At 40.3% G+C, this 72089-nt stretch overlaps 2 protein-coding genes and 1 long non-coding RNA gene across 3 annotated transcripts; 1 reads left to right on the top strand and 2 right to left on the bottom strand.

Moving 5' to 3' along the window:
• Positions 1 to 16575: 16575 nt before the first annotated feature.
• Positions 16576 to 46050, bottom strand: LOC119650917 (protein fork head). Its single transcript, XM_038054142.1, has 2 exons — positions 42694 to 46050; positions 16576 to 17676 (listed from the first exon to the last, which is right to left on the bottom strand). The coding sequence occupies exon 1, from the start codon at positions 44195 to 44197 to the stop codon at positions 42887 to 42889; it is 1311 nt and encodes a 436-aa protein (XP_037910070.1). The 5' UTR covers positions 44198 to 46050; the 3' UTR covers positions 16576 to 17676; positions 42694 to 42886.
• Positions 46051 to 46126: 76 nt separating this feature from the next.
• Positions 46127 to 47244, top strand: LOC119650918. Its single transcript, XM_038054143.1, has 2 exons — positions 46127 to 46581; positions 46653 to 47244. Exons 1-2 carry the CDS (start codon positions 46450 to 46452, stop codon positions 46905 to 46907), a joined length of 387 nt encoding a protein of 128 aa, XP_037910071.1. The 5' UTR covers positions 46127 to 46449; the 3' UTR covers positions 46908 to 47244.
• Positions 47245 to 51417: 4173 nt separating this feature from the next.
• LOC119650919 lies at positions 51418 to 52273 on the bottom strand. Its single transcript, XR_005249394.1, has 4 exons — positions 52078 to 52273; positions 51801 to 51993; positions 51580 to 51732; positions 51418 to 51514 (listed from the first exon to the last, which is right to left on the bottom strand). It is a non-coding gene; the product is annotated as an uncharacterized LOC119650919 (long non-coding RNA).
• Positions 52274 to 72089: the final 19816 nt, after the last annotated feature.

Below are 72089 nucleotides of genomic sequence, written 5' to 3'. Positions count from 1 at the left end.
TCCAGGAAGGTCTGTACTGAATCCAATCTGGAGATCATGAGATCATGTCGGGTTTTCTAAGAGAGTCCAACTTGGCCGACTCATCCCTTTTAAAGACTCTGTACAGGCTTGAAGTCTTACTTTCGGCTTCAAGTTCCTCACAGTACGCTCTAAAGGAGTCTCGTTTCGAACTCTTAATGAGCCTCTTATAATTACGCTGTGAGTTCCTGAAATTTAACCAGTCTTCGGTTTTATTACTTTTGCAAGCCCGGTTCGGAAGTCGCCTGGTTGATTTCCTGAGTTATTTGCAGCTTTCGGTTTCACCAAGGAACCGTTTTACCGCTTTGGCGTCGGGAAATAGGACAAGCCTCTTCATAGCACTCTAAAAGTGTGCAGTTCAGAGTTTTCAATTCATCTTCCAGCGCCAAAGGAGTCCTTAGTCGCATAGAGAACTGTACTTTATTGCCAGGAAGTTGATTGAACTTTGTCCAATCCGTTTTGCTAGGGTTCCGTCTTTACACTGCGGACTGTTCGCCCGCAATAGTCAGATTGAATTCTAGGTATCGGTGATCGGACAGTGAGACCTCATCTAGCACTCGCGATTACACGACTCAAACAACTTTGAAGTGCAGATTGTTACGTCAATTACTTCACTTCTTCTTGGCCCCCAATGTAGGGGCGCACCCTACGTTCGCGGTCATCAGACCAGCTGAAGTGTAAAATCAAACAGCTTCTCTCCTCTAGATTTGCATTTGCTACTGCTCCAAAAAAAATTGCTGAGCGTTCGCACACAACCTATTAAAAGTTCAAGGCCATTTGATTCTGCATACACTACCAGATCCCTTAGTTCTTGTGTCGGCGGAGGGCACAAAGAACCATAGGGTAAGTACGCAGAGGCAACTATAACGTTTCTCCTCTTACCATTAACCTGGTATTGTAAGTTGACCGCAATAAAGTCCTGGGAACAGAATTACCTCAGCATGGTTGCTTCTAACAATTTTTACATCAGAACGCAGGCCCCCGGTCTCGAGGATCTTTCAACCAAGGGAATCTTGATAGCTTAGTAATCGATCCTAGTTTGTTTTGCAGTAGCGTTAGCTAGCGAAGAAATATATGCTTTAAACGTTTCATTATAGCCGCCACAACTCGTTCATTTTGTTTCTTTGGTTGGCCAGGTGTTGAAGGTTCTTTCTGTTTGGCAGTTGACATTTTAATTCAAGTCGTTTTAAAATGATTTTGTATAGGAGTTATTGCTAGGAAAAAAGAACACTGGCATGCGCTGTGAATTGAACTCGGTACTACCTGCCCACCAGATGACAATGTTTCTCCTAAGCTAAAAAGGAGTCTTTTTTAATTATAAATTTTATTTTAAATTTAATTATAAATTGACAATAGGAAAAAATGTAAAATATATTTGGATTGGGACCAGGAGAATTATTTGGATGACCAATAAAGGAACTTAGAAGAATGAATAAAGCAACCCTGGATAGCACTATTCTTCAGCCTGTGCCACCAATTTACCAATATGCTGATATGTTGGTCACGGAAACAACAGCTTCCGCAGATAATAATGATATCGGTACTGTACATACATACATAGATTACGAGAACCTTTTTAGGTTTATGCGCACTTGCGATTAGCCGCATACGCGGCCAGACGATTTTATTAAAATCGGTTCAATATCTGTCAGTCTGTCTATCTGTCTGTCACACGCACTTTTCTCAGTAACAGCTATACCGGTTGACACGAAATTTGGTGAAAAGGTTGGAACTATGAACGCTCAGACATGCAGTGAGTGATATTCTTCTACGTTGAGATTTAGGGGGGCCCCCATACATGTAAAAGAGGGGTGTCCAAATTTTCTTGACCAAATATAGTCATGTGGCGTATCAAATGAGTTTTGAGATTTGTTAGAAAGGCGTGGAGTCGGAGTGGTGGAAAGTGATGAGTCTTTAACGGACCCATTCTCAGAAACTACCCAACCGAAAAATCTGAAAAAATTCATGAAGCTGCCTCTAAATGGTGCCCAGGCCTTAAAATACTCTCCATATCGATATTCGTTCAAATTAAGTTAATAATAGTATGATTGTACGCATTAGGCAGTTGTAGTATGGGGCCAACCGCCAGTGAATGTTGGGAAGGAAGGGTAGGGTCCCCCTTTTTAATCTCTTTGAAGATTTGTGGTGTTCATCTTCCTCTAAAAAGTGACGGCACCTCAAGCCGGGGCTATTTTCATGTCAAAACGATTGGATTCAAGTTCGAACTCCAACCCTGCAAGATAAAAACGGGAATGAAGGAAGTAGCAAAAGCCCCATTTCTTAAGGACTGTTGGAAAATCGCGGCGGCCTCCTTAAAAAAAACATGACATTTAAAAAGTAGAGAATGTTTAAATTATCGTAGTAACGATCGGCTCGACCAGGGAAGGGTACGATGAGCATGAGGCAAATCCTCTTGCATATTGCGATGCTACGAAAATAACTTAAATGGCGCTTGAGAGAGGGTATATCCCGCTTTTTCTTCATTTCCACCTTGACCTTTGCATTCTTGGAGTTCGAGTTTGAACCCAACCGTTTTGATATGAAAATAGCCCCCCTTTTGAAGTACCATGGCTTTTCGAGGGGGGATGACCGCACAGTTCTTCAAAGAGATAAAAAAGGGGTGTCGCATGCGCTTCCTTCACGGCTCGGGTGTTTACCATGATGATATAGAAAAATCACGCACTTAAATGACAGGGTCGTACACGATTTTTCAAAGGGTTGGAAGAAGAGCAACTTCTCCCTCCCTCTCCATAAACTAAATAAAATAAATAAACCCAATTGGAGGATGGGGTTGAAGATTCAACCTTTACTGAATGTTGCATTCATTCAGTCAAGGAAATTCCAACTGGTTTCAGTTCATAGTTTGAGTAAGATATAACGGTTAAAGTGGTATATATTCCACTAATCAATATAGTACAGATAAAACAATATGTTCCTTAACAGTGAGCATTTTTTAGGTGGTGATGATATATAATTGTAAATACTGTTTTAGGTGGTCCAAACAAGAACGTTAGTGGGATGATGCATACATGATGGCCACCAAACTATGAATTGGAAGAGGTACTTTACCAATCTCAATCGTTTATATTCATAACTCATACTCATTATGGCATATGAACACGAACTGTATCTGGAAATAGAAGTGAATGCCTTTAATGCATTCACGAGTGCTAAACTCACCGAGTTTCACGGTGTCCCTGCAGCACTATAAGAAATAGTTTGGGAGCAGGATGTAAGATGTTCAAAATGAGAATATTCCCATACCTCTATAACGTGTCAATCTACAAGGAAAAGTGTTCTTCTGGAATTTCGCAGCCACTGTCACAATCGAAAAAACAACTTCAACCCCTTTCGTATGGATAGAAATTTGTTCAGGGTCAGTAACAATGTATAATTTGCAAGTTAAATTCGGAATTTTCCAAACTAACTTCAGACTTTTCCAAGTCAGCTTCAGACTTTTCCAAGTAAGCTTCAGAATTTTCTATTTCAAATTTTGACTTTTCGTTTCCTTTTTCTTTTTCTTTCTTTCTTTTTTTCTATATTTTACTATAAAGTTTTATACCAAATTTTTACTATTTATAAGGGTGGAACTGGGATTTTTTGAAATAAATTTCTGCTGTCCGTCAATGAACCGGTCTGAGAATATAATAGTCCAAAGGGGTCCTCTAGAAGGGGTAAGTGTCTGAAAGTAATAGCAACACCATAATTTAAATTTCTTAACACTTGGGAAGTCCTCCGGTTATCTGTGGAGATTAATGAGGTTATACGGGAAATGACGGAATTATTTTCAATCACAAATACATGATTTTATATCTAGAGGTCATGAAAAAAATAGCATATCGGATTAGATTCCCAGGTTCCCAGACTGCATACCACCGTCCATTAAAACAAATAATGATAGAAAATTTATAGACAGCTCAGATTTGTTTCAAAGAACCCGAGCACCATCCTTATCCAAAATTTGAATTTGAAATGGAAAATTCGGAAATTGACTTGGAAAAATCTAAAGTTAGTTTGGAAATTTTGAAATTAGCTCGGAAAATTCTGAATTGGTCGGAAAATTCTGAATCAGACTGGCAGAACCTATATTTGCTGTTATACAGAGTGCGGCAACATAACTTCCTTTTTTCAAAACTCAATAAAAACTATTGTATGCACCGGAAAATATTTATTTATTTTTTATAATGTAGGTACATGTCTAAAGTTTTTATTTACATTGTTTTGAAGATCAAATCTGTTAGGTGACGTCCCCCATTCTGCATACATTGCATAAACCGATTTCTGGCGTTTGTCATGACTCTTGTTAGCATAGCAGGTGTTATGTTGGCAGTTTCTTCTTGGATGTTGGTCTTCAAATCTTGTAGGCTTCTTGGACGGTTCCATTCCAAATCGCCTCTAATTGAGATAAGGCGCTCTGGAAAGTGTTCCCTCAAAACAGCGATCGATGCTCTTGAAGTGTGTGCTGTTGCACCGTCTTGTTGGAACCAAGTGTCCCCCAAATCCAAATTTTCTAGCCGTGGAAAAAAAAAATTCTGTAGCATGTTTACATACCGGTCCGAATTCACTATCACTGTAACCTCATTTTCCTCAAAAAACCAGGAACCAATAATTCCAGCTGAGGAAATTGCACACCACACTGTGACTTTGGGTGAATGCAAAGGCTTTTGATGCAATTCCCGAGGGTTGGTGTCAGCCCAATAGCGCATGTTTTGTTTGTTAACCGACCCACACAAATGAAAATGAGCTTCATCGCTAAAAACAACAATAGCACCGTCGGGAACGACATCAAGAAGAAGCTCACACGCGTTCATCCGAGAATTGAAGTCACGTTCTGAAAGTTCCTGCACTATCGCCATCTTATAGGGATGAAAATGAAGATCATCACGAAGAATTCTTCTCACAGAACGATCGGATAGTCCAAGGGCAGATGCGTGTTTTGCAGAACGCCGTGGCGAGCCAACGGGGCTAAATTAAAGCGATTCCGAAATGCACGCTGTGTTGCAATAACCGAACATCCGCTTGAAAAGTAAACCTCAACGGCAAAGGCACGCTCCTCACTATTCCCACGCATGATGGCGACTGAACCGTGTTGGGACAAAACTTTACAGTATCCCCTCTTGAACGAGACCACCAGCGCTCCGCTATGACATCTACTAACTGAGTGGCGCGCATTTTAAAAAAGGAAGTTATGCTGCCGCACCTTGTATATCATATTTGTCCATGTGCATTGGTAATATCGGCTCGGACATTTTCATTGATAACTGAGAGGATTCATTTCATGTTTTTTTAGGGAGACTGAAAGTTTATATTCAATGAAAAAAAATTACATTCATAGAAACGTTCACAAATATAAATATTACAGGAAAATAAAATTCTCACAAAAACAATGTTGAAAACAACCCCATTTCCTAATTGAAAGTTTCTGTACCAGATTCCATCACAGGCAACCAAACCAACTTATGCTGTGCGAGCACTTTTCATCACTAAATCTTTTTGATCGCCGTTTATAGCTACTGGATTATGCTTTGCTTGATGCCTAGATACATTCATAACTCGTCGATGCATGGATTGTTTGGTGAAACTCTGAGAAGCCCGAACCGATTTACATAATCGCAACTAGCGAAAATTAACATAAAATTCAAAGAGATCTCGAGATGAGCAGCAGCAATCGTAATTTCTTTCGGTTTTTCGGGGCCATGACTTGCACACTAGTCAAATACTGGGCTCTCATGCTAGATCTCCATTATACGAGTATGTATCGTGTAAGTGGTGCGCCCATGATCTTTTATGTTTTTTAAACCTCTTGATCTTCATATCCTAAGTAGACAGTTTCTCTGACGGTAAGTAATAAAGTAAGTATAATGTGAGCAAATTTACATCAGCAGCATCTTTGGATCGCAGAAGAGTATTTGGTATCCATAGAGGATTAAGAACTTCCATGCACCCTGGATAAAACATGACTCGGCACTTTTACTTGAAGTGAAAAGCTCTTCGCTTGTAGCCATTGTAGTAATTGAATAAATATTTTCAATTTTTTATCTTTGCCCGGAGAGCCAAGAAGGTGACTGAATAGATGGATGGCCCCAAATATTCGACATAGTTGAGTTTTGGATGATACTGCTCGAATCAGATGCAGCTTTCAGGTGTAGCAGAAAGTAGTTCCGAGTTAGTGTGCAAACACAGCGTTTAATTCAGTGTTGTTCTCCGGTGATTAATTATGGTGCGCACTTCAGACATGTTAAGCAAATTGTCTAGCACTTCGCACGTGCATGGCACGAATTCAAGTTGTACAGATATTTGTACAAACCCAATGTGGTTTATGTCGTCCTGTTAGACGATATAGGCTCACTTTCTGGGAGAAAGTTGTATAAAGTGCAGAGATTGTAACAGTCGAAAATAAAATAAATTTCCAAAGTACTCTTGAGGCATCGTAACCTGATGAAAGATCCCGAAACTCACTTTTGTAAGCCTATCGAATGAGGCTTCAATTCACATTGGAAATTAGTTTGTATACCACAAACCTAAACGCGATTACGCGATAGTGGCCGGCAAGACATATATCGTTGTGTATGTAACGCTAGCCATTCCGGGAAAATGTCTTGATACTTTCTTCTTCATTTTATTTTAAAGAAAATCACACAAAAAGACCCCTGAAATCGCATTTAAACAGTAGGTAGGAATGCAGAAATAGAAATGTGAATCAAAACAGTTGGGCACCGTCCACAGAGGCCAAAATCCCGGACAATGCGAACGATATTAGGGGATACTGGCAAGGAATTGCGGTCTCACTTGGTTCAATCTGAGTTGTAATAAGTTTTCTTATTTTGACAGCTTTCAGATCCCTCCTTTCGTTATAAACACACTTTGAGCGCTCTGTGCTGCTTTCAACATTGATTTTGAAATAACTACCTGGCTCGAAATTTATTTCGAATGTTGTTAATGCGATTAGCAGTGGCCACAATCGGTGTTCTATGTGGCGAAACAGGCCGTGATTTGAAAAAAATAATTGAATATGAAAAATGAATTATTAAAATGTCAATTTTAAGAAAGAGAGTATACACAAAGTTTTTAGTTCCTCTTCCATTTTTTATGTAATAAAGTTATTTACATTCTAAAATCAAATAAAGCTTTATGATTGATTTCCTTCTGCGGTTTTAACCCAAAAGCAACAAGTTTTTAGACTTTATTAAAGGGTTGGCGAAATCTAGAAGTGTGGTCCGATCGAAACCATATTTATCGCTATTAAGCTGTACTCCTGAAGAAAAGGCTTGCCGAATCGAGTTGCATGGAGACTTACGGAAAGCTCAAGATTTCCTCGAGCGAGAAGACTTACGAAAAACTCAAGATTCTCTCGGAAACTGTTTATAATTGGTTTTTGAAATGCGCTCTTTCTCTAACTCGAGCGAGAATTCCAGCAATATAAACTGAACACTCTGGGTGGTATGAAATGGTAGAATTCTACAGAGCACCCCTCTGGCTCTTCCTGCACTTATGGCGCTGCTCGTGACCTGGGAGTCGGTTTCTTACCGGGCGCAAGATTCTGGTCTATGTAGGTTAAGAGTCGTTACAATTCCACAGCACTAGGCTAACGAATATTTAAAATTTAATGGAAAAAGATGCTCTCTATTAGCACTTAGGTTGGGTGCAAGTTGAGATGCAGGGTGACGTAGCGTGGCAAAAAGGGACGCAAAAATTTCAGGCGCAGTTCTATCGCCACTATGTGAAATAATGTGCTCTTAAACATGAGTGTTTTTTAGGTTCGAAATCTAATTCCCATTATGAATATCGAAAAAAAGCAACAATATCCCATAGCAACTTTTGCAAAATCAGTTAGTAAAAAAACAACAGAAAAATGTGATACATTTTTCGTTAAGGACGATTTTTCTAATGAAAAATATAAAAACTATCATTAAGCAAGCCATGAGCAGTTTTTTGAATTATATGTGTTCCTCAAGGGGTCAATAGTTCCTAGTTCTCGTTTCAAGCAGGTCGCAGTCATTATCGAAAAATGCGGCGTGAAACCAAACCTTCGCAGCGTGTGGGCATTCGCTCCTACATTCATTTCCTTATTTCACAAAAGAGTTACATCACCTCACCTCACGAAGTTGGGTCTCTACCACCGTCCTGCCTGACCCGGACTGCAGAGGAGGCTCCATAAAGGTTACATTAAGTTTGTAATAGTAATCTGTGGTGTGGTAGGCTCTGACAGCGCCTTGCCATTTGATCAGGAAGTAGGGCTTGGTCACCTTAACAACAACGGAGAAAGGTTTTGTAGACCTCTATAACTCAAGTGAGCATAGTTTGACAAAAGAAATTATCATTGCGGTGGTAAAGAATCCTGAAGCTGCCTCAACTACCATTTATTTCACCACCGTATACCGCATAAAAAAAGAACTTGCAGGTGTCATAAGCCTTTCTATGATCATGTGAGGGCTTTAGGGGCTTCTCGTCCAAAATTATGAGCAGCTAACGAGGTTAATGGAGCACTTCACTAAGGTTCTGAATCGTAAATATCCCCCCGAGATTGGAAGCTGGCATTGTCATATTTACATTTGATTTAGTATCAGTTTACCTGGAAGCCTAAGAGGCTAAAAGGTAAGGAAAGTTTGTAACCAGAACATATAATCTACATATGAATAGAAATTGCAGAAGACAGCACCTCCCCGATTTTACGTCAATGTAATGAGAAATCGCAAACAAAGAGATAAACATAAACAAGTTGGAACACCGAAAGCTGGTTCTTTGGGTATAAAGGCTTTGTGTTCATTTTATGTGAAAAACTTTCTACGCATAGTTTTCCATTCGTATATGGTTAAAACCCCAAAGTATTTTTTATATTTAATTCTTTTCACACTACGAGGTATACGTACATATTACAGACTTAGATATTATCCTCACCGTAAACAAACAGCATATTAAGTTTTAGAATGCACAAAATCCATATTAAATGTAAAAGTTTCATCTTCTATAACTTTGTTAATCATGGTTTGATTTCATTCACACTTCTCAAAATTATACCTTATGTTACCCCTTATGCAAGTGTAATTTTAGCCTGAACTTGAGGGGGGGGGGGGTTCCCGGTTAAATTTCTAAAATATGGTAACATACTATTTTTAATTTTATTTGTGCAGATTTCCGAATAGGATGTATTTTGAACCCTAAATTTCGTTTAGATACACAGCTGAGATTTTTCGGTTGGATAGGTCCTGAGAACGAGGCCTGTTACACTTTTTGTGCCCTCATCCCCTTACATTTCACCCTATATATCGAATATGGCACGACCTTCGAAAAGTATTAATTGATTTCTTTCATTTGATACCCCACACGGCTATATTCTGTGAAAAAAAGGAAAGGGGGAAGGAATTCACGATCACACCTTCTCACAAAATTTCGTGACAAACGGTGTAGCCGCTTCCGAATGAATCAAGTGTGACAGACAGACCTGTGTAGAGTTGCCAGATCTCCCATTGAGCGTTTCCCTTCGTGCGGATAAAGGAATGTTCGGCGGATGGGTGCGCTTGTACGCGTGTATAAGCACGTTTATGCGCAGATCGGGTAGGTAGGAGAAGAACACCCACCCGTGGACAAAAATGGCAATAGGAAGGACACCTAGAACAAGAAACTAATCTGAAAGAAGAAAGGAAAGAAAAATTTACGGTGCCGGGACTCGAAACCCAAGTACCGGCGGATTTTGTGAGTGGGGAAGTAAAATCTTGGCCTGGATTACTTGGCCACCGTTGCATCGAATACTACAAGTAGCTTGAGGAGAGAGGCTTTTGAAAGGAGTATATCACTCTACAGAACGCCTGCTCCAGAAACGCGGAAAAATGCTCCACAAACTGGTCATTCATTTGCACATAGTGGGGTGAATACACTTGGTTGGGAGAAGTCGCAGGACTTAGTGTTTAATCCATTTAGGAGACACTCGACGATCCTTCGATCTCCCTCGAAGTCAGCGTTGATGAAGGAGAGAAATCAGGGAAGGTCCCGGAAGGCTAATAAATAAGGAAGTGGCAAATGGGGAAAATAATAAAGTTGTCTGAATTCATAACGGACAAACATAATGTGCACCAGACTATGAAGAACATGACCGGTGTCATTCGTGTACTGTACAATAATGTCAAGGGCAATAAAAAAACCTCGAAGAAAGCAAACATCACTCAGGACGAAAAAGGATCGGTAAGCTCAATAAGAGGAGTAGAGAACGCGCAAACGATTCTCTCGGATCCTCGCGGGGCGCGAATACGTAAAAAAACAGGGGAAGCCAAACAATGTGACAAAAATCTTGGAAACAACGGCGCCGGTTCCAATCCCAAGGGAGATTAAGCCCCAAAAAGGAACCAAGGGAGCATGGGCCAAGGTTTCCGGAAAGAAAAATGGGTCACGTAAAAGAAGATTACCGCCCGAATTGATTATCTCCTTAAAAAAAGGTGATATGACATATGCCGATATCCTCAGGGAGGTCAAATCCGATCCGAAACTAGGGAAAGTGTCAGCCGAATCAGGCGCTCCCAAAATGGAGATTTGATGCTGGAGCTAAAGAGGTCTTCGGGCAAAACGGCTGACAATAGTGGGGGAGGAGACACAAGAACGGGCCAGAAAGCAGGAGATTCTGATACCATGTAAAGACATTGATAAAATCACGACCAAGGAAGATATCCGCGACACCTTAGAAAAGCAGTTCGAACCGCTTGCACGTAAATGGCAACTATAAGCTAACCAGCTGAAGTAGCATTCAAACTGCTGACGGCAGGTAAGGTAAAAATAGGTTGGCTCATTTGCCAACTCAGGGAGCAGGTATCAATCAACGCTGCTTTAGATGACTGGAATTTGGCAATTTGGCCAGCGGCAAAATGCATCAGTAACTGTGACAGGTCAAAAAGATGTTGAAAATCTGGGGGGAAAGGTCGTATGTTCAGGGAGTTCAAGGCTGATCCTGAATATATGTTTTGCAAGAGGAAAATGGGCGTCGACAGTCGGAATGTTGTAGGGAACAGCAGATGCCCAGTGTTTAGAAAGCCTTGGATGCAGCAAAGAAATGAGATTGATACAAATTCAACCACTGAGAACCATCGCAAGACCTACTCTGGCAGTTCATCTATGAGAAGCTGCCATAATCAGCGAGTCTTATCGCAACAACATTGATGCCTGGGTTACAGATGTAACTGGCAAAGTGGCAATATGGGCATGTGAAAATCAAGCCATTCAAGAAATGATGGAGTTTCCTGAAATTGGATTCGTTAGGTCAAAAAGAGCTGACATCTATACATATATATGATAGTTGCTATGCTCCACCAAGCGCCACGATAGCAGAATTCGTGGGAATGATAGGTATGCTAGTCTCTGGGAAGTCGAAACTCCAAAATCAGGTGATTCCAACGTGTGGGCTGTAGATTGGGGCAATAAATGTGGCAAGTCGTCACAAAAGGGCGGTCAAACTATTGGTGGAAGAAGAGATCGTGGAGTTGTGAGCGGCATGTTTTCACAAGTGACCTGCCCGCATCTTCTGCTTGACATCGTGATGGTGCTCTTCTCCCCCCATCCTGGTTAAAGGGTAGCGCAAAAAACTTAGGCAAGTATGTCTACACCACACCTGCGGTAACTGAGGAGGAAATTGCGCAGATTTGCCGGAAAACTGGTGATAACAAAGTTCCCAGTCTGGATGCTGTTCCCAATAGAACTCTTAAACTTACTGTCAAGACCCGACTCTGTTTATCAACGTATTTGAAACATGCATGATAGAAGGAGTTTTCCCGATCGATGGAACAGGCAAAAACTAGTTTTGCTCCCGAAGCCGAATAAGCAACCAGGGCACCCATCATCATACCGCCCGATTTTCTTTATGGACACGGTAGGAAACATGCTCGAAAGGGCCATCTACAGTAGACTTCTCCCTATCATTGAATATAAGGATGACTATCTGAGCGGCAATTTGGATTTCAACAAGCCCACTCAACGATCGACGCCGTAGATTTTGTTTTGCAGCTGGCTCGAGACACGATGTTGTCTAATCAATGCTGTGCCGTGATGACGCTGGACGTCAAAAATTTGTTCAATTGGGAGTGGATAAAAAAGTCACTGCCTAAAACGGGTGTCCCAAGTTATTTGACTAAGCTCCTTGAAAGTTACCTCTTGGAGAGGACACTTTGGTACGACAAGGATGAGGGATCCAAACAGCGCACTGACACAGCAGTCCTCTCCTGTGGAACATGATGTATAATAGAGTGCTGAAGACGTTGAAGTGTACGCTAATGAAACTATTAGCGCCATAAAAAGGTAACTGGAAATGGTTCAGCTTGACTTTCAGGAACAAAAGACGGAGGCGGTCTTGATTACCAACAGTTGGAAAAAGGGATATGGTTAATATTCATATTGGTGGCACATCATCACTTCGAAGTCAGTTATCAAATACGCGGGGGTGATGATTGACACTCAACTCATTTTCCAGAAGCACATGGACTATTCCTAATAGCAACGCGGATGATGTCTAACATTGTAGACCAAGATACAGTCGCAGATTACTTGTGGCCTGAGTGGTTCGCTCTACACTATTATACGTGATACCAATTTGGGAAGAAGCACTAGCGTGTGGGAGTAATTGAAGGAATGACTTACCGCTTAGTGGCGCAAAGGCTGTGCAGCACCTTCAGAACAATATCAAGCGAAGCAGCATGTGTTATTGAGGGAATGATCCCGATGGACATTCTAGCAGGTGAGGCACGCTGTCTGTACGAGAAAAGGAGAATGAATCCACCTAAAAAGGATACAGGATACAGAATACCGAAAAGCCTCAAGGCGAGAGTAGTGGCAAAAGTGGCAGTAATGGCGGGATGACTCGCCGAGAGGTGATTCCCTGTTTGGAAGAGTGAATTCGGCGATGACACAAAACCTTAAAAAGAGGTGAGGAGAAGTAGATTCTTTAGGAATGGAATTTTTATAGTTCACTCGAATGTCAATTATTTTTGGAAACTTTTTTAGTAGCAAGAATTATTCGGAATTCAATCAAATTTGAATATTATAAAGTTATATTCCGAACAACTTTTGAGAATTCTTTTTCCAAAGTTTAAACCAAAAATAAAAAATTTACGTGACAAGGTTCCGCTTAAATTAGCAACTCGAGTTTCAATACAGCTGAAAATAATCAACATATTTTCCAGGTGTTCAAAATAAATATTTCGATTTCCACAATTTTTGATTTCTTCCAAATGTTGGTTCATATTCTTGCTAACTTTATGAAGAATCGTGCCTTCTTTCATAATGATATTTTTAAGAAAAACACGATTGAAAAAAACTATTTCCCTGTTCCCCTTTCGGATATAAAGCCAAATAAATAAAAAAATATAGTTTTTACAAATAAAAATGCACTCGTACAACGGAATGACGCCAAATATTTGTAAATACAATATTTATATTATTCTGGGATAGGCAGGCTAACGATCTATGTATAAAAAAAAGTCTATTACGAAAACCTCCTAATGTGGTTTCCCCACTGATGAGGATGCATGTACGCGTGGTTTTTCTAAGAGTTGATAATATACTATTAGTAAGTTTATTTGAGCAGATATCGGAATGCGACAGTTTTGGAGGCCTAGATTTCACATAAGCGCACCACCTTGAATTTTTTCAGATTTTTCGCTTGGGTATTTTTTAAAAATAAGTCCTGTCTCACTTTAATTGCGCACATTTTGACTCCTTACTCGCGCACTTTACAATCCACACTAAAAACTTACATCAGTTTCGGAGAGTACGAATAGCCTTTCATTTGATATCCCACGGGACTATTTCCGATTAAAAAAAATTCTCCTTCGCACGTATGGCGAACCCACCTTTAAAATCCGCGTAAATTTACGTCCTTCACTGTAAACATGGGATTTTATAGTTCCCAACTGTCCACCAAATTAGGATAGGTTTAGCCATTTTAGAGAAAAGTGCATGTAACAGACCGATAGACAGTGAATCGATTTTAATAAAGTTTTGGTCTATAAAAAACCTTAAAAACCTTAGTGGAGACACTGTTCTAAGGACCAGAGGGTCAATTCTTTTCAAGCGCTTGAATTTCCGATGGGACAAAATTCTCTTGCCCATGTTTTGGGGTAACTCTTCCCTCTGGCTAAGTGTTTATTAGCAGAACACTCTATTTCGTCCACTATTGTCCTAATCTCCAAGTCTTCATGGAGGTCAACGTTGCGGAAATACGAGGGAGTGTCGGATATACACCTCAGACTGGGACAGCTGAATCAGATTAACGCTGGATGCTTTGGAAAAGGCCCAGTTAGTTGAATAGATAGGTAGTTGAATAATGAATAAGGAATAATGAATAAATAGGTAGTTGAATCCTATAAGTCCATACAGGCTTTGTAGATCAACAACGTACAGTTCGAAGAGAGCGGTGACTTTTTTAGGAACATCTACAAAAAATGGCCCCTTTGGAATTGTGATGGGACGATTGAAAGACCGTTCATTTCCGTATATCATGTGCCCTACTCTCTTGTTAGTTATTCGTACACGTCGACTCGGTTGACTTTCATCGTCCAAATCTGAAGCCATTTTTGTACTTCCCTTAGATGCAAATCCAAATTGGTGATCGGGTATCACTTTGGCAGCTGATACGATTGGCAATAGCTTTTGAAATAGTAGTTTTTCGAATACTTTCGATATTCGATTTGATTTGAGTGGCATCCTTTCCATGCTTTGAAATCATTGTTACGATTGCATTCTTCCGACAATTTGGGAAGGGAGGATTTTCCCTGGCAGCTTCTTCAACACGAAAGAAGTGATTAAAGCGTACTCTGAACTTCTTTTAAGGATGTTTGCACGTGAGTCAGGCTGGTAATAATTAGGCATCTTGGATGTTCAAATGGCATTCGCCGATAGCTTGGTTTGAATACTTCTTGCAGGTACGCCTGCTCTGGCATTCTCCCCATTGCTTTTCGCCCAATCGACAGCAGCAGTTCTTACAGGCGAGTCCCTGAACATGGGTCTATTGATCCTTTTGACTGCTTTCAAGAGGAAGTGGTTCAGATATCGGTTAATACCAGACTCTTGGTTTTCGAAAAGCGCCAATTTAAGCCGTTTTGTGGCTTCGTAGAGTTTGCTTTTCCCTCGTGGGGACCTGTGTAATTTCTATTCTTTCCGCGTTCATCTTTTGTCGTGCGAAAGCTTTATGATTGGGCAGACTTCTTTAACATCAACACCTTTGAAGTTTTTGGAGTTGCTGTAGAGGCGGCTTACAGTATAATTTCCTTGAAATGCTCAACCGCTTCATCAATATCTAACGAAACGCGGTTTTCGACTTCCTGTCTGTATATTCGCCAATTTGTGGATTTATTCGTCAGCCCTGTTTGTGAAAAATTGTACTTTGGCTTATCATCTACCGCCATGATCACAGGAGAATGGTCTGACGACACCTCGGAAACTGTTTGTGTCATTGTACATTGTCGTGGTATTAGATCTAGAGTTTTATCGATATCAGTCGGCCAGTAAATAGCCTGACCGGCTGATATGTGGTCAAGTGTGCTCCCTAAGGTTGCGTCAAGCAATTTGCTACCCTTAAGAAAGACTAACCTTGAGCCCCAGTGAGTATGCTTCGCAGTGTAGTCCCCAGCAGCGATGAATTTGTTCACTAAAGTTTTAAAGATCTGAGTGAATTGTTTCCGAATTATTTTATGTCTCGGGAGCAATAAACCGAGGATATAGGAAGTTCACCTGGCCAGATCTACAGACATAGCGAGGTCCCTTGAATCAAGTCCTTACTGGTTATTTCCAGTGAATAGTGTTTAAGTTTAATCAAAGTAGCTGATCTGCAACTGGCTTTCTATCCACGGTGTTTAGCATCATGAAGTATGTAGGCGGAAACAATGAACTTATTTTTTTTTCCATGGAGTGACTTTCCGATATTAGAAATAAATCAATATCATGCGTTGTGTCTCACTGTGCGGCATCGTCGATAAGTTTTTTATTCGAGAAGATATTAAACCCAAAAAGATGATGAATGGGGAATCGGAATGAGATACAAGGAATAGGAGATGAGAGAATGAAATGAAAATAAAATAAAAAATACTGCATGCAATTTAATTTATTTTTTTCTGCTGTTCGAAACACACAGTCGCAGATATTATCGATGAAATACAACTTCACTATTTCCCCTTAAAATATCTTGTGCTGGTTTTTAGATCACAGGGCATCCACATATTATTTTCTTACTTATTTTCGTCTTTATCCTTACGTTCTTATTATTACACTTAATCCTGCTACAGAAACTCCTACAGCACCGGGACACACACAAAGACGAAGACCCAAACACCTAATGGCAAACCTGGGGCAACGAGACTAGAACCTGATGATCACAAACTCGATCATCGCACAGTCGTTTTAGGTGAATCGTCGCAATCAAAAATTAATCAAACATAATATTTTGAAAAATTGGTAGTGCGGAGCATGAAAACAATCTTGCTCAAGTTTCTACTTTAATCGAAATTCACTAGATAGAGAAAACATTCTTACCTCAGACCGTCCTTCCTTCTCAATTGAACCGCTTGAAAATAAAATAATTCCCAGTTGAAAGATGGAAAGTAAAAACTTTATTCGTAAATTGTTTATCATATTTTCAGTGTTTATTTTTTCATTTGATTCCAATAGATCTCATTTCACTATACATGAAAATAATAATAATAATCGATAATATTCCTGTTCATCCGAACGTCTCTTTCAAAAACATCAAAAAAACAAAAGAATCTATTATTCTGACAAATATCTAATAATTCATATATTATTGGTTACCACTAAATTACTAAAGTTAAATTTAACAAATCCGAAATTAAAAATAAGCTTTATTTGTAATATTTATTTAAATTGCATTTTCGTGTTTTGTTTGTTGTTTTAATAATATAAATTGTCCATGTAGATGAGATTTATTTTGGTTGCTTTGCTTTGTTGCGTGTGTACTTTCTTTCACTTCGGTAATTTCAAATTTATATAATATTTTTACAGACGAAATCAATCGAGTATTTCTCGTTTTATACGACCAATTTTGTTTGAGATTAAAATTTATTACTATGATTTATTACGTTCTCCGTCACATTCAACTTTATATTAATAGCATTTCATTCAAATATTGATTTTTTTCTCCTTTTTTGTATTTTATCCTTCGTGTTCAGAACGACTATTGCGTCTAGTTGCTGCAGATTGCGTTATGTAATTCAATATTAAATTGATGAATATTTTCAGTTAGTTTATTAATGAATATCTAGCTTAATGTTCTTTTTCAAACGGAATTTTCTCGCTACGTTACGGTTACGATGAAATTGAATTATAAAAAAGAACAAAGACATCTTTATACATTGCGCACTTTGCTGCCATTGAAATAGAATATCCTAAATTTAATCAATTCACATGTATGACCCTTAAACCTAAATCACTTTCATTGAAGCTTACACAACTACATTTAATAATCTTTTGGGGGGATTTTTCGAATCACCGTTCTTCCTAATTGTAGATAATACACTTTTTACACTATTCGACCTAACTCTAATAATCATTAATAATTACAGATATTTACAGAACCTTGCGCTTTCTAGAGATTTATCTATTAAATTTAGGTAGGTACTACGGTCCAATTTCAGAGTGTAGCTTCGCGTTGTGAAACTGATGATATTGCATCTGCAATGAAAAGATAAAAAAAAACCATATAATCACGGAAATATTGCAGAATAATAAAAGCTTTGGAAATATCACTAATTTATCAATAGATTTTGAGTTGTCCACAAATGGGCGCATGCCTCTAGGTCAATTAGTTAATGTGAGTCCACATGGGGAGAACTGCCCCTGCTAACAGCTAAAATATGGACTTCTCTATGAACAGAATCAATTGATATATTTGAAATGATAAAGGCCCTATCGTGTACGATCGCTGAAAGACCACTTGAAATCGAATTACTTTGAGCATTGTGGGGCCACTGTTTGCCACTTGACACGTGTATTTGTAGGAACATTCATAGGCAAGTAATTGGTGTCGGCTCGTGCTAAATTCCAAAACGGGCCAGGCTCCTTGCCAATATCAGTATTTTTTATTGTTTGAGAAAAGGCTTGTCTTAAGGCACTTCAACTTGGCCTAGTTATTGTATTCGATTTCAATAGCGAGAATTCGGCAAGAAGCACGTCAAACCCATTATCGGGGAATCTGTCAGAATAAAAAGTAGAAGACTTCGATTTCGGAGGGATTGTCAAATTTTATTCGGGCCGAGCTAGATTGCTTTGTATTTATTTACATACCCACTTTCCCACAGTGTTAATTATCAACGATATTGGTATCGTGTCTTGTCATCAATCACTGTTAAGTCTTAAAATAAACAATTAAATCGATCAAATAGTGCAGTTACGTAAACATTTGAAAAATATTCCAAGTGAACGTACGTAAGAACTGAAATAGATACAGATTCAAAGGAGCGTCAATATGAAGGTATGATTATTATAGGAATTACGAAAAGATGGAAACAATCCACCAACCGATTTACCAAAAATTCACCGCGCTCATTAGTAAGTATGTATCTAAAGATTTAGAATTGCTTAAGGTGGAGCAACTAAACTCACTTAAAACTACATGATATTATCTTTGTCCGCAAAATTATTGCATTCTGGAGGATAATTGGCTGGAGGTATAATTTCCAGTTTCCTGTTAGAGGAAAATTCCTCATCGAATTTTAGTTGTGCCACAATTCTATTAAGAATAGCCGCAAATCTCATTCGAAAAAAACTCATAAAAATTATTACTGGCGTCATTCTAACAACAAACGCATGGGGAAATTTAAAGTTAAAACGAAGTATTTATTTTCCAGTAACTTTCTGAAGTAGAAATAAGTTTTCGAATCTTACAAATAAACTTAAAATGTAGTCTTCGCAGATGCCGTAGAATTCACGTTTACGAAGTAAAATTATAGAGCCAAAATAACGTTTAGTTTCAGTCGTTTATCTAGTTTCCAAGAAATTCAATTCTTCCAAAAGGCTGACAATAGGCTGTTGAAGTAGTCTCTTGACGAAAAGGTTAGAGTAGGATGATAATCTTCCTTTTTGCTATACGTTGGTTGCCTCTCAAGGCACATACCGAGGTACTTTACCTCATTTAGTGGAGGGATTACTACACCATTCACTAAGCCCTTAGCGCAGTTTTCTCCCTTCAGGGTGCTACCTTTTCGGCATCACTCCTTACCCAGCTTTCACCTGCTAATCATACGCTTTGAACAGGACGCTCCGTGCTTTTAGTAACTTTCCACAGGGAAAAGTCAGTTAATTTAATAGGTGGGAGTGTGATGATGGGTTTTCCGCTATTTTCTTGTAAAAGATGCGTTCGCAAGTTTCATGATAACGAGCGAATGGTCTGAAGACAGTTCATAACCCCGTTCACTTGTTATTAGCTCATGCTTCACATTTTCAGTAATACAAATTTCCATCAGATTTCGGATTTCTCATTGATTTGCTGACCGATAAGTGGGCTGTCCCTAAGACATTGTGCCTAATCTAATATCTCAAAATAGCGCATTCTCCATTTGTTCTCCTTTGGCAGATATCATCCTGATCCCCCAATAAGTGCAAGCAAGAAAGCTATTCCCCAGAGTATTGAATATTTCTTTAAATGTTAAAGGTATCTTAAACATGAGAGGACAATAGATCTCAGTGATGGTTACCTTGCCCGTACACTCCAGTAGTCAGATTCAAGTTGTTGGAAACAGTCTTTGTAGTACTGTTCCAAAGGGTAACGCTGATAAGTATTCCAGTACTGCCATGAGCTTCCTCTTCCGGGTGCTCAGTGCCGTAGGAGCAATAGTGTATGACGACTGATGCCGTGTGCATACCAATAACATATTTTGAGCTGGTTCATTTACTTTTGACGTGGACCTATAAGGCATGGGTCTGATTATACACCATTTTTTCCCTTCATCATATTTAATATAAGGACCATAAACTGGTTAATAATTTAAATCAGAGTAAGGAGAAGCCCTTCCATTTAAAAACGCTAGCATAGTTCACGTCTTGCCGTATTATTTCTTTGGAAGCTTCAATCACAGATGTTTACTGGGAGTGGTTTTGTTCTCGGTGCGTTGAAATCGTTTCGGTTGCGATCTTTGCCTAATTTCGACATAGCCATAATTAGCCGTGTGTTGTCTACCACAATAGCTACAGTTAACGCCAAGCTCATTATTCTTACAACTAGTTGCTGCGGTTAAATTTCACAAACAGTTAGTAGATTGCAGTATATTTTTCTGTGACCAGATTCATCTCAATCCTGTGACTGCTTGGGACAAATCCCTTATGCTTCCCTTCTCCGATGGTATTCGATGGTGTGGGTAGCGTAGGTTGTATTTGAACGCGTTTCGTCCTTCTAAGTTTGATTCAATCAGGTTTGATTTCCAAACAATAGTTTTCGGATAAAATTAATTTGGAAAAATCCGTTAAATAAGCTGAGAAGAAGCCTTCCCTCCTCCGTGCGTAACGAGCACTTCTCAGAGCGGAAGAATAAAGGAGTAGGAACTTCTTCTTTTTCTTCAGCCTTTGTTACGTTTACAAGCGGGGTCGGCATATAAAGGAGTAGAACAATGTTTTTAATAATTTACTCTTTGAGTTTTCGTTCAATTTTTACCAAATATCTTTCAACTAATAAATAAATCAAAGATGTTTTACTTATCTGAAGTTCTTCCCTTACATTTTAGGAAAAAGTATCCACTTTTTTTTAATAAAAACGTGCCACCGTAGCTCCTCCGAAAACAAGTTTTAACCTATCTTAATTATTTCCGGACAGCCAAAGTCAAAAAAAATGAAACCGATACTGATGCCAGTTGAATATTCTTACAATTGACGGAATTTGGTTTCACTTCATTTCCAAAAAAAATACTATTCAAAGGAAATGTCACATATGCATTTTTTGTGACAGTAGAAGCTCCTTCTGAATTTCTTCTGACTATTAATCAAACCTATAGTCACCATTGAAGTAGGATTAATAATAACCCATAAGGGATACATAAGGAATATATATGACAAAAATTTGCAAATTTTGAAGAAGAATAAATTTTTAATTAAATAAAGAGAAAAATTTTTCTGTATCAGTCTTACCAGAAATAAGCTTTACCTCACCTGGTTTCTCCATTCAAACCGGAATCAGTTTCAACTTCTTCTGAATTTCAATCATAAAACAATTGCCAAATACAATAACGAAGTGACTCTAGTTTTTGCGGCGACACAATCCTCAAGACAAGATATTTCGAAGCTTTATACCTAGCAATTATCTTTGCTAAAGACTAAGTTTCTGACAGATAGCGGAGTGTAAGATATCGTTCTAGTTCTTACGACGCCAACGTTTCCGTTACTTTTTCACTTTAGTACACACTTATGATTGATGATTCAGATCCATGAAAAATCACCTTTAAGTTTTTTAAATAATCCACCGAGACCTGAGTTTTCAGTGCTGTTAGTTATTTATAACCTAAATATCACCTGGGCCAATTGCCGACCTATATCGAAATTATTACCAGCTGTCCACATTAAGAACCTTACGAAAATGGTCATTGTAACATTATGAATCATATCCCTTCTATTGAAAGTTTTTTGTGTATGCCAATGCACGAGCGTAGGTATATATCTAATCTTCTATGGACGATTCATGGTATATTTGATTGTTAAGAAAACTCTTGCTTATTGCTACTTCAATATTAAACAGTCCAGCCAGCAGTCCAGAGCTGTAATGTCCAAGCACACGACCAATTCTTTCGCTACTTTGAAAATCAGACGATCCCAAAAATGCCTCAAATTTCTTTATCACTAGCAAAATTTTACCTAACTGGGATAAATAAAATTGTTTCCCTTTAGCGGAGGTGATTATAATAGTTCCTAGTTTGGTTAATAAATTTTGAATTGATCTGAGATCTGTACATTTAAAGTTAAAGGTTAAAACCCGTGAAGACTTTCTTAACAGCCTGATACATACATACCTACATAAAAACACAAAAGGATTTTAAACACTAGCATTGCAGCTAATATAAAAACACTGCCCCAAAAACGGCACATTTGTTGTAGTTTTCATTAGCCACGGTGAAAACACTATCATATTTTTCTGATGGCTAGTTGAACTAGCCTGAAAGGCTTATTGTAACTTTGTATTCGTAGTTTTTCTATATCCTTAAAACCGGATATGTCAAGCGAACTACTGCCATTTTTTATGTTGTTCTGAAAAGAAGCAATTTCAGTGCGAATATGGTTTTCCTAATAATCTAACCTATTCAATGATAACAGCCTTAATTTATTAGCTATATCTAGGCAGGTGATATTGGGCCCATAAAACAGATTTACGGGGGTTTTAGCGAATTCCCGAAGGAAATAGAAAAAAATCAGATTTCCCCGTGACTCATATTTTAAGCCTTTGAATTTCTTGTGAAAACTGTAAGTAGCTTTTAAAAATATGCAATCACATTTTAGATCTGAATTTTAACTTTAAGTTAATAATTTATTATATAAATGGCTAAATCACTGTAAATAAAAATTATACAAATTAATTTGAAAGTCCATTCTTCGTGTTTATTGCAGATGACGGCCAGCGTCAAGTCCCAAATGCACCAATCTTAAAATATCAAATTTTGATTAATAGCGTGACAGGAGCTGGCTACTAAGGCCACACCAACAAGAATGCATTGATGAGGTAAAAGTGCTGCTACAAGGCTTAAATTTGCATGGAGCAAAACAGAGACTTTCAATTCAGGCACGCAGATCCCTTCAATACATCTCCTAATGATGATGAATACAACGTATGCAAAATATTTTATGTTTGACTCAACAGTTTTTAAATGATATTACAATGCCAAGTTTCCACGCAGCTACTTTAAGCTTGTCACATGGATACTCCCATATAAGAAGACTGCAGACATACATGCACAACCAACCATCATATCTAAGAAGCCTTCTGCATGTTTTTGGTCCGCTTTTTTCTCGTATATTCTTCTTGAGCCGTGGAAATCTTTGCAAACTGTCTGGAAAATCGCTGAACATGCATATGATGATTATGTTAAATCTTGATAATGCCCAGCTTGTATAACTATTTTCACCCTCTCACACCTTCATGTTCTTCACGATGAAGACATATATATCTAGATCGTGAGATTAAGCAGTTATAAAAGTATACTTTAACATTTGTGTGTACCGGTGGGAACCTGGTTTAGATGCCAGACATGAATCGAATGTAGCCGTGGTGGTAATGTGTGTGCCCCACCTACACGACGAAATATGGTTATGCCGAAGGCTATAGCTGTAGCAACGCCCCTCTTGGGATCCGGATTACTTAAGGCAAAAATGAAGGGCGATCATATCTACCTACCTATCTAGTACAGTAATGGCGCAATATGAAATGTTAGACAGTTTGATGTTAAACGCTAGAGATCGAGCCCTCAACGCGTGGGCCTTAGAATGAGAGAGCCCAGTAACGAACACCAGGGGCCAAATCCTACTTGAAACCTATGCGGAGGTGGACATCATACCAGGCAACATTGTCAACTTTTCTTTCAATGTGGAAAATTCATTTCCATTGTCAACTTGACATAACTGAGCACCTCGTTGATGAGAGAGTGTATCATGTGACCACCAGATAATCTTTCTCGATATTTGCAAATAAGAAACGACAATCCTAAAAAAGTTATAGTAGTTTGTTTGTCTACTGAAATTTCGAGGAGGCGGCTTCAGAGGAAAATCAAGGCCCGAAGGGGACACCGATGAAAATAGTGGATCAGTTGCTCTTGCACTGCAACAGAAAACCGAGCTACTGGTGGAACTAGCAAATCTCGACTTTGAGATCATCGTATCTGCAAGTGCGGAAACTTTACCAAAGGGTAAAAGGGCAGCCGCAACATTGGTACTAGGAAAAGAATACCGGCACCTTCAAAGCAGCAAACAAATTGCCATATGCAGCTGTGTTTGATACTAATTCAACTGTGGGGCCCGACCTACAGAGTTGTAATGAACAAAACAGGTGGGTAGAAAGAATTACAACTCTATACAAGCAGGCAGCAAAGGCTAACTCTTCTCTACCAACGATGTTATATATCGGGGATGTCCTGATATTTGTCCTGCTACACGCAGCTCCTGTCTGGAAAGTGAGTTCAGTACTGATACCAATCGCACAGTTCAGGTGAGGCAGTTTGTGTCGTCACAGACATGATCCTTTCATTTCTTCTAGCAAATGAAGCGCACTATCTTTATCAGAGAAGGTAGTCAGATTCGGCCGAGATGACTGTGGATCTCTGAAAAGCTCTAGGAAGGAACTATGTGATCCCAGGTAATGAGAAATGGGTCGAACGAAAATACGGAAAATTGTATAACCACCTGACCTAATTGCTTATGAAACACGGTTATTATAAGCATTTGCATCGTTTTTGATTGAATGATTTTCTCGACTGTCCTGAATGCGCCGCTAAATCCGAGGACACGGAAAATGCCAATTTTCCTCTGTCCGAGATTCTGGGAGGAAAGAGGGAAGATAAGCCAGGCTTTCAATGTAAACATCGAACCCCAAACCTCGCAGAGGGAATACTGAGATCAGAAACCAATTGGATCGCAGTAAACGCTACCGTATTCCTGATTCACAAGGAAGTCAAAAGGCTGGCACGGCTGGCATATAGTATATATTCAAGTGTTGCAATTGTGAGCCCAGTGTCGCATTTCTTAGATATAATAAGAATATTATAAAAAAAAAGTTAAATTTCTTCATTTTGCTTTTAGCAATAAGTGTAAGCAATGAAAGTGTTCAGAATTATAGTCCTCATAAACAGATTGAAAATCCTAGATATGAAAATTAAGCTACTAATGTGGTGACAGTTAAATAACACTTTATGGATACTGTTTAGGAGTGTCTACGTTTTATCACATTTACACAAAAATAATTAAAATTTTACTAAGGATGTGCTTGCATAAATCCATACATATATGTATGTAACTAACTCCCCAACTAGACCATTTCGTATGAATTTGATTTGAACAATACTGGTATCATATATGTATGTATATAGCGACTTGTGCCATACTCGAAGAATGCAATTTACAATTTATACTTTGTATTTTTTTGTATTTGCCGTAATTTAATTTAATTATCACTTTGTAGTCCCAGGGATGCCAATTGACTTCAATGAACAAGCGAGACGCGGTTATATCTGTATATTAGATTCGAATGTGGAATGCAAATAGGACAAAAATAGTTTCATTGCCATTTCTTCTATTTTTCATTTTTCCAGCTTAAGCCTGGCTTGTGTTCACTAACTACCTTGCCTTAACTTAGAATTCAAATTTTACGTGAAGAAATAAATGGGAGCCCACCAGCATAGCTTATTCAGATATTGCTGCATATCAAGTGAACACTGTACAAGGCAAATGCTCTAAGACACCGCTTTGAAAATTGTCACACAAAAAGGAGGAAAGATAGAACTTAAAATTAAACATTCTTTCAGGGGAGTGTGTCTCCAAGAACATAGCCCAGTCAAGACGTTGACTGGAGACGATGATAAGAAACCTTTCTTTGTGGCGGCTTCGTTTTTAGTTATTATGAATGTATTAACAACTATTTATATCTTTAATAAGTTTTTTTAATGAAAAAAAAACTTACGGATAGCTGTTTTGTACGTTTGCAAGTCCCTACCACATAGGGCAAAAACACAAATCCCCACTGTGAAGCAAGCTTTCTCCATCCAGCGTCTAAGAAGAGACTTAGCAGCATATACAGCGCTAAAATCCAAACTTATGTAGTCAAAGTTTTGAAGCATATCAAAAAAAAAGATGCAAAATTATCATTCTAACCCTTTATGGCACTACCCTCTCTGCCTGGCTGCTGAAAATTTATATAGAACCGAACTGACAATCTCCCACGAAACTTTCTGTAAAATAATGTTTCGGAATTCTTCAATGAAAAATTAGTTAAAATTAGAATTTAAAGACGACAGAGAGAGAGTTTGAGTCAATATTCTGTTGGACATGAAAATATCCAATTCGGATGAATATGATATAGATTATTATTGGAAAACCCACCTCAAATACAGCAATTTTCACTATTGCGGAGCCATGCTTGCATGTTATTTTTATGGAGAAATTTTGCTATAAGTGACCTTTTCATGCCATGCAAGCTTAATTTGGTCACATTGGTCTTTGGTAATTCCTTTGCAAATTAGTCGTGTTTACTTTTATTTATTATTCTCCAGAAACTTATCCCTCTTCATTTTGAGTGGACAGCATGTGTAGCTTTCCATAAGTTATAATTAGGATATTACATATCAACATAAAGAAAGAAGGGTTCTTGCAAAAAGTTTCCAAACTTTTGCTAGCTGCTTTTTAATGTCTGGCTCCTTTTGCTTATCTGTTTGTCGGTCATACCCAATTTACTCAAAAACAACTGAGCTATTATCATGAAATTTTGTGACAATATTTGGTCTGTGAAACCTTTTAAATTTAGCAAGCCATTCTCAGTCCAGTTTAAGAGAAATTTCCTATCTAAATATGTAAAGGAGGGATGCAAAATTTTGTTTCACAGAATTCAGTGACATAAAGGTAAGGATTCAGTTAATACTTTTCTAAACTAACTTGAAAATAAGAGACTTACGACCCGAAATGCATGTCCCATAAAATGATTTCTCGGCTCCATCCAGCTCAGGTTTATAACCGGTAAAAATGTCGCAATCGACCGAAAGGAGTCCACCCCACTACTAAACGGTACAACAATTAAACAAGAAAAAGAAGAAGAAATCGCGTTATCGAAACTTACCCAACCCAAAATTCTTAAAAATTAGAATAAAATCTAAACTTCAGAATACATTCCATTCCGATATTTGCTCAAATAAAGTTAATATTAATATAGTACTATATTTTATGAATTTATTAGAAAATGCCCGCTCTTTGTATGTTACCTTTCTTCAGTATTTATCCCTTTAACAATAGCCGAATTAGAATATTATGTTCGAAAAGTTTTACGTTTTTACAATTAGGGACAACGTAATAAAACTCTTTCACAATTCTGGAGAATTTTAACCTAGTCCACATCGGAATTTGACGGTAAAGATTAGCATTAGTGAAAACATTGGGTTTCTGCAACTTTGTCTCAAAAGTATGGTTATTTATAGACCAGAAATAAATAGATTGCTATCTGAAGTTGAGCAAGAAAGTAGGGTTTCTGACGTCACTCTCAAAACATATCATTTTGAAATAGGCCAATTCTGTAAAAAGAAATATGATAGAGAATTAAAACAGAATACTCCTAAAGGGATAAATAGACCAAATAACAGTGGATATCACAGCGAATCTGATCATCTACAAAGAGACAAGAATTTATGAAACGTAAACGCGAATGGGATTAAACCTTCATTGGTCAATAATGAATTTGCTGAACTATTTGAATAATGTCATGATGATCAGCTCATTGGCAATAAAGCAACTCGTGGTGAAAGCGCCATCAAAACCCATTCCCTTGGAGAGCAAGACCCAACAAGGATGGCGTTGGCACACGCATTAGAAACAGAAAAAAAATGCTTTTATCATTTTAGAAAGAATCTGCAAAACATCAAGAAAATGAAAGTAAAACTGGTATTTTACGTAAGTATAAACAAAACGAATGAGATTTCATCCTAAACAAGGAGAAATAGGTACAATTGAGCAGTTACGGAAATGCGCTCCGGTGATATAAAAAGATTATGATGCCACATTGGACTTACTTAAAATCAGCCCCTACCCGAAATCAACAAAGAAGGTAACAAAAATTGAGAGATCATAACAGATACTAATTCTAGCCCGTATAAAATCACACAATGGCTGACAGATAGATTGAAAAAATAGGAAGATCCAGTGAAAGTTCAATTATCAACAACGCGCAAATCGCAAAGAATTTAGGTATTAGAGGTTGTGAAATACTTGGGTGATATTCTGGCGATCGTACACCAAAATGAATGTAAAAAGCCCTTTAAAGTCTGGATAAAGTTTACAACGAAAGTGAACATTGGCAATACCATTGGTGGATCTAAAGATAATCAGAAATGAAGAGCATGTGGAGTTTCACGTATATTGAAAGACATCCCAGCAAGGGCGAAAATACCAGCAAATTCAAACCACTCACAAAACGCATAAATTGGTTGGTTGATTCGGTAACTCCGTGATTCTTGAAGCACATTCGAGAAGCAACAAATTTACTAATAATTGTTGGCGCGTTAATGGCGGATCTGGGCCTTCTAAGTCTACGGTACACTGTAGAAGGCAATGTGGTCAGAACCGTTGGAAAAAGAGCATCATTACATTGTCGTGAATTTGAAAGTCCTGTGAGTGGTGCATAACAAGGGCCAACTGAACATTCAGACCAGACAATTTTAGAAAATTTCCTCCAATCAAAGGATTAGCATGGACACCGGAAATATCCAATCTTGAATATCCACATTACTGCTATTCACTTCATTAGATTATTCCCTTTTAGTTGGCTGTTAACTATTGTACTCTTTAAGAGTTCTAAGGAAGCGTATAGCTTCATAAAGTTATATACAAGTAATTAAAAAATCATTTAGGTTTTAAAGATTTTCTCCAAAGACTTATTGTAAATTAGGAATAAAAAATTAACTTGATTATTTCATAAATTAAACGAAAGGCTCAATGGAAGGGAAAATGCATCCTGGAGTTGTATCTCTTGAGTGCTCACAAAACCGGCTCTATTTTTGAAACCCTGCACTCTGAGTGTATGATGTTACTCTATTCTATCGATTATTGTAAAATTAAAGAAAGTCCAGGCGAAGTCGATAATAATTGGTTATGTGGATTTTGTCAATTCGGTTGGACTACAAAATGACATAAGCAGCTACAAATATGCATTCCATTTACATTGCAAAAGATAGTCTCTTACAACTGTCCACTAGCTTACACAATGGAATTCCTACATAGCTATCTATAGACTCGTATGTAATTTATTTCAGAGGAGTGATTGCATTGTTTTCCGTCATTTAAACTTTGCTTGTAAAAATGCCGAGGGAAGTACATGCAGAGCGCGAGACTCTCATAGCTTCATTAAGTCTAATTGTTTATTCCGATTCCTCAAAGCAAAACGCCGCTAGTTGAGTCCCTTAGTCTTCGGGAAAATTCCAAAGTCAAGTTGAAGGAATGGGGTTTCTTTGCCGTTAAGTGGTAGAAATCATCTGGAACACATTTTACTAAACACTAGAAGATATAGTCATATATAGGCATACAGAGGAAAAAGTGACAGGCAAGGTTCAAAAATTGATCGTAACCTAGAGAGCATATTTTGTTAGCAACATGGATAATCAAGAAATATAGGCATTATCAAATTGGTTCGCTTTACTAGAGGCGAAATTTAGTCAATATCCACACATTCGTGAATTACATCGCATGCAATTTTCTTATACAAAACTGTTTTTCTCATCCCCCCTCTAATTTGATAATTCGGTTAATTTAGAGCTAACTGAAGCATATCTAAAAACCCGGACACGGTTAGCACGGTTCTGTTATCTATCCTGCCAGGTCCATGGGGCAAGGGTGGATGGAAGAAGAATGATGGAAGAAGATGGAATTAGGTGTGGACAGAAAGCCTGTAGGTTACTTTTTTTAGAGTCGTGGTAATGCTGTAGGCAATGACGGGATTGGATGTCAGAGGTACAGGTATTGTGAGCATTCAGTGCCAATTTGGGCGTGACTAGAGCAATATCCTTTTGCTTTCGTCGTTTTTCGCAAGAAAAATATACTTCTTCTGCTGGAGTAATTGTACTTCTTCCAGAAGGAAGTAATTTGAATGGTTGCTATGTATGAATAAACAGAACTAGATTTCTTATAGAATCAATATACGAACTTCTCGCTAATACCTCGTATATTTTCCAGCTTAGATTTTCATATTGGCAGACCTAAGGATATGTTTATTATCTTTCCCGTTTTCTTATTTCAGAAGTAGAATTGCATATGTATATTTTCGGTTGGAAGCTTGGAAGAATCATTGACTTTTTGACATAACCAATAAAATTCGACAAAAATTTTACTCTCCTCTACTAAAATTCTGACTTCTATATATAGGATCATAATTTTCTCGTGATTTCGCTCTTTTGCTGGGGAACTATTATAACATTCTGAAAACTTAAACCTAACTCTACTGGCCATATTCAGTGATTTAATGAATTCAAACCACCCTTTCAAATTCAGTTTTCATCCCTGCCATAAAAATATGATTGAAGCGTAATATTTAAAAAAGCTGCAACTCGTCAATTTTATGTGTAGTTTGAAAATGCACAATGACTTACTTAGTTGGAAATTCAACGGAGAAAAATTATTTCGACTTGTTTGGATGCATTTCCATTCTTTCCTCTTTCCTGATATTAAACCCGTGCGTGGCAAATTCGAGGACATCAGAGTGCAGCTTTCCACTTAACACCTAGTATTGTTAAGAATATATCCATATAATTCCTGTTGCCACTTTGCCGTCCTATACAAAATTTACTATTAAAAATCTTGCAGATTACGGAGATATCTCTCGAGAGGAACAATGGATTCAACCGGATTTTTTTTCCTGTAGCGTGTGAGCATTGATATTGATGAAATATTATCAAAGCTGTAAAAAATTCAAAATATGGGATTTTTGCAATTAGGAAACCCCCATTATCATGTGCGCATACTATAGTTGAGTTCGTAGTAAAATTGCATACTATATTTATATTATGGTTTTTCTCACACTTATTTTGGACTGTCACCGGGAATTGCCAATCTTTGATAAAGTTTGACTGTTTCAACTAAAATGAATAAATGTCGAACCGTTGTTCGGGTAGTGTTAAAATACAAAAGTTCAGCTAAGTCACAGAGCAAAGAAGCTATAAGCAAGTGATCTCCTCATTTCAGGAAGAAAGTGACGTAGAAGCTATAACGACCCAAAAATAGTTCTAAAAAAATAAATGAAGTAGGAAATTGACATCTTGCTATTGCACTGATATAGTCGAGTAAGGAGTATATTCTGACCAGAAGCTCAACGTTTCAGTTATGAAAGCTTTATTGATTTTTTATGTAAGCATATTTGTGTGTACGATGGTCGATGGAAGCAAGTTTGACCTCTTATAACTTTGTTAATAATAGTAGGATTTTCATCAAATTTCCCAGTATATCGCTTCCTATTCGAGCATATCTTAATGCGAATTTTACTAATCTAGGATGAACTTAGGTGCGTTCGCAGTGAATTTTCAAAACATAGTAATATACATTTATTGACTCGATTTGGGCATGTGCTTGGACCACCATAATTTTTTTCTTCAAATTTGTTCCCTTTACAATCAGTGTCAAAACTAATATCTGCTTCGGAAACTACTAATCGCGAGCTATCAATTGATGCACATACTATATTCGGTAAAGAAACATTGCATCTATGTTTTACGTGGATGAAGACCCACCCCCTTAAGTTCAACTTGCCGCAATTTAATTCATTGCTTGTATGTGGGATCACAGTTCCAACCTTTCCCTGAGTTTCATGTCAACAGATATATCCGTCTCTGAGAGTGTGGTACGTGTGGCAAACTGAGAGATATACGCATATAGATGCAAACAGACATACAGTGAACCGGTTTTAAGAAGAAAGAAGAAAATCGCTATGAAAATTGGAAATCGCCCTGTTGAAAAGGCAATCAGATGCCCAGGAAATACTTTCAAACATATGAATTGATATTTTGGGAACTTTGAAGCGGGGAAAGATAGTTAGTTGCAGCGTTTATTGTTAGTAACTCAAAAGCACTAGCTATCCACTTAAATGTCAATGCACTGAGATAATTTTTGCCGATGACAACACAAAGCCTCAGGTAATAGAGCAGACAACAGAAACTTTAAGGTATAACGTGGAAACATCTGGGGCACTCGCCATGCAGCCCAAGGCTTTTTCAGTAATTAGAGAAATAAGAAGAGGTCGTGCAAAATATTTTGATCATTAATTAAGAGGCGAAGACGGGGGTTCGTATCAGCCTGCAAATATTGCCTACCTCACATCTACCAGCCTCATCGCCTCTTAATCTTTAATTAGTTGGGTGCTTGGACCAAGAAAGGTGGGAACAACAAGTTGCCCGCCATTTGGTCCGATCAGACATCAAATCTATGCAGACTTAGATTGTTTTGCCCATGTTCTGTTCAGTACAACATCAATTACTGAAATCATTGGAGGAACGTTCGCTACCAACAGTCAAATTGGAACCTAGGGCTTAAACTGTGTTAGAACCCTTTTTTCCTAGACGATACCGATACATTTAAAATCAATGTCGGTAGCATCGCACTTGCTGAGGATTATTGTTGTAATTTCACTCAGGTACTCATTCAGAGCTGGGTCGCCTGATATCCTCACAAACCTCTCAGCCAAGAGCGAAATTTGAACATATCCTCACAAACCTCTCTGCCAAGAGCGAAATTTGAACAACGAACTTCCGTTGCGATACTCTGACATTTCAACCACTAGTCTGTTCCGATATTTTAACCATGCATTATTCATCCTAATTGTACGATAATAGCTTACACTATGTATATTTCATTGTACATATCTTTGAATTAATTGTTAGTATTATATAAGCCATGATGTAATTGCTTTATAACTTGTCACACGTCAAAATACTGGAAAACTGGAGAAGATCGGTAAGCTATTATTAACTATTCATCATGAGTGACAGTATGTGGTATTGCTATTTGAAAGTGAAATCTAAATTCGAACAACTCAGCAATATTCCACTAACTAATGAATTGAATAAAGCAATTCGACTAATAAGTGAAATCGTCATTTTTGACGTTCATAAAAAGGATGTGATCTTCGGAGGATAGAAAATATTGTCGACGCTCGGCGCTCGATCACTACTTAGAATTATTTTTGTATTTGGTTATTGCCGAACTAAAAGATTTTTGTTACAGACATAGGGGAAGTGGAAATAGGTATATGCCTAATATCTCTTATTCCGCCATTCAATGATTGGAGTTGTTATATACCTTCTGATTAAATTTGACCCGGACTCAGTAACATTTTTCTCTTCCAAATTGGTACAACCTCTTCGACGTTCGTGTATTTGGGCGAAATAAATCCGTTAGCGTGAGTTTGCCTGTCGATTTTTGCTACGAAAGAAAATTGAAGAACGGATTTGTTCGAAATTTTGGGCGTCCAGTGAAACTACGATTGCAAAATTATAAAGAATATCGCAGAAGTGTCTAGAGTCTACTCTATCATAAGGTATTGATGAGGGTCGTGAACTCATAAAAAACTTGTCTTATGTGAGTTGCCCAATCACCACTGTTAAGGACGATAACATCGGAAAAGTTGCAGAAATTGTACTTGTTATTGTGTTGTCTTTAGAGAGATAGTAGAGACAAACAACATCTCGACTCATTATGGTTGATGCTTAGGGTATGAAGCGCATCGCTACCAGACTCCTATGGAAAGAGCAAAGAATATATTATTACTTATAAAGAGAAGGGTGTAATGTCAAAAGTGGTCAAAATTCTAGCGAGCCTTCAAAATGAACCGAAACCTATAAAAAAAATCTGCGGAAGGAAATAAAAATTGGAGTTGGCATGCTGATATTGGCTCAAAACGAGCCTATTTTGGCAATAACAAAGATTCACATTAAAATACATACAAAAATGCTATTTTGTTATCAGTCCGGGGCAAATTTTGTCAAATGGTATGCCTTCCATCCACAAAATATCTTCTTTCGCATTGTTACTTTCTTTAACACTTAATTTATAATGAAATTAGGTCTCTGTTTCGTTATCACCACACCCTATGTTGTCCAAGTGGTAAGTCTATAGAAGCGGGATAAGCACAAAGATCTAATTGTACGGTGTTTTTGCTAGTGTTATTTATTATATTTGCATACATAGATATTTCGGGAATCATCTGGCTACAAGGACTTATAGCACTGATTTTATAAGGGTGTTTCCACAGAAATTGGACAAGAAATCGCAGTAGTTAAGAAAGATACTCTTTTTTCAGTGGTAGCAACATAGTAAAGGGCTTCTAGATGAAACAAAAGCATGGATTCATATGTAGATCAAAATTATAGAGGGGTTTGGTACGAAAAATAATTTTCGAAAAATATCTGTATATATCTGGCGAACATAAAACATAACTTTTCAGGAAAAACGATTTTGCAATAAATCCATGGTCTTCGCTATGATGCAAAAGGCAGAAATAAATGACCACTCCAGAATAGTAGTAAAATAAAGAGAAAAGGATGAAATAGCAACAGCAGGCTTTTATTTTTCGGGAGTAATACCCAATCATGATTTCGGCTTTCGTTGTCAAACAAAGTTTCAATTTCTTTACAAAAAATGCGGATGTTTTTTCTTTTAAAATATTAAAAGAAAAAACATACATGAAATGAAAAATGAAAAAACAAAAAAAAAACTGATAGCTTCATAAAATCCGGGAAGGAGTGCAAGAATTCTTTAAATTTCTGCAGAATAATTCAAGTATCCGCACAATTAAGGCCTCTTTGGGCAGAACTTACTATAATATTTTAAATTAGCCTGCACAATTATCCAAATTGAATATTACTGAAAATACCCGTAGTGGTATGGACGGTTTTGTTTATTTTTATGTGAGAGAAAGGAGCAATTTTGACCTCTCATAACTTTATTAATAATAATACTATGCACCAAACTTTCCAGTATGATGCTTCATGTTAAAACCTATCTTACTGCGGATCTAGGGTGCACTTAAGGGAGTTTGCAGTAAATTTGCAAAATATAACAATATGCTATGGTATTATCAATTTTACTTGAGTAGATATCATAACGTTGAGCATTTTTAGGTCTAGATACCATGCGCACGGGCGATCATAATTTTTTTCAGACATTTTCGATTGGATAGTTTCTGAGAAGTAATTTCGGACCCTCACACTCCTCTCCTTTGTAACCAATGCTAAAACTGTTATCTGCTTTGAAATGAGCTAATCAATGGATACTCCATGGCTATATGTAGTGAAGCAAAATGTTGCCCCTGTCTTTTACACCCTTCAGCTCAGCGTGTAGTAATGTAATTTGCCGTATATGTTTACATCTCCTATCTTTCCACAAAATTTCATCTAACTATACCGATTCGTTTTCGAGGAAAGTTCTTGTGTCAGACAGACAGGCAGATGGACAGCGAGACAATGAACCGATTTTAATAAGGTTTTCAACATTTAAGCATTTTCAGCGTTAGTGTAGCGTGACAAGTGAACAATGAGCTATTATATGGCTTCCAAATCTTTTTCTAAAATCTTCTTGCGTAACAAATGAATATATGTTATGTATGTAGCTTTAATTAAAATAATTAAAACGTCATTGCAACTACACTGGATATTCATACATGAATAAAATAATTATTACCTTCATTTTCAAAGAATTTCAGTTTCTTCGAATTGTTTTTTCTAAGTCAATATATGTAATTGTGAGCGAAGTTAAAATTGAATATTCGTAGGATATAAATGGTTCCCTTTTAAGGGGAACATTTTCCAAACTGGTTTTGACAATGGATTTCAAAACAGATGAACCTACATATTCATTGTTCCCTTATACATACGTATGCAAATTGTACCTAAATGTATCGAAAAAGAGTTCGCAGGGACTATAAAGGTATTATATTATAAATAGCATATGGAAAAATAAGACAAAAAATTTGAAAGTTGAATAGAGTAGGCATCATTGATGTTTTAAAAGCGAAGAATCAACCTTTCGCGAATTGATTCGATATCCATATGACATGCATCACATTTAATTTAAGGAATTAGAATAATTGAAGAAAAAAAAGCTCTCCGGATAGTCAAATTTGTAGATTCCGAAAGAAAAATATATTTGAATCGAATATTGCTTACATTGATTTTTGAATACTACTTTTTTGTTGAAATGTTGCTTTATCGAAAACACATGAAAGCGAACAGGACAGTGTACAATAAGCCAAACCGAGGAAAAGCACGTCTTTGATCCAAGCCGTGGAAAGTTTAATGCCGATGAATCGAATATCACATGCTGCACGTTTCTACATGCAATAACATATCACGACCGTGTTCAAATATAGAACCGAAACCGCAACAGTGCGTTAAATACCGCTCATTTGCACGCCATACACGCTTACACCTACTTAAACGCTCCACGCTACACATGCTGTGAACTGTACACGCAGGATTAGAATTTGTTTGCGCTGACCATGTGGAAGGGAACATTTTCTAATGTATTGACGGTTTCCAGAAATCGATTTTTTCTTTTATATATATTTTGAAAGTAGAATGTGATAAATATATACTGCAGCAATTTTCGACCGAAATTCTATATAAGTATTTACCCAGATTTTTCAACTGGAGGCAACTAAAATTCTGTTTAGCCGATCGGGCTAAAATTTTTACAAATTATTTTACACATCAGTATTTTCGTTAGTAATTTCTCTTTTTTAGTTTTATTCTTAATGAAAAATAGACGCCTTTGTTTAACCGTTTGTTTGTTTTAACCGTAGTTGAAACAGAGGCAAATATATAGAATAAGAAAACGTTTAAATGTTGGTTCCAGATAATTATAAATTACGAAATGCTTCCCAACAAGTAGCCATATTTGCCCACTTTGACCACAAAAAACAAATAAAAACGATTATAAAATTCGCTAATTAAAAATTTTCTATCATAACCCAAGACCCTAATAACAATATATAGAAAGATTGAAAAGATAAAATTTTCTTTTATTGCAAAAAGAAATTTTAAAAAAGATTAAAATATTGAGCGTTACATAAGAAACCGCTCTCAAAGAGTGCAGTTTAGTAGTTTTTAACAATAACAATTTTCAACAAACTAACTCCAAAATAGCTCTCACTGTTCGAAACTGTGACCATCAAACTTAATTTCCTTGCCTAAATTGCCTTAAGTTCATATTATCCCTACGGCTTTTTAGGCTAGAAAGATATTTTAAAAAACAGGACTTGACTGGAAACGCTTATCGTTACTCATATTTATTTGAGAGACGAAGTTATAACACCGGTCTTTTAAAAGCTTTTAAAGGAAAGTTTTTCCGGAGGCCGAGGTTTCTCCCTACGAACGTGGCAACCACAAATCAATTGAGTAGTTATAGGAATAATGTCTGTAACCAAGATTGATAAAAATCATGACTTTTTTGTTTGTAACAGATATTTTGAATTCTTTAATCGAATATTTTTAATTTATTTATATTTATTGTAAATTTGTCTTAACTAAACTATCATTTTAATTATATTGACTGCCGACACTCTTAGAAAACTGCCATCTTTTTGCACGAGCAACGCTCAGGTCGATGTCCTATCCAATGCGTTCACAGTGGCGTGGAAAAGTTGTCACCAATAAGAATTGCGTCATTCGCAGCATCAGTGACCATTTCCGGAACTGTTTGTGGACTCTTAATAAGACTGGTTTTCTTGTTTGTTTCCTCGTGAACACAAACTGAAATTCCCGCAAAATTATCTGGCAACTCTCTAAGAAAAATATTGTATTTCCGGCGTTCACCTAAATTTTCGCTAGTTATGGTTCGGCAGTTGAATAGATAAATCGACTGGCACGGCTGGCTACGAAATCTACGAACCTTGAAATGCAACATGTGCTATAAGAATCAGACCTAGTATTAGGAATGAAGGAAATATTTTAACATAAGGTGGTAAACCTTTGAGAAAAAAATGTAAATCTCTACCATTGTCAAGATTTGCTGTAAGGACTTCAGGTGGACCAACCAACAATTAGAATGGCAAATTGCGGAATTTGTATAAGCTATAAACAGCGGGTGTATTGAACATGCCCAGGTTACAGAAATAATGAGAAATGTGTACCATTTGGTTTGGAAAATAGATGAGGAGGTCAGATTTTTCTCTACTGTAAAGGATCAAACAGTTAATTTGTCAATACCTGGATGGTGTAACGTTCACATGATAGCTATTTTTTGAAGTACCTATCATTTCATCATGGTACCAACCATTGTGTTACTATTGAATCTGGAAAGGAGAGCATCTGGAAAAAGTCGTCTAGCTGATAATCTAGTAGAAATATCAAATAAAATTACAATAAAAATTGCAAGTAACGTTACGAAACACAAGCCTGGCACTCGTACGTAGTTTGATCGAAAGACGGAAGTGGCAGTGGGTAGGTCACACATTAAGGACGGGTGACAATTGCATTGCGGGTTAAGTCATGCAGTGGAATCTATTCTCCTTGGAAGGCAGACGAAGCGGTGGCCGGCGAATGAGTCACCTCAAGAGCACTTGGCGCAGAACAGTAGAGTAGGAGTGCAGGCGTCTCAGAGAGTCATGAGGGCCACCATATACATATATTACGAATAACGCACCCGCTATGACAAGAATGCAATTGGACTTGAAAGCTGATAAAAGTGTAATCAATAATAATTATGGACAGAATAGGATGTTAATGAAGTTATTATGTGCTTGTCCATAGATTGCTGCAATTGTTTCAAATTCAAAAGTACTTTTTTATAAGATACATTGTCAATATTTGCGAAATATGTCAAGGATTGATTTTTCAACTCGATTCAAATATTTAATATTCAAATAAAGCCAACAACACGCTTAGATTTTGTCCATGAAAAATATAAGTTTTACTTTTGGACAAGAAAACATAAATCCCTATTGGAAGGATGAATTTTTAAAATCCCTTTTACTTCATTTGTTTACGTAGTTTATCCAGGTAAATTGTTTTTTGATTTGTTCAAATATTAAAAATGATTAGAAATTGAAAACAAAAACAAATGTATAGCCATTGTGCCGCATTGAGAAAAGGTGCCGAAAATATTGAAGCTTCTTGTGAATAAGTAAGCAATTACAGCATAAATAAAGTGTTGTACCAAGTTTGAATAGAACGTCTTAATTAAATTTTTTAAATGCCGAAGACCATGGGAAATCAACCCTCCCGAAGGACTTTTTTCTCGACGAATTATTTGAAAAGCAAGCAGACGATATACAGTCTGCATAAGAAATGAATGTATATTTACCACCTATTGTCCAAGTTTATGAACGATGACAAACCCAAATTAAATTCTTGCGCCTTCGATTATTATCTATCAACTATCTTCTTTTAGGCACTGAATTCAAATATTCTATTGTTTTTTGATGCAAGGTAGTGTTCCGATCACATAAAGTTTTTTTTGGCAATTTTGGTCCTTTCTTAGTCCAGACAAAAAACAAAATAGATCTATCTTTTGAGATTGAGATTTGAGACCGATGTAAAAAGTATTATAGAAATTCTGCTCCGTTGCGAGGGCAACAGGCGCTAACCGCCCTGCAAGCCTGAATTACGTCGCAAAGTAAGAAATAGTTGAATGAAAAATCATATTTTTTTTTAAAAGTCAGGAAAGTTATACTGTAACTAACTTATTCAACAGCCCCCGTCTAGTTTTTGTCTCTATATCTAATCTTTTTTTAGTAAAAATAAATTATATACAATATTAATCCATAAATACAATTCAGTTTCAATCCAAGTTAATATCAAAAGGTACGAAATCCATAGAAAATCGAAAATATTTTTGATAATTTAAAAAAGCCAGAAAGATGAATTTAAATTTAAATTGATGATATATGTTTCCAATAATATTTCACAAATAAACAAAATGATGTACATATAAGTATAAAATTGTACAGGTAAATATACTGAAAAATTAAAATTTAATTATCCAAAAAAAATTTCCAGGTGGCTATACAGAACAGATAGTTTATAACCGTGATGTGGTGAATTTCGAAATAGTCAGAAAAGATACTTTATCCTTGCGACCTATACGACATTAGCTATTGGAACGCAACTTTTGTAATGAAAAATAAGTTACATTTGAGCCTTATAAGGACAGATTTGCGATCGCAATAGGTAAATATCAAATATATATAATTAAGTGAAGTTATGAAAAGCCAACATCGATAGAAAGTATACAATCAATTCAGGATTTTTTTAAGGGTCAGTTATTCCTCATCATCAAAACAGTCAAAATTAGATGAACAATAGAAAAGGGTTACAATCGCTGAAAAAGGAGTAACTATTTAGAATTTTAACACTTAATATACCTGCCGTCTACCATACTTTTCTACGTTGCCCAGCATTAGAGGGTTATTGAAATCAAAGTTTTTTTATAACACATTATAGGCATATAATACGATATTAACTATTAACTAATCTGGGACACCTAAAAATTAAGGTTTAAGCATTTATTGTAGTTACAGCAGAATCACTTAAAATCTTTCCCTTCGAAATTAGAAATAAATATGCAGTATATAAAATACATATGTATATATGTTGTGTCTTCTTTCACTAGATATTTTGACTGATTAAAACCACTTCAAACAGCGTAAATTTGATGAAGGGTTGACTTTTCTTCGAGAGGAAGGATCGATAAAAATTAGAAGTTGTGCTTATATGCAAACCTTAACTGCCTCGCTATTGTTCAAGTGCGTAAATCAGAAATTCTCCTACCAGTTGAATATGAAAATAACCCAAGAGGCTTGATGACAGTGGAAAAAATATATTAGTGCGTATATGTGTGTCCTGTTCACTCTTTTATGGAGTAAAGACATCCATATAGTTTTTCATATTTTTACGTTTTTTCCTTTTTGATTTTCAATGAGATTTTGATTATCAACACATAAATGCTGTGCAAGAGATAAACCCAGGCCGGCGGGCAAGCACAAAGGTGAACACAAACATCCATGACAAAGCGGGATTTGAGCCCAAAACATCGAGATCAAAAGGCTGATACTCAACCAACTCGGCGTAAAAAAGGATTGCCATTGGATAACTCCTTAAATCGTTTCGGTGATTTTAAAATTAAAACCAATAAAACTAACTTTCCTTTTTTTGATTTTAAAAATTCGAGATCCTGTTTTTCAACGCAAAACACACATCCGGGAGGTGGTTTAAATTGGTAGCTTGGGTACCCCTAGCGGAATAATGTCTGAGAGAGAAATCGAACGTCCAAAGTACATTGCAGCGAACTTGAAGGATACGCAGAGAATAACAGCATAAGTTTGTCTCGTGCAACTTCTGCAATCGTAGGATCGTCGACTCAGAGCAGCGTAGCGCAGGCTACGTCCAAAACTGAAGGAAACAGAGGTCCTGATGACTAACCTCAATCAGACGGGTATGATCTCTGTCACCGTCGGCAGCCTGTTCAGAACTGAGCGATCTAAATATATGGTATAGTTCCTCGCAGCCAAAGATGAAGTGCGCCATGAAGGAACTTAACGTATTTAGTGCTCCACAAATGGCGTTCTTTATCATCGACTCATCAACTAAGGCTTCAAATGCTAAATCTGCCACAGCGTGTTTCGCGCTCCAATAGTTATGCAGCCGGCAAAGATAATAACACGTTATGGTCTCCATAGATGTCGAGTTGAATAAGCGAATTAACGTCCGAAATAAGGACATTCGCAATCAATATGCCATCGTGCCCATAACTCCATAAGTTGCTGCTAGACCGAGTTGATCATCCAAATCAGTGGAAAATGATGCAAACTCCAAACGATGCAAAGAGGGCTTTCGTCGATTTGACTACAGCCAGACCAGGCTTACGATCGAGAGAAATGGCAGACCTGATAAAGACAATCCGAGCCGGCTACTAAATAGGAAGGGCCCTTGAAAAACAGAAAAATATCGTCCTACTGATGTCACGGGGATAGATAGAGAGTCTCCTTGGTGGTTTTTGAGGTTTCGGCTGTGAAACTAGTTTTCGCCTATCCCACTAGGCGGAAAACAGACCTTCCGTTATGCACCACGAAAATTGCTAGTTACCCCATTGGGCATGACCCTACCAGTTAGTTTTATAAGTTCTAATTCGAATTCCATCACTCGGCGGACCATTGCTGTAATTAGAAACAACAGGGCTGCGAAGTAGAATGTATTCAAACATCAGCAGATTTCCTACGTTTCCTTAGATAATACGATTCGTTTAGGACGTAGTAATACTATCGAAAACAACACAGTCAAGACATATAGAAGGACATTTATAAAATTCGTTTGGATGTTAATATTATGTGGAAATAGGCAGACCTGAAAATATAATTGCATGTATCCACTTTTTTCTTCTGATATATTTTCCTGAGGTTCCTAATTGTTCCACTTATGGCGTAACTCAGTATCTCTGCCGAGTTTAATTGGTTGTTCTAAGCGTTCCGCGCGTTCCAAAAATCCAGATTTAGATTTTTCTAGGAGGCTCCCACCTTAGAGAACTTTCTTTATCCAATCCCAGAGAACACTGCATTCCCCGCCTTTTACTCAACTCGGTATAGTCCTATTTATAGAAATTTCTGAAGTGTACATGTACAGTGCATATGTTTTGTTAAGATTTATTCCAATCTTCTTTGGACAATAACGCTTTGAAGGAGTGGAAAGATTATGAAACTACTAATTATAGCCATTAGAAAGGAGCGTTCTCGCAGTTAACCATGACATTGGAAAGTCAGTCAATGGGCCACAAAAGGCCTTTCTCAGCAGTCTGACCATATAGATTGAAAGGTGATATGTGTACGTGGACCCCTTTCTAAATCGTCACTACTTTCTCTATTTCACCCAAATCTCTTCCCCACCTTCTTGGACACAATTCCCAATGCAGTTCTTAAAGTTTAATTCAAAAACATGTTAGTAGCTAAAGAACAATCGGAATGTTGCATAGATGGATGTAGATATGTATATATGTACTCACGGATCAAAGGTTCGATGAGAAGCAATTTACGACGAGCTGGTGTCGGTGCTGGCAAAGCTGCATACGCAGTTCATTAGCATATTTAAAGGACGAGATTGGCAGAGATCTCGGACGAGTGATCTTACAGATGCAATTGGAAAGAATTCGCCGATGATGGGAACAAATCGCGCCTTTATGCTAATGGATACTGATGTCACAAGCTCGTCGTACCGGCGGGCGCGTGATAACCTAGGCTTTGGTAGTAGGAGTCTTGTCCTAAGGCAGCGTGTGAATTCGACAGTGGACTAAGCGCATTGTAGCCGGCGTACTGACTCATGTCGTACATCTTGATGTCGGCTTTGGACTCGGTTGGTAGCAGCCTGTTAATTGAGAAGGGGTGACTGGATGGCGTGTAACCGCCCGTTGGCTCCTGTTTCAGGTGATTCATGGAGTGGTATTCACTAATTAGTGACGGGTGGCACCTATTAACCATGGCCGAGAGCTCCTCGTGCTGCAGCTGCTGGTGGTGCGCCGCACTGTGTTGTCCTTGCTGTCCCAGGCAGATTTCGGCTCCGGCGTGAAGCATGGCCAATGTCTCGGCTTCCTTGCTGTGGGTGGAAGTTAGCAAGCTGGTTGGAACTTGACTTTCAGACCCTGGCTTGTGGTCCCTATGATGGTGATGGTCGTCGTGGATCTCCTTTTTGCCGGGACTGACTGCTTCAATACTATTCGAGGGGCTCTTGTGCATTTGTCGTATTGCTTCCTTTTTCTCGTCTTTGAATCGCTTCTGGCGCCTCAAGTAGCAACCGTTCTCGAACATGTTCCCGGAATCAGGGTGAAGTGTCCAAAAGGAACCTTTGCCGGGCTTGTCAGGCGTCCGCGGTATCTTAACGAAGCAATCATTGAAGCTTAGTGAGTGTCGGATTGAATTCTGCCACCGTTGCTGGTTCTGCCGGTAGAATGGGAACAAGTCCATAATGAATTGATATATTTCGGATAATGTGAGCATTCTGGATGGATTATTCTGAATTGCCATTGTGATGAGTGAAATGTACGAGTATGGAGGCTTGGCGTGAGTGTAGCTGCGTCTGTAGGTTGTTGGCTTCTCCACCCGGGATCTCTGCAGGACGCTCGAGTTTGGCGATCCCGTGTCGAGGTCGCGACCCGATGTCATCGCACCGACCGCCGAGTAGCCTCCCATGGCTGCCATCGAACTCATTCCGCTCCCCATGCACGAGCCCATATTGCCCAGAGGCGATCCCATCGATCCGTAACCCATTGAGCTAGGTGTCATGCAATTTCCGCCCATGGAATTCATGGCTGCAGCTGCACCCATACTCGTCATTCCGGCTGCAGGTCCCAGGACGCCCGGCCCGAAGCTCGCACTTTGAGGCGAAACGGATGTCATACTGCCCACGGCCATTCCCATGGAGTTCATACTGTACGTTGGCGTCATGGGGCTTATATTGCCGCCGGACATACTTACCCCAGCACTCGTCGTCGTTTCGGGGTATAACTTTTGCATGTTCCAACCCGTTTTCACACTTTCGCCGGGACTTATTCGAAGTGAAAAGTAAATTTATTCTTTGGGATGTAGCGCGGCCGTGCCTGAGTTCGCTGGCTCGCAGGTGAAGTTTTTCCTCGTGTACGGGTAAACACTCCAAGGGCGCACTCACTTTCCCGTCAGTAAATATAGGTCGGGAACTTGTTTCTATTCTTCACGGGACGTATTTACTTAGCTTTCGTGTTCCTGTCAATATCTATGCCACCAAGAAGCAGAAGTGGAATATGTGGAGGGACCAGAGGCTGTTCTCGAGTTTTCGCGAGGAACAATGCATGACGCTAAGTTTGCGAAGGGGTCGCCCGAGCACGAAAGGGTCTAGGCGCACTCCCGTATCACTAATCAACTCCCAGTAATCGCCAGATTAGACACAATTATTCACAAATAAATCGATCCAATTCACAGATTACGCGTTTAATTGATATTTACCAAATATATAGAACAACGTGCACGGTCTTTCTCTGTTTGATGTAATACTCAAGTTTTGAGTTTGTTTTCACTGGATTTGTTTTATAATGAGTGCTCAAACACAAATAGTAGTACACATGCCAGTGGCAGCGACAACGGCAGAGGGATGGATATTTGCCGTATCCACCCCCGAATGTCAACAGGGCGGCTGGGCTGAGGAACGCCTCGCAGGCGATCAGGAGACAGTGCACGTTCACGCTCGCGTTCTCCCGCTTCCCAGTTCTGGCTGTGTCTCTACGTTTGCGGATTTGCGGGCAACAGGTTCATCTTGACGGAATGCCAAAAAGTGAGTTTTCCCTACTTCACCCGCACAGGATCAAGGACCGCGCGTCGCCAAGCCTTTCTGCCACTGAACACTCGTCGTCCCCTAGGCGGATTCGAACGCGAACACTGGACCCGTTTCTCGGACGGATCGTTTCAGCACACAATGATCGGCACAACCGTTACAATCACTAAACAAAGGCGACGAAGGAAGCCCAGCGGATTCGGCAGATGCAGTTCTGTTTGCTCTCGACTTCCGCGACTTACCGAGTGCCCGCACAAATTTGCAAATTCCAAATGTAAATTCGCACCGACTTCAGGACTAATAAGAAGTTTTAATATTTTCCTGGCAAACACTGGGTCTGGTGCAGCGGCGGCAGCGGCGTTGCTGAATCCTACGTGCAAGAGTCGACAAAACAAGCGTTTGTTCGTTTTCTCGCCCAAAAAACACACAACTTTCAATAGTATCTTGTATCGGGCAGATGAGATGTGTACCGTGTGCGTTACTCGGGTATTCAAAATAAGATGCGACTGTTTGCAGAGGGGAATACCTACTTACTATTTGGCTTACTAACAAATACCGAGCTCTCAAGTGTTCCAAGTCGTCGAGCGCACCCCCGCCCCGGCCGGCCGCGCTTCCAGGAGCCTGGCCCTGCCTGAACACGTACCGCACTCCCTCCCTTCCCAGCGAGCCCGCAGCCAGGCCTTAACATTGCTTTGTGCAAGCCTCGTTCAATCCCATCCACATGTACAGCTCGGCGTTTGCACCAGGCCCGAATGGAGTGTTCCGGCCAGAAACCAGTTCCCAAGAGACCCCGCACTCACATATCTCCGCCCGCAACCGCGACTTGCTGTCTTCTGATTTGTCGTTCGCTCGCTTGTGCAACGGCCGGGCGCAACCCGATTCGACGGCGACTCATCCCCCCCGTGCGCAGTGAGCGCACGAACGAGAGCCTGTCCGTGGCCTCTCGGCCGCTCACGACATTGCTGCTCCCATCGCGAGGCCCAGCCAATCAGCGCGCGATGCGTTTCCGCTCGTTTCCAAGCAACCGGTTTGCCGTGTGGGCGTGTCCGTTCTGAGCGTCCCTCCCGTGCGCCGGCGAGCTTCCTGCTCAGTGGTCGCGACACAAATTGATTTTTTTCCGCTCAGGGTTGGCACGACTCCAGAGCCTCTCGCCCGGCCGTGCAATCGATAATGCCGCGCCGCGCGGGCACAGGACTCAGATTTGCCGACTTCCCGCTTGCACAGAAGACTCATGGCGACGTTCTGGCCGTCGACGCGGGCACAATGGCTTGTCTCCTAAGTAGAGCATCCGCGGAGCAGCTGTCGTCTTGTGCCTGCGAATGATGGAGTCTCCAATGTAAACGCCGCTTCCTGCCCCTTCCGGCGGAGCGGAGCGCCGCGGGCATGCTGCGCCCAATGCCACGCCACAACTTCCACCTTCCGCCTCCCGGTGGTATGTGCATGAATATTGGACAATTTCGCTATGACGTCGCGGCACATCAGGAAAATGGAGATTCGTGCAATGCGTTGTTGTTGGCTGCGACCACGGCGAACGGCAGGGACGTGCCACTCATCCCTTTTGCAATCGATTTCGCTCGACGCGGCATTGCTTTCCGTAAATGTCCTGTTTGCTTTCGATTCTTTTCCCAAAACCGTTATTTTTTCCTGTTGTTTTTTATCGGGCAGCTGTCGTCGCAATGTAGGAAGCGCGCCTGCATCGTGAGTCCTGAACGGCGGCAGCCAAGACGCGGCTACGGTTGCGATGATGCACAATTTGCTCGGCACTTTGGCGACCTGCAATTGATCGGCGCCGCCCCGGCAAGGAGCATCACCGCCGGAGTCCTGGCCAGGCAGAGATGCACAAGCCACGTTGCTTCCGTGTTCGACGAGAAAGTGCGAAAGTTGTTGCTTCGAGGTGAAAGTTGCGGTTCTGTCCGGTGAGAAGGTCGAAGACGGCGCAAATTTTCGATGGCTGTGGCCGAGCTGGCAAAAATCTCGTGCAGTGGAGAACTCGCGAAGAAAGTTCTGGAAAATCTTTGCGACGAACCCACGGAAGTGTGAAAACTGTGTGAAAAGCAAGTGAAAATTCTCCGGGTGACTGTGTTAATTGCGAAGAGAAATGGATTCCAGAGCAGACGAGAAATTGTGGAAATACCGCTCGAGTGGCTGACCTGGTTGCACTTGGTGGATATGCTAACGAGAATTTAGAGTTAAAATCAGGCTGTGATGTCATCCATTAGTTGGCTACGAATAAAGTGATGTTTACTCGCTCAGAAAATCGACTTTTCATGTCATCCTCAGTCAACTGAGGAAGGAAATTTCAGTTAACAGCGTTCCAGCCGCGGTAATGGGCATCCTGGCGAATTCACTCTTCCACCAGATACAAGGTGGTCCCTGGAATTTTCTGAGGACAAACCAAATCACGGCACCAGTTTTTAGATTTGAATATAATGCTTGAAAGATCTCTTAAAATTTTCGTCCTCGGCCACGAAGTGGTGGTTGGTTGCTCTACCGGCACTTTGTACTGCAAAAAATTGGAACAAGGCCAACAATGGAAAGTTTGAGTTTTCAGTCCTTTAAAATCTCACCAAGGGTTTGACTGTTAGTGCCGGTTAGGCTCCATGCGGGTGGTGAAATCATATCGTTGTTTTAAAACATGGATAAAATCGACTGGGCAGTGGCTCTGAACTGTAGATTTCCGAGTGAACTATGTTAGAGCAGCGGGAAAAGTTATCGTTTCTTAAAAACTCCAAATGTGAAATGTTAAGAACAGATCTAGTCCTGCGACTACAGATACTACCTTGAATTCAATACGCCTTACAAGCGAAAATATGTATGAAAATGTTTTGGAGGATGAAACTGAAAACCTCATAATTAGCTTTAATCTGACTTACGTTTGCTTACTTAACTAGCAGAGATTAGACCGAAGGATTTCGTGACGCCTCTCGTTAGAATAAAAATTTGTTACATCTTCCCTGCAACTAAGTTCTGCGTGTTTGAAAGTGTAGATTTGAAGTCAGATACCAACGGGGGAACATTGTCTGCCACGTTACATTTTGCAGCCATATCAATATTGCAAGGAGGCGTTTTTATAATTTTAATGGCGTTTTCGGTTTGATTTCATACTTAAAATCATGCATAGAAATCTGACCGAATCTTTTGATGCATTTAACTTTAAAAAATCTATTTTTTACATATTTCCAAAATATAACATATGGAAAATGTACAGTCAAAATCTCAGAATAAAATTTAAAATATTTCTAAAGTTATAGCACAAACAATGGACTACGTTGCAGTTGATAAAGAAATGGAAATTAGCAGGTAGTAGAGGTAGAGCTGATACTACAGGCTGGATATTTTTTCAATTGCAAAGGTAATCATCACTACGAAGATTATTATTCTGCTAAGGGAAAGTCGCACCGCGTTCTTAAAGAAATATTGTGCCCCCACTACGAAGATATAACTGTTTAAATTTTAAAAAATTTCAAAATCAATTTTTTATTTAATTTCCCATATAACGGTACTTTAAGTTGCCTCATTATATTAGCTTTCAACTGACGTATAAAAATGAGGGAGTTAATTATGAAAAACTTAGGAATATTACCCATTAAACGCGAGAAAAAGTAGTCTTCCCTTAAACTTGGTGGTTTTAAGGGGGCTTTTAGGTTACGACTTTCAAAAAACTTTCTTTCCATAAATTTTCTTTCCTAGGAGAAAAAAATATATGATTTTTCAAATTTTGCACAGATATTTATTAATATTTTAGGTAGACAAAAAAAATTACAATTTTTGAAGCTGGTTTTCGGATTTTACGGATTTTCAAAAAAAATCCCTCTTGTTTAAGTAGCTGTGAACTGGAATAATTTTTTTCCGTGGAAAAATAACAAAGTGGCGGCTAATTGAAATGAAAATCGGTTTTTGAAGTTAGAAGATCAGGTGGAAATCTGAAAATTGGTTTCCAATCAACGTGGTCCTAGTGCGCACGATAGCCTAATATTCTTTTTAATCGTGTTGGCAATCGTCCGTTAACTCAAGTAATTTTTCAAAGTAAATACTGCGTACCTCTATTCTGCCATGCCTCCGTCGTACATTGGTCCTTCCTCTTCCTCATACTTCTCCTCAAACTCCAATTTTTCGTTTCTTTAGCTGTTCTAGCCTCTTTGGGGCTCTCAGCGCTGCAACAATTCGATTGTTTTGCGTGAGTGCCTAGAGACTGCAATCCCGACTGTTACTCATCAGTTACATTATTTTTAATACACTTGCATCCTTGCAATCCTTCATTAAAACCGCAAGATCATGATGAAATTGCAAACGTAATTATTCAAACTTTTGCTATCACAATCTCGGCAGATGCCGGATTTTACCTAATACTAGCACTAAGTGCCAAGCATTTAGGCTCGGACGATCCTACCTACTTAAAAACTAAAGGGCGCTGGTGGTAGTGGCCGGTGGTAAGTCAATGGAAGCATCCGTCGAGAATTCCCCGCAACATCGAGCACGTATGCAGAATTCTGTACTTCTGTATGGTTTGAACCAGACTGTGTGAAAGTCCCAGGACATCAAGGGAAGCCGTGAGGGATTTAGGTACAATACCTGCAGCTGACAATATTATGGGAACTACCACCACCCGCTCGAGACGCCAAATTTCTTTGATTTCCCGAGCTAGTAGCTCATAGTTCACCTTCTTCCCCAAATATTTCCGTTCGATGTTGCTGTTATGGGGGTTAGCAACATCAATAATATACGCGGAGCGACCCCCCTTGTTAACTAACAGTACGTCAGGCTTGTTGTACTGTATGTGGCGATCAGTCAGAACTTGCCGGTCCCAATACACATTATAAGCAGAACTATCAAGGACTGCTTGCGGCTCATATCGGTAAACCGGACAGGTTCCCATGATCAGCCCATGCTTGTATGCAAGGTTTTGATGGATAACACTACATACAGCATTGTGCTTGGTGATGTATTGCACCGGTGCCATAACAGTGCAGCCAGAAATGAGATGGTCCAACGTCTCTAACGCCGAACCACCCATTCTGCACTGGTCGTTCCCCACTAGTTGTTTTATGATGATCTTTTTATAAGCTTGGGTGGCGACCACGCCGTCCTGAATGGGACACATGAACCCCTCCGTCTCAGCAAAGAGCTCCCCAGCACACAGCCGTCTGTTCGCCAAATGCAAATCGACAAATGGCTGCCAAATACAATTCACGTGTTTACCTTGCATTGCCTTCGACTTCCATTCATCGATCCGTTCTTGGTCCGACTTCACCCCACTCAAAGGATTGAAAGATCGAACCTTCAAATTAAATGGATTCAGTCCACAGTCTGCCTTACAGACAGCCGCATGCAAGGGATTCGCCTGCTCTTTGCTGTAAAAATAAACGCGCAGCGAGTAGACTTGGCGATGATGTTGTGCCGCCACGTCAACCACGCCCCCTACCTCCGATGTCATGAGGCTGGTTCATCCGCTCCACGGCAGACTTTGGATGATGCATTCGGAATTTTGACATAGTTGTCCATATCCGCCGCTGGACGCTTTTCATATCGGTCTTCGTCCACGGTAATATTCCAAATGCATAAGCCAGTGAAGGGATAGCGAATACGTTCAACGTGCTTATTTTATTCTTCCCCGAGAGACGCGATTTCAGCATCAGCTTTACACTTCGCAAGAATTCGGACAGCAGAGCATCCTTCAGATCACCAACTCGAGCATGGGTTCCTTGAAGAATTCTCAGGTACTTGTAGAAGTCTGTCTCGATCATAGCTTCAATATGGAGGTCACCAATGCTATGTCTGGCATGCGGCTCGTGACGACCTTTGCGGATGGCTTGGATTCGACACTTGTCTAATCCAAACCGCATCTGAATATCACGGCTGAACATGTATATCATTCGCAACAAAGTGAAGTGAATACAAGCGTATTTACACCCAGCGGGAAGTGGAAGTATCCAAGATTAATCATTGATTGCTGCTTTGAAAGGTGTGGATGCGTTACCCGTCCATGATGCCTTATTTCTTTTTAACATTACATGTCCTTATGCGGAAGCAGTAAGGAAGCTTTGTCAAAGCTTTGGCCCATTCCGTCTAGATTACCAAGAAACAATCTAGAAGGCATCATATCCTCGGGAATGAATCTAGTGAGTACCTTCCATAGCACTTGCTCAAAAACTATCCAGTAAGCATCACATAGATCAGATAGAGTACTCGCCAGGAGTAGCAGTGGGAAAAAGTTTTTTTTTTCAATTTGAGAATTATTAAAAATTATTAAGTTCGCATCACTTGAAATGTGCAACGGCTAATTAAGAAGATACCAGCAATAATAATGAAACGTAAAATGCAATAAGAATGATAAACAACGTCCTTTGATATCTAAGTAATGTGGAATGCATTATATTTTTTAAAATTAATGAAAATGAAATACACTTATACTTTGGAAATTTAAGAATTTGTCACATAATTTTTTGTACGCGCCCCTTGAAACCCTGGAGCCTTTCCGCATGTCATCTTTGTATTCCCGGTACAAACATTTTCTGACTTTACAGCCTCTGTAAGAAAGATGAAGCTGATCGTTAGCAGTTTGGTTTTATGTTGTAGTTCTTTTTTTTCATACCGGAAAGAAGGGTGTAAAAAATACGAAATTGTTTTGAAGCTGACAGACATTTTACTCTATCCCAATTCACTTTCATCAAAAGTTCTTCACGAATGAAGAGATCCATACATTTCGATATTTTGCTCTTGTCTACCATTTTTTTAAGGTGAGAATCTGGAAAAATACAATTAAAATAAATTAAATGGGCATATATATTAAAGTCAGATAATATTCTTTCTTACCATTTCCTCCCTTGATATTTTTTCGACGTTTTTACCGAGGTCAAGCAGGTTTGTATGTTTTTTAAAGCAAATAACGGAATTCTATCCTCCACGGGAAAGCCTTCTCCGATAACCTCTTTAATAGGACACTATGGTAAGCAAGGACATTCTTTTGTTCCTTCATTCTTTTTTACATCGTCCTCCAAATGTTCAGCTGCTTGTGAATAAGAAAAGAATATATGTGTTAGGAATTTTCAAAAGTTGCTCAATGACCGAACAATTGATAAGAAATACGTACCAACACGCAGTTCTTGCATTCAGTTTCTTGATTAAAAATGATTTCAAGTTCTAAAAACTTTAATAATTAACTGATCAAATATAAAAACAGCTTTTATCATCATCATCATCCACGTCACAACAACGGGTACCCGGTCTAGGTCTGCCTTAGTAAGGAACTGCAGACACCCCGGTTTTGCGCGAATCGTCCATCCTCATGTAAGGGCCAAACATTTTTCAGAGAACTCTTCTCTCGAACGCGGCCAAAAGTTCAAAATTTTTCTTGTTAAAAAAATCTTTTATCGCTTACCTTTAATATATTTGGTAGCATTGCATTGCGTTACAGGGACAGCCTAGATAGGAACCGATAACTTTTTGTTTTATTTTCTTGTTCCATATTTAAAATGATCTTAAATAATCATTAAATATTTGTTCATCATCGATCTTTTCCATCGGGTAATTTGTGATTTATCAATTTTGATAATATAATTCTATCCTGAACAATGATTAAGAATAGGAATGAGAACCAAACCGCGTTCAACCGGGAGACCCATTACTTGACAGGAAACGGAATCAGCTCTAAATTTTTCCGCGGTTTTGGCTATGTTAGTTACTTTGCATATACCAAGCGCCGCCGCGTCCTAATGGTTCAAGTAGACAGCGCTGGGCTGTCGTATCAGAAGGTCGCGATTCACATTTCACTGGTAGCAGAGGGATTTGTAATCGTGACTGCATGTCGGATACCAACTGTGAATGAGTACCTGAGCCAAATCAGGGTAATAATCTCGGGAGGCCGCAATGCTGGCCACATTGCCTCCTACAGTGTACTGTAGTGTAGTGTACCCTCCCATCTTGAATAAAGTGCTCTAATTGGATTGTTACGCCAACGATTATTATAATTATACCATGCGCCTGTATTGAATTTTAGGGTTCCTTAAAAAAATTATCGACATTAAAAAATCGAAAACCGAGTAGGTAATCCTTCCATCGTTATCCTTAAAGAACCCATTTATTTGCACAGGAATGAAGGACTTTATATAACACAAGTTATTCGGAGTAGTTGAGCCGAAAAACAGTTGATCAAAATGATAATTAGTATGGGTACAATGGACAAGGATGTTCGATTGGAAGTCTTGTTCAAACCAACCTTGTTTGAACTACCTTTCTAGAAATTTATGTCGTTTAGTTGTCCTCATAAAAAGTTGCTGTATTATCTTTTACGGTTTTTGCAGTCTTTTTTAGAGTTTGCAGAAAATTTTCAAATTTACACCCGAAAAAGGTGTCTACATTACCATTGCACGCAATCTGGTAAGCGTAATGAATTATGCGCATTGTAGCTAACTCGGTACGCCATCGTGCAAGATTTTCTGATAGACTATTAACTCCAGGAGTATAATGAAAGGTATACTGCGTATAGTGATTGTCCTCGTTGACAATTTTTTCATCCCATTCCACATTGACAGGTTCTGTAGAGGGAGAGGACCTACTGGACTTTTCTTTTTCATGAGCGATCAAACGACTCATATCATGTTTACTATAATAATTCCAACTTCTTTATTCATTTTATCTGAGTATTAATTTAAACATTTATAATGAATACTTAATTTTTTAATGCTTACCTGGATTAATGTTTCTTCACCTCTATTCTTCACTTCAGTATATTTTTACTCCACACGCTTAGAGAAACAGCACGCAAAAGATTTCAATGTTCCACAATTAATAGACTGCAAAACGGTAAAATTCAGAACGTCCGCCTCGTTTCCGGAAAAGTCCAAAAATGCATGCATTGCTTCCTCGTACCTTCCTAGGTAAGCAACTTAGAAGCACTCACCACACACTTTTTAAAACGAAACCTTATTAAAATTGGTCTGTCTGTCACACGCATTTTTCTTCGAAACGGTTATAGCGATTGGCACCAAATTTGGTGGAAAGGTGGAAACAGTACACGTTCGCGCATACAGTTGTGTCATTCTACCTTGAATTTAAGGGGGGATCCCAATACAAGCAAGAGAGGGCTTGTAATTTTTTTTGTTCACCAAATATAGTCATGTGGAGTATCAAATGAAAGGTCTCGGTTAGTACCGAAGCCCGTCTTAATTTTGATATTTCTTGGAAAGGTGAGAAGTACGATTATTTCTTTCACGGACCCATTCTCAGAAACTATCCAACGGAAAAATCCGAAAAAAATCAAAAGCCTGGTGCTATATGGTGCCTAGGCTGCGAAATACCCTCCATTTCAAGATCTCAATAAAGTAAATAATAGTACATTACAATAATTTTCAGTAATTGAATGCAAAACCCCTCCTTAAGTTCATCTTAGAATCACGAAATGTACCACCATGACCATGATCTTAGTTTGGTGGAATTCGCACTATTACTAACAAAGTTATAATAGACCAAAGTTGTCGCTTCTGTGCAAGTTCAAGACTGAATGTCAGTATCACGCGAAAGTGGATATTCTCACACAATATATGTATATATTACGTGCTAGGTACTAGGGGGAAAAATGTCCACTCAAATGTTTTTATAAAAGAAATACACAAAACCTTTCACACGTTTTTGCAATCTGTGTTACTTTTGACTGATTCCAGGCAATACCAAGAAAGGCCTGCCCCCGTTTCCCGATGGGCGATTACGATTACGAATTCTGTTGGATTAGTATTTGCAAGTGCGAATACCATTTTTTTTGTATTGAAATGTTAATATCCACCTGGAAAGCGAATATTAGCGCATTGATGATCTGATCATCTTGTACATAGGTATGGTGTAGTCGGACTTATAAGAAAGCGTTGCAGATGTAGACCAAAAAGTATTATATTTACGTACAGGTATAAACTCGAAAGACATTTTCACGTCTGAAGAATTGTTTTGTGAAGAGAAAGCTATTCAAAGCAAAGATATGTTCTTGTCTTTTTGTACTTGTGTTAGATAAATGTGTGTGCCTGTATCAGACGTCCGACAGGTAAATATCTGTTTAAGATAAATTACTGTTCCAGACAAAGCTTCTATATCAGACGAATCTCTGGGCCTGCCTCAGCAGAATGTCAGTTTTTCTAGGATATTTAAGTTTTTGGGGCGGAGTTTGTTTACGAAAACTGGCAAAATCTTTGGCAATATTTTTAAATATTTTTAAAAGTTGCGCTGAAGAATTATTTTTTACGTAGTCAAAAATTCCGATATTTCTGGTTTTAGACTGGGACATAACAATTCCCATACGAATTAGTCGAGTGAGATATAATAAATGTTTTTGACATGCTATGGAAAACACAAAAACAATAGTCAGATTCTTGTTAAATTTTTATATTTCAATATTTAAGGGGGTTTTCCTGCATGTCTTTTTTTGACAATGAAAATAAATGTAGTTTTTTTCAAGCGTTTCATATGTTTACTTTGTTTACTGGAAGAAGTAAACAAATCAGATGATGCACTTACCCTTGCACTTCGTCACCACGTACCCGACGCGGGCGATCAAACCCGAGGGGGGCTTGTCTGAAGTGGCTCTCCCCACAGAGCTTACCGGAGGCTCTCTGGGACCATCCGAACTGGGATGGCGTCTGAAGCATATACTCTTTTTATTAGTTGGGACCCATGTGGAAATTTCAAGGTTGTTTACCGCTCCACCTGCAGTTACTGCAGATTTGCTGCTTCCACTCGTACGGAAATCTTGCGAATCCCAGACCTTTCCCAAACAGTGGAATAAGGTGACTCGCTTTGAGGGTGACAATTGGAGGGGTATCTTCGTGTTCCTGCCGTCGCAAAGATAAGAGCTAAAATATTCCTGGAACGCATCACAGAACATCTTGAAATTTTGATGGCAGAGAGCAAGCTGGTTTTTGCTCCGGATCCTCCTACATTGACCACATCAACACCCTACAGATTATTTGGGAATAATGCGTTGAATTTAGACCTTCGCTGCACCTGCTCTTCATCGATTTCGAAAAAGCTTTTGATAGCGTGAACAGGGAGTGTATCTGGACTGCTCTACGTAGGTAAGGCATTCCGGAGAAACTAATAGCCATTATCAGAGCGACATATGATGGCGCAAAACCTCACGTGAGTTACACCCAATATCAATACTAACCTTGAACATGTTAAACCCATTAACGATGTCAGAGCATATTAGTATTCATCAGAATCATAGAATATTAGAATCACATTGAAACATAATACAAATGTAAATAACCTCCATATTAATGTAAAGATCTTCAAACTAGAATCTTAGCTTTCATATCTCAAAATTTAGAATGAATCATTAATCAGAACAATAAACAAAACTGCATAGTAAGCAGAATTGAATATAGATATCAAATTATTGAATATGCAAAATGCATTATCAGCAGTTTGCATCCTTTGTTTTAGAACATATAAATATAGAGTCATAGTTCGAGAGCTTGTCTTTCTTATCGCGCTTTTCTACGGAACAGTCTTTTCCATCACTTAGTATAGAAGTCTCTTTATCGCAATAATAATAAATAAAGTGTTATAAAACGAACTGAAGTGTTTGAAAGACCAGTCTCACGGAAAAGACTTTAAACTAATTTTCTTTTCGATATATTACAGCCAAGTAATATAACTCGTGCTGCACTGAGGTAAAATGTCGGAGGATTTTCAGGTCGAAAGCGAAGTCCGCCAGAGTAGTGTCCAGTTATACGAGTAGATATTGTTTTTTCTTGTTATCGGTAACAATCTACATACTGCCTTGTCTGGAAGACGTGTTGGATTTCAATAGACGATGACACCTTTCGCCAGAATACCTCGACTGCGCTGATAACATCTGTTTGCTCTATCGCCAGGTTGTGGACCTTGACCAAATGGCTCTGGATTTGGAAAGAGAGGCAAGTAAAGTTCCTCTGAAGATAAACACCAGCAAAACCAAGGTTCTTAGTCTGAAGGATCGACGCGCTCTCCATATTTGCATTAATGGGTGAAGCATAGAAGGCGTCGACCAATTTGTATATCTAGGAAGCGTGGTTTCTGCCCGCGGGGGCACCGTCCTGGATGTTGCGGGACGCATTAGCAGCGAACTCCATTGTTACTCAAAAGCTTGAAGTTTTCGCCAATACCTGCCTGTATCGTATCATCGGAGTATGTTGGCGTAACACTATCTCCAGTGAACAACTATTATAGGTCGGTGCGCAGGCTTGGCACTCGTATGTGATGTTGTAGACGAAAATCGCAGTGGATTGTTCACACATTAAGGGGGTAACAATTGCATTGCAGGCTATGCCATGCAGTGAAATTCATTCTCCCAAGATGGTCGACGTGTGGGTCGCCCCAAGTGCCCTTGGCGCAAAATAGTTGACGACGAGTGCAAGAGTCGCAGGAAGTTATGCGTGGAGCTGAAGCGCATTTCAGTTAACCGCGAGGGATAGCGCGGAGGTGTGGTTGACGCACTATAACCCACCAAGGAGTGACGGGCAACCATATATATAGTTAAAAAAGCCCACGGACCCTCTTCCCGCCCAACCGGACCGAGGGGCGACCAACCTAAGGATGGGCTGAAAGCAACATCCGAAGGCCCGCATCACAGCGATGATGCGTTTTAACGCAAAGTGTGTGCGACCATGCGAAAATGTATTACTACATCCCGATTGTCGCAAACACTTTTGCCAATGACGCGGAGGTTCTACACTACAGAGACATGGATCTTATATTGAAGACAGTGCGGATCAAGACTGAAACCCATTAGGTCAGATTGTTACCGGACAGGACTCTTCGGACTATAGCACAGGTTGCAAGGATAACTGCTTTTTGCATCTCCATGTATAGTCCAGCCCTAAGATCGAGCGTTTTCAGCGCTTTATGTAAGTTCTGCGGGACTAATCCCGTCGCTGAAATTATTACTGGGACTACTTGGATCTTTTGTAGTCTCCAAGTCTGCTTCATATCGTCTGCCAAGGGGCCGTAGTTCCCGATTTTTTCGTGCTGTTTTTCAACAGTGTTCCGGTCCAACGGTACGGCTACATCGATTATAAAGCACGCTCGCTCTTCCTTCAGAAGCAGAACTAGATCGGGTCTGTTATGATTAACACTGTGGTCAGTGGCAATAGTGTGATCCAACAGTAGTTTGACCCGATCATTTTCCAAGATTCTCTGCGGAGTATATTTATAGTAAGGATGGTAGGTTGCCACTAAGTTATACTTCAACGCAAGGTTTTGATGGAGAATCTTGCAGACGGAGTTTTGACGATTGGTGTACTTGGTACTGCTCAACATCCTGCACGCAGATATTATGTGCTGGATGGTCTCCTCTTCACAGTTGCATAACCTACAACTGGAGTTGGTGATTGAGGAGTCGTGAAGAATGTACCGTTTATAATTTTTGGTTGGGAGCGAAGCATCCTGAATTGAAGTTAGGAATGCTTCGGTCTCATAGAAAAGTACACCATTTGTCAACCATTTGTTGGAGGCTCCGATGTCAATGACTGACAACAACAAATTTTTTATATGACCTCCGTGAATGGGTTTCTTTTTCCACATGTCAATCTTCCGTTGGACTGAAGTAACATTCGACATGGGATCCCATTCTCTGCTTCTCAAGTTTAAAGGAGATAATTTATTATCTGGCATGACGGTAGCCTGATGTATTTGGCTAGAGGATTGTTTCTCATAGAGAAACTCACGAAGAGAATGCACTTGATTGGAGTGCAACGTTTTTAAATCAAGTACCCCCTTCCTCCCTGATGACGTGGGATAGTGATCCTCAATTTTTCGACAGCTCTATTGTGCATGTTGTTGTTTGCAAGAACTACCCTTACCCGTCTATTGACAGATTCTAAATCAGTATTACTCCACTGTATCACACCGAAAGTGTATAGAAGGACGGGAATGGCAAAGGTGTTGATTGCCATGATTTTATTTTTCCCGTACAGCTCAGTTTTAAGGACAGGATCCAGACGCCGCTCAAATTCCCCCAGCAACTTAGATTTAATTATTGCCACAGCAGGTGTTGTTGCTTGCAATATGCCGAGGTATTTGTAGACGTCGTCCGAATCCATGCCCTCAATTCGGATGTTATTTTGGCTGTATCCTTCGTTGTCGGTGTGTTTTCCCCGAACAATTGTTTTTATGCGACATTTCTCCAAACCCAACTGCATGCCGATATCCCTGCTGAACTGGATGGTGATGTCCAGCAAGGAGCGAAGTTGGTTCTCGTCTTTGGCATACAATTTGATGTCGTCAATGTACATCAAATGGCTTAATGTACATTTCGACAATATGCCATGCTTGACTTGGAACCCGTATTTGCTTTCATGCAAAAGATGGGATAGCGAATTCAAAGCCAAACAAAACCACAGTGGGCTTAGAGAGTCGCCTTGGAAAATGCCACGCCTGATTGGTATCTCTCCTGATGTTTGCGAAGATACCGATAGCTTCGTGCTCCAATTCTTCATTACTGTTCTCAGAAGAAGAACAACATTCGGGTTGATTTTATACAAGCGTAACACTTGTAGTAACCACGAATGTGAAATGGAGTCAAAGGCTGATTTATAATCGATGTAGGCTGTCGATATATTTCGTTTTTGGTGGACAGCCTGCTTTACAGCTACCGTATCGATTATAAGCTGTTCTTTGCAGCCTTGGGAGCCTTTTGCGCATCCTTTTTGCTCCTCAGCTATCAATTTATGAACATCAAGATGTTTTGAGATGTTCGCGCACAGAACTAAAGTGAAGACCTTGTAGATGGTAGGAAGACAAGTAATTGGTCGACATTTTGAAGGGCAGGAGGCACTTTGTTCCTTGGGGATGAGGAAAGTTATCCCCTTCGTGAAAAATGGTGGAACTATTATAAATCGGGATCGGCAATCATCTGATTAAATTGATTTGCCAATATCCTGTGAGTGCTCTTGAACCGCTTCAGCCAGAAGTTGTGAATCTTGTCAACTCCTGGCGCCTTCCAGTTACCTGCCTTGTCAAGGACTGCTTCAACGTCGACTTCAGTTACGTGAGGCATGGCCATTTCGGGGAGGGCCTCGCATGAACACAACGTAAATTGCAACGGCTGGATTCGCTCCAAACACTTCTCCAGAAGTCTTTTGCCTGATCCAGATCAAGGTTACTTTCCCTATCTGAGTTGGGTAGATTTTTGTAGAATCCCCGTTGGTTCTGGAAGAACAAGGTGTTGTCTGTCCTTCGCTGAAAGCTTTTCTGATACCAACGGATGCGATTGGAGCATACCGCAAGTTTTTGCTTCAGCACCTCGAGGATTTCTTCGATTGGCATATCATTGGATAGATGGTAGTTTCCAATGATGTTCGCAACGCATCTGTGCACTCTTGGTGATGGATTTCCAAGGAGTGCTTGCGTCACACGACCAATCTCCTTTCTCAACTTTTCGACTCTTTTGTTGAGTCGAAACACCCAGAACGGTAAAGTCCTTCTGCGCATACCTCTGTTATTCGCTCTAAGATGTTGATTATGGAGACGAATAACCGTGGCAGCTGCAACGTAAATCAGGCTGTGAACCTCTGTAGCAGTAATCTCGCTAGCCAAACGATCAGCCAAAATTCTGTCAACGGCAGCAATGATGTTAGTAGTTGCCGAAGTAAACTTCAGTTTTGGGGTCTTGGGCCTAGCGTCTGGGAGAATCTCAGCATACTCTGTGAATGCGACCTGGAATGCGGTCAAAGCCTCATTATAAATTGGGTCGACATCCCCAGTTACTAAGCTTCTCTTGATTACTGGATTCATGGAGTGCCTTACAGGTGGAGTACTTGTGTTACTCCTTTGACTAGACCGGTAATTTGATGACTCCTGCCCGAGCTCAAGTGAAACTTCTTGGGAGATTTGTTGCCTAGTTGGTAAGGCAACTCGGTTGTTATTCACTATCACCCGGTACTGGTTGACGACGTTCTCTTCCGGAACATGACTTAGCTCCGGAAATCAGGTTATGAGCGCGTCATGGAGTCGATGTCTATACCCTGATGGATTCCGTTCCAAATCCGTGACACGGTAATAGGCGCGGACGATAAATTCGTTGAGTTGGTTCGTTCAAACCATACGATGCCTAGGTCTCCCGTCCCTGGTGGTTGACGGCATAACCGCCAAAACATCCAAGGGCGAAGAGCCGCTCTGATGTTGTTGAACGACCCTTAACCGTGTTGGGTACTGTCTTCGTGTCCCTGGGGTCCTATCAAAAAAATTTGAATTATTTTCCCCAATTTTGTTCCCACGAGTATTGGGGAGGCAGTCAACCTTGCAACAGAGTCCCAATGTTGCAATGCCCCATGATTACGTCCAATGGTAGGGAAGGTATTTGGAGGGGAGCCGCTGAAATACAGCGTAACGTCACGGCAATTCATCCGATAGGCGCGTCGATCCCTTCACCCCGGATTACGGATTTGTTAAGGAGGTTTGCTCCCCCTGAAAGGGAAGAATCGGTAAGGGAGTACGACAAGCAGAACGTTTCCCTTTGTGTTCGTACTCCCTTACCGATTCTTCCCGTTCAGGGGGAGTAAACCTCCTTAACAAATCCGTAATCCGGGGTGAAGGGATCGACGCGCCTATCGGATGAATTGCAGTGACGTTACACTGTATTTCAGCGGCTCCCCTTCAAATACCTTCCCTACCTTTGGAGGTAACCATGGGGCATTGCAACATTGGGGCTCTGTTGCAGGGCTGACTGGTTCCCCATTACTCGTGGGAATAAAATTGGGGACTTTGGTTTAAATTCTTTAAATGGGACCCCAGGGACACGAAGACAGTACCCAACACGGTTAAGGGTCGCTCAACAACATCAGAGCGGCTCTTCGCCCTTGGATGTTTTGGCGGTTATGCCGTCAACCACCAGGGACGGGAGACCTAGGCGTCGTATGGTTTGGACGAACCAACTCAACGAATTTATCGTCCGCGCCCATTACCGTGTCACGGATTTGGAACGGAATCCATCAGGGTACAGACATCGACTACATGACGCGTTCATAACCCGATTTCCGGAGCTAAGTCATGTTCCGGAACAGAACGTCGTCAACCAGTACCGAGTGATCGTGAATAACAACCGAGTTGCCTTACCAACTAGGCAACAAATCTTCCAAGAGGTTTCACTTGAGCTCGGGCTGGAGTCATCAAATTACCGGACTAGTCAAAGGAGTAACACAAGTACTCCACCTGTAAGGCACTCCATGAATCCAGTAGTCAGGAGAAGCTTAGTAACTGGGGATGTCGACCCAATTTATAATGAGGCTTTGACCGCATTCCAGGTCGCATTCACAGAGTATGCTGAGATTCTCCCAGACGCTAGGCCAAGGATCCCAAAACTGAAGTTTACTTCGGCAACTACTAACATCATTGCTGCCGTTGACAGAATTTTGGCTGATCGTTTGGCTAGCGAGATTACTGCTACAGAAGTTCACAGCCTGATCTACGTTGCAGCTGCCACGGTTATTCGTCTCCATAACCAACATCTTAGAGCTGTTACTCGGTATGCGCAGAAGGACTTTACCGTTCTGGGTGTTTCGACTCAACAAAAGAGTCGAAAAGTTGAGAAAGGAGATTGGTCGTGTGACGCAAGCACTCCTTGGAAATCCATCACCAAGAGTGCACAGATGCGTTGCGAACATCATTGGAAACTACCATCTGTCCAATGATATGCCAATCGAAGAAATCCTCGAGGTGCTGAAGCAGAAACTTGCGGTATGCTCCAATCGCATCCGTAGGTATCAGAAAAGCTTTCAGCGAAGGACAGACAACACCTTGTTCTTCCAGAACCAACGAGGATTCTACAAAAATCTCATCAACTCAGGTAGGGACAGTAACCTCAATCTGGATCAGGCAGAAGACTTCTGGAGAAGTGTTTGGAGCGAATCCAGTCGTTGCAATTTAGAAGCAGCGTGGCTCCCACACCTTATGCGTTCATGCGAGGCCCCCCCCCGAAATGACCATGCCTGACGTAACTGAAGTCGACGTTAAAGCAGTCCTTGACAAGGCAGGTAACTGGAAGGCGCCAGGAGTTGACAAAATTCACAACTTCTGGCTGAAGCGGTTCAAGAGCACTCACAGGATATTGGCAAATCAATTTAATCAGATGATTGCCGATCCTGATTTAGTTCCACCATTTTTCACCAAGGGGATAACTTTCCTCATCCCCAAGGAACAGGGTGTCTCTTGCCCTTCAAAATGTCGACCAATTACTTGTCTTCCTACCATCTACAAGGTCTTCACTTCAGTTCTGTGCGCGAACATCTCAAAACATCTTGATGTTCATAAATTGATAGCTGAGGAGCAAAAAGGATGCGCAAAAGGCTCCCGAGGCTGCAAAGAACAGCTTTTAATCGATACGGTAGCTGTAAAGCAGGCTGTCCACCAAAAACGAAACATCTCGACAGCCTACATCGATTATAAATCAGCCTTTGACTCCATATCACATTCGTGGTTACTACAAGTGTTACGCTTGTATAAAATCAACCCGAATGTTGTTCTTCTTCTGAGAACAGTAATGAAGAATTGGAGCACGAAGCTATCGGTATCTTCGCAAACATCAGGAGAGATACCAATCAGGCGTGGCATTTTCCAAGGCGACTCTCTAAGCCCACTGTGGTTTTGTTTGGCTTTGAATCCGCTATCCCATCTTTTGCATGAAAGCAAATACGGGTTCCAAGTCAAGCATGGCATATTGTCGAAATGTACATTAAGCCATTTGATGTACATTGACGACATCAAATTGTATGCCAAAGACGAGAACCAACTTCGCTCCTTGCTGGACATCACCATCCAGTTCAGCAGGGATATCGGCATGCAGTTGGGTTTGGAGAAATGTCGCATAAAAACAATTGTTCGGGGAAAACACACCGACAACGAAGGATACAGCCAAAATAACATCCGAATTGAGGGCATGGATTCGGACGACGTCTACAAATACCTCGGCATATTGCAAGCAACAACACCTGCTGTGGCAATAATTAAATCTAAGTTGCTGGGGGAATTTGAGCGGCGTCTGGATCTTGTCCTTAAAACTGAGCTGTACGGGAAAAATAAAATCATGGCAATCAACACCTTTGCCATTCCCGTCCTTCTATACACTTTCGGTGTGATACAGTGGAGTAATACTGATTTAGAATCTGTCAATAGACGGGTAAGGGTAGTTCTTGCAAACAACAACATGCACAATAGAGCTGCCGAAAAATTGAGGATCACTATCCCACGTCATCAGGGAGGAAGGGGGGTACTTGATTTAAAAACGATGCACTACAATCAAGTGCATTCTCTTCGTGAGTTTTTCTATAAGAAACAATCCTCTAGCCAAATACATCAGGCTACCGTCATGGCAGATAATAAATTATCTCCTTTGAACTTGAGAAGCAGAGAATGGGATCCCATGTCGAATGTTACTTCAGTCCAACAGAAGATCGACATGTGGAAAGAAAAACCCATTCACGGAGGTCATATAAAAAATTTGTTGTTGTCAGGCATTGACATCGAAGCCTCCAACAAATGGTTGACAAATGGTGTACTTTTCTATGAGACCGAAGCATTCCTAACTTCAATTCAGGATGCTTCGCTCCCAACAAAAAATTATAAACGGTACATTCTTCACGACTCCTCAATCACCAACTCCAGTTGTAGGTTATGCAACTGTGAAGAGGAGACCATCCAGCACATAACATCTGCGTGCAGGATGTTGAGCGGTACCGAGTACACCAATCGTCATAACTCCGTCTGCAAGATTCTCCATCAAAACCTTGCGTTGAAGTATAACTTAGTGGCAACCTACCATCCTTACTATAAATATACTCCGCAGAGAATCTTGGAAAATGATCGGGTCAAATTACTGTGGGACCACACTATTGCCACCGACCACAGTGTTAATCATAACAGACCCGATCTAGTTCTGCTTCTGAAGGAAGAACGAGCGTGCTTTATAATCGATGTAGCCGTACCGTTGGACCGGAACACTGTTGAAAAACAGCACGAAAAAATCGGGAACTACGGCCCCTTGGCAGATGATATGAAGCAGACTTGGAGACTACAAAAGATCCAAGTAGTCCCAGTAATAATTTCAGCGACGGGATTAGTCCCGCAGAACTTACATAAAGCGCTGAAAACGCTCGATCTTAGGGCTGGACTATACATGGAGATGCAAAAAGCAGTTATCCTTGCAACCTGTGCTATAGTCCGAAGAGTCCTGTCCGGTAACAATCTGACCTAATGGGTTTCAGTCTTGATCCGCACTGTCTTCAATATAAGATCCATGTCTCTGTAGTGTAGAACCTCCGCGTCATTGGCAAAAGTGTTTGCGACAATCGGGATGTAGTAATACATTTTCGCATGGTCGCACACACTTTGCGTTAAAACGCATCATCGCTGTGATGCGGGCCTTTGGATGTTGCCTTCAGCCCATCCTTAGGTTGGTCGCCCCTCGGTCCGGTTGGGCGGGAAGAGGGTCCGTGGGCTTTTTGAACTATATAGATATATTCGGGGAATATCATCAGACCTGAGTTTGCAATGGAGGTAATCTGGTGTGGCTGCACATCGAGGGCGCGAATCTAGGCGCCAATATGAATTTCCCTCCAGCTGCATTCAATGGCCGCAGAAACAGCTGACGAACTGATATGAGACTGGGGTAACAAATGCCAGTCCATCAGCTGTTTCTGCGGCCATTGAATGAAGCGGCGGAGGTGAATTCATATTGGCGCCTAGATTCGCACCCCCGATGTGCCCCGACAACTTTAGGGTCTCTTATTTGAACACTTCAGCTCTTTAAACTTATAATGAACAATATTTTCACGCTTTATTATAATAAAATAATACTTAACAGAACTTAGGGGTTTACAGGTTTCTTCGGTTGTGCAAATCTTTCTGTTTTTGTTTTTTCACCGGTCGGAGGACGTGACTCTTTTTTCCGAAACTATTGACAATATGTTATTTGTCACCCCAGTGTCCTTGGGGAACTTCCTCGCGGCCTATTATTATTTGCGGTTGAGAGTGTAACGGTTTCAACGTTTTTGTGGCTCTAGTGTGGAATGATGTGTGTCGTGGAGGATCGCGGGATTATGCGAGGTATTTACGTTTAACCCTCAAGACCCTTAGTTTTCTTGCAATTCGAATGTGGGTGTGAAATTCGTCGATCCAAACGATGCCTCTATAAGTCACTGTAACTTTTTAAGAAAAGTGACCAACTTTTGGCGGCGTAGAAAGGAGTGAGTTTCTTATTTCTTATACCTTTACCTCCGCCCTTCACGTTGCGGGGTTGGTAAAACTTTACTATGATGATATCAAAATATTCTCCATTAGCGGTGACTTAACTTTTTAAGGAGTGCGATCGCTGCGATTTTTCTACCACTAGTTTTCATCAAGTTTATAGAGCGGGCCTCCCCTCGCCCACCAGTAACTTATCACCTCTTCCAGGGATGGACATGAAATTTGGAAACTTATTGAAAATGCCATCCAAACAGTCGAGCATTGAAAAATGAATCAGACATGCACGGCAACTGTCAGCCAGCGGAGCTGCGGAAATATCTTAAAGCAAGACACACCACTGGGAAGAGGACGAATCAGAGCCCCTATTTCAAGAGCTGCTGAAACGTCAGAATGGCGAGGTGATTTAATCACCTGCGAGTTTGGGGTCTCGCTTTAAGCGGTGCCGAAACATTTCAACAATATGATGCGATTTACAAATCTTCCTGCAAAGGCGTCTACTTTCAGAGTTGATAAAACTCCTGAAGAACAAGGCAAGGCGGTGAAGGTGAACGCTCACAACAGGTGCAATCAGTATTGGGATTCGACCCACATAAAGCAGCACTCAGTTACAATGAAGACTACGATTGCAAAATGTGGCGAAATATCCTCATTTATATAATGTGCTTATATTGCAGCTTTTTGACGTTTCAGTAAAAAATGCTGGGGTGTGTCATTCCGCTGGGAAGGTCAACTGACTATCACTGACTGAATCACCAGCGCCAGCTCTAACTCATATTGTTGAAGGTATTCAAAAATCCACAAACATTTTTTGCAACTTTTGGTGTCGTTTGGAGCGAAGCATATTGTATCATAAAATATGGTAATTTTACTCCCACATTCAAATCGAAAAGCCAAGTACTCATATCGTCAGATTGGTTCACTATTTCCAGTACCTGGAAAGAATCCGCAGTTTTTGCAAATATACACAGGCAGAACAAGGTCTGCCGGGTTCAGCTAGTAATTTTTAATTTAAAAGAGTTTTCAGTAATGTAGAAAATAAAGGTCGGCAACTGCATTTTAAAAGAATTTCATATAAGATTAATTATGCGTATGGCTTTATTCATAGAATTGAGAATCTATAAATTAGCAAGTCAAGAAATTTTTTGGTTTACATTGCTTACAGCCTTATATGACAACAATTTTGGGGGCGGGTAAATAAGCAAACCATTATCAAAATTAATTGCCACTGCACGGGAGAGTCGTATGATATATTCAATTCTTCGTTCTTGGGATACGAACCTCTCTTGTGAGAGATTTGAATTAGGCTCATTTAGCTTCTGTTTTTTTTTTCAATTTCGCAGTTGTAGGTCGAATTTTCTCAGGATGAGCTGTTCTGAGGTTTTGGAAATGGGATCAAATGAGAACTGCATAAAATGCTCTTCTTTCACCTGAAATACAAACAAGTCCGAATACCGGAAGCTGGACGCTTCGGGTATAAAGGTTTTGTGTTCATGGTGTGTGAGAAATTTTTTATTCACTTTTTCCCATTCGCATATACCTCCAATTCAAAATATTGTTTGATATATGACATTGCCAAACTTCAATAATGTGACATTGTGACAATGACACACGTTTTGTTTCACATAAAACCTTAAAAATTAACAATAGTGGCACAAGATTCTAAATCCATACATTATCAATTAAAATTGTTTATTAAATGTTAACTCACATTGAGTTTGGAGTCTATTATCCCCAAGGCAGTTCGGTTTTAGAGTAGAAAGCTCCACGCTGGATGTTTTCATGGAGGTTGTGGATGCCATTCAGCGAGCTGAGGCGCGTTGAAGTCAACTACTCGTAACTCCTAATGTCAGAAATGCCTCCAATTCATTCAACATATCGAGCTTTCGAACACTTTTTACAATAGTCCGCTAAGACTGAATATTCCAGGACGTATTTTTCAACAGACACGAAGCAGCGTTGACGTATTGAAGCGATGGGTAAGCGGATGGATGACTGCTCATGATTCCAGGCTTGCGTTAGAAAATAACGAAGTGGTCATCTTAACTAAAAAAAATCTCTACCCTGCGTCCTAAATCAAAGTAGCAGCGGGCAAAGCCATAGCTAGGGTTTCGGCCTTAGGACCGTGGTTGGACCGGAAACATAACATGACATTGACTATTTTTTTTACCCAGATTCGAAGTAGGCATAGAGGGTTTCGGTGTTACCTGCACAAGATTGAGAAGGTACGATTCCCTGACTGTGTGTTCGACAATGGTGGACTTGTGGCGCGGCAGGATTCGCAGCATTCGAAATTTATTTCGAATGTTGCGAGTGCGAGCGAATAGATGGTGCGGATCTATCCACTTTGCGTAGCACGCCAATGGAGTGGAAGATCTCAGAAAAGTGTGCGATGAGTAATTTTGTTTTTTGAGACCTGTCACTAAAATTTAATTATTCAGTTGGACTTGAAAAAGATTAGAAAGTTTTAGAATATTAAAGTGATTTCAGATTGTTTATGAATTGGCTTTTTAGTCCGAATTATTAATAAGTTATTATTGGAAGTTTTTCCAACTAGCAGATCGAGTTGAATGGCTGCTACTGAAGACTGTATCTTGTGTGCTTAATCAGTGCGGAGTAAAGGAATAGATAGTCTATTGTATTATCAAGTGAAGTAGCAAAAATTGAAGGATTACTTAATTGGTGACCCCGAAGAGCACCGCAGCCCCGGACACAATCCAATTCCGACAGCTAATCACCACGGGCAAAGGAAGAAGAATGTAACGCAAGGACCTCTTTTCGCTGCTTCTCAAGTTCTTAGGAGGCATCGCTATCTGCTACCGCTAGGCGCAATCAGTGCATCCTTAGCTCTCGGAATTTCCGCTCTTTCGACGCCAAGTCCATCGAGCTCCACATCCCGAGTCGGAGCAGAGGCAAGAAAAAACGCGAGAAAACCTTCTCTACACAGTGTACTGCGCGACACACGTCGGACCCTCTCCAGAAGTAGATTTTTACGCGACTTCCCGTACGCACGCCCTCCTGCACAACACCTTTCACGCACCGGACTAGTCATCATTGCCGCAACAATCAACAACGGCAACAAACGGACGTCCCCAGCACCGCCAACGCCGCAGCTACAGCCGACAAACAACGAGGAGTTATTCTTAAGTGAAATTATTGTTCATTTATATATAATATTTATTTATTTATTCAGTTAAAAAAAAAAAAAATAGTAATAAAAAAATTGAAATCGCTGCAAGAGACGGCGTGCAGGTGTTTAGCATCGCGAGTCCTCCATTCTCATTGGTGGTGTTTTTGGTCTGCGCTGGATAGCGTCCGCTTCGTTTTTTCTCGTTTCGTGCGTGCATTTGTGGGTGCGGCCTGCCGTGTCGGTGTAAAGTTCACCGCGTTTCAGAATAAACTCACCGCGTTTGCATTTCAATCTCGTACTTTTCGTGAAACAAGATGTCTTTTGACAATAGGGACGCGGCGGGCCCATCGAACCCGCAAGTGACCGCCCTCGCCGTACGCGTTCCTCCGTTTTGGCGGCGGAACCCCGAACTGTGGTTCGTGCATCTGGAAGCACAGTTCCAAATGTCCGGCATCACATCGGACGCGACCCGCTTCAACTACGCGGTGGTCGGCCTGGACGAAGAGTCCATACTTCTGGTGTCCGACGTGGTGAAGTCGACATCGTATGTGCAGCTCAAGAGCGAGTTGATCAGGCGCCTGTCGGCAAGCGAGTCGGCAAAATTAGACCACTTGCTGGCAGGTTTAACCTTAGGTGATCGAACTCCCAGCCAATTGCTTCGTGAAATGAGGCAATTGGGTGGGAGTAAGATCGGCGAAGACCTGATCAAGTCGCTCTGGCTGCGTCGGCTCCCGGAGGGCACCCAGGCGATCCTCGCTTGCGTCTCCGGTTCCTTGGAGGAACTGGCAGCGACGGCCGACCAGGTTCAGGAGGTGTACGTACGCCCAACCTTGGCGGCCGTTCAACCACCGTCGGATGAGGTGGGTGAATTGAGGCGCGAGATTGCTGCATTAACAGCCAGTATGGCCGAGATGAGGGCGACGTTGGACGCTCAGCGTTCGGGCGCCAGATCGCGAGCACGCTCGCGGTCTGCCATCCGAAAAGGGCGATCAGGTAGCAGGTCGTCAAGACAGTCCACGGACCCAGGGATTTGCTGGTACCACCGCAGATTCGGGGATAAAGCGACAAGATGTACGCTACCGTGTAGATTCTCTCCTACCGCAAAAAACTAGGTCCGCGGGGGGTCTTGGCGGCGGCCACCCAGAACGCAGCGCCACGTCGCCTAACTATTTTCGACCCTCTCAGCAGGCGCAACTACCTCGTCGACACGGGTGCGGAGGTTTCGGTCCTTCCCGTACCCCAGCATCATCAACTTTTCCCTCAACCGCTCAAACTTGCGGCAGCAAATTCCTCCCGCATAAACACGTACGGGTATAGGCAAGTGGACGTGAGTCTTGGCTTGCGTAGGACGTTTTCGTGGCGTTTCATCCTGGCGGATGTCAGCTTCCCCATACTAGGCGCAGACTTCCTGTGTCACTATGGATTGCTGGTGGACTTGCAAAACAAGTCTCTTATAGATTCCACGACCAACCTTAATACGTCGGGACATATGGTATCTCACCCAGGCAATAATCTTTCCGTTCTTTTAGAAGACATTACCGACTCTCGTGTTCGGGCACTTCTCCAAAAGTTCAGCCAGATTACTACCAACTGTAGTCTCTCCAAACCAGTGAAGCACAATGTGCAGCACCACATTATCACTACTGGTTCCCCGATCTTCTCGAAGGTGCGTCCTCTACCATCTCAGAAACTGGCAATTGCACGGAAAGAGTTTGAACAACTCGTTCAACAGGGTATCTGCAGGCCCTCAAACAGCTGTTGGTCTTCCCCACTGCATATGCTCCCTAAGCCAAACGGCGAATGGCGCCCATGTGGGGATTACAGAAGGCTAAATGCACAGACTGTTCCTGACCGATATCCAATTCCACTCATCCACGACTTTGCGCATCACCTCGCGAATTGCCGCATCTTTTCGACCTTGGACTTAACCAAGGCTTATCACCAAATTCCAGTAGCTCCTGAAGACATTCCAAAGACGGCAATATGCACACCCTTTGGACTCTTCGAGTTCACCCGGATGACTTTCGGATTGTGCAACGCGGCGCAAACCTTTCAAAGGTTCATTCACTCAGTCCTGCGAAACCTCGAATTCTGTTTCGTATATTTGGATGATGTTTTGGTCGCTTCTTCCACTGAGTCTGAGCACTTAGCCCATCTCGAGTGCATTTTTCAACGTCTCCTTGAGGCCGGTTTAGTCCTAAACGTTGAGAAATGCAAATTCCTTCAACAACAGGTGAGATTCCTCGGCCCTTTCATTTCCCCTGAAGGAATACAGCCCGACCCAGACAAGGTGCAAGCAATCACAAGCTTCCCGCGTCCAAAGACAGTGAGGGAGTTGAGGAGGTTCTTGGGCATGCTAAACTTCTACCGTCGTTTCCTGCCCAAGGCCGCCCATCTCCAGTCCATTTTGAACGCGTACTTGTCTGGCCCCAAAACTAAGGACACACGAGAGATCTTGTGGTCTGAAGAGGCTATCTGCGCGTTTGACAAATCTCGTCAACAACTGGCTGACGCTACGCTCTTGGCATTCCCTCTGCAAGATGCACCCCTAGCCGTTTTTGTTGATGCCTCTGACAACGCAGTAGGTGCTGCCCTTCACCAAAAGGTGGACCAAGTTTGGCAGCCGTTGAGCTTCTTCTCGAAGCAGTTGAATCCCGCTCAACGGAACTACAGCACCTACGATCGCGAACTGCTCGCCGCATACCTGTCCATCAAATACTTCCGTTTCTCCCTAGAAGGCAGGCCGTTCACAGTGTTCACGGACCATAAGC

Source organism: Hermetia illucens, chromosome 3 (assembly GCF_905115235.1).
Source record: "Hermetia illucens chromosome 3, iHerIll2.2.curated.20191125, whole genome shotgun sequence".
Classification (NCBI taxonomy): domain Eukaryota; kingdom Metazoa; phylum Arthropoda; class Insecta; order Diptera; family Stratiomyidae; genus Hermetia; species Hermetia illucens.
Note: the sequence above shows the minus strand (reverse complement) of the source record. Positions and strands in the feature narration are given on the sequence as shown.

What these genes read in the sequence shown, in the direction of transcription:
- LOC119650917 (XM_038054142.1), bottom strand. Translation starts at nt 44,197, where the DNA reads ATGCAAAAGTTATACCCCGAAACGACGACGAGTGCTGGGGTAAGTATG.
- LOC119650918 (XM_038054143.1), top strand. Translation starts at nt 46,450, where the DNA reads ATGACGTCGCGGCACATCAGGAAAATGGAGATTCGTGCAATGCGTTGT. An exon ending in TCGACGCGGCATTGCTTTCC is followed by an intron (nt 46,582 to 46,652) that starts GTAAATGTCCTG and finishes TTTATCGGGCAG; the next exon opens with CTGTCGTCGCAATGTAGGAA.